This window comes from Eulemur rufifrons, chromosome 2, assembly GCF_041146395.1.
Source record: "Eulemur rufifrons isolate Redbay chromosome 2, OSU_ERuf_1, whole genome shotgun sequence".
NCBI classification, from domain to species: Eukaryota; Metazoa; Chordata; class Mammalia; order Primates; family Lemuridae; genus Eulemur; species Eulemur rufifrons.
The window spans coordinates 57,952,662-58,024,750 of NC_090984.1; the positions used below are offsets into that span (position 1 = coordinate 57,952,662).

Here is a 72,089-nt window from a genome sequence, read left to right on the forward strand (position 1 = left end):
CTTAGGTGCAAGAGAAGCCAGGAAATTAATATCTGGCATTATAAACTCCCACTGTGTGAAGGTAAGCTCCAAGCCTGATCATATTGTGATTAACCCAAACATAAAAAGAAATTAAAATAATAGGCAGCCAAAACAAAAAATATATATATATATCAACTATAACAATCCATTCATTTTTACTAATGTCCCATAATGTCCCTGGGCTAAGCTCCCTCCAGAGGTTACACAGGGTAGGACTTAGCTAAATGATCCACCTATACAACAGCAGTGAGATGGGAGCAGGATGAGAAAGGAGTAGTAAACTGTCCCTTGGGTAGTTGAGGACTTATCCATGTCATGATGAATGCTATTAGAAGACACTGTACTACTTTTAAGTTATTGCTGCATTATCTGGAGTTCTGAGAGAAAGAGTTAAACTAAAGGGAAAGAAATTATCCATCATCTGTAGTCTCATTAGCTGCAATGAAATTTAATGTTACCCACTTTCCCTTCATCCTTTTTAAAATAGGTGAAGAATGAATATGGAATATTCTTCACTTGCTCCTTCATTTTAAGCCCAAATTTCTTAGACTGGGGGTCAATGAACCACAATTAACCAAATAACTAAAATCCTCATTTATATCCAGGTTTTCACTGTGCCTAAAAAAAGTATTCAGATACAAAATTTAAATATTTTAAATTAAAATATTTTTGGTTTTAGTCTAAATATTGTGTACATAAAAGTTTCAGTAACCAGGGCTTTTCTTACTAGCTACACTGAGATGAATTATATTCCATTGTCTCTATTTTTTTTAATTTACACAAATAATATATTTCATAGTAAATAAATTTTATTGTAAAAGACAAAACAACACAAAATAATAAAAATCCTCATATCTGCACACCTCTACACACATATTTGCCTCTTCAGCAATATGTTTAATTTGATGGGTATACTTCTAAGCCCTCTTTCTGTACATTTACATATAAAAATAAAAATTGTGGATTTTGAATGGGTATATAAATTGGATCATACCTAAGTATTGTTCTACAACTGATCAGCTGACCCTCCCACCATTCTCACCTAAAAAGCAAAGTCTGAAAGGAGAATTTCATCCAATTCCTACAGGGACTTCTGTCCATCTGGGACAACTTAGGACAGTGAAGGTGAAGATACAATTCTTCAGGAAAGACTTTCATAGGAGGTAGTGCATGGATGTAAAAGATCATTCATTAGTCCCACCATGTAGCATACTCAATGGGTCCTTTCCTCACCAAAACCAGAGTATAAATCAGGAAAAACTGAGAAATAAGAGGATACTTGTTCTCTCAAGGCAAAGAAACTTTATTCTGAAAAATATAAAGTCAATTCACTATTTGTTTAACCTCAATATTATTTGAGTTCTATATTTAGTCCAAGACTTCTGTCCAACTGTCCAATACAATAGACACAACACACATGTGGCCATTGAGCATTTAAAATGAGGCTGGTCCTAATTGAGAAGCACTCTAAGTGTAAAATCACATACCAATTTTGCATGCTCAGTAAAAGAATGTAAATATCTCATTAATAGTATTTATATTGATCACATTATATGAAATTATAATATTTGAGTGAATTGAGTTAAATAAAATATATTATAAAAAGTTCACTGGTTTTTCTTTACCTTTATTAATGTAAGTAATATTTGAATATTTGAAATTATATATGTGGCCCACATTATGTTTTTAACTGGACAGCACTGATTCAGACTAATCTCAAAGAATCCAATAGCTTTAAATACCATTAATATGTTGATAATTCTCAGGTTTTTATCTTCACTCCCAGTCTCATCTCATACCTCAAGACTTGCATATCCAATTGCCTACTTGAATCTCCACTTGGATGTTTATTAGTCAGTTCTTCAATGTACATTCCTGGACTTTGTTTCAGTATACCTGCTTTAGCATTTGTCTTGACACAGGATGAGAAACTCTGCCTAGTGTACATAAATCAAGTATAGGTTAATCTTGTTCTTTCATGAAACAGTAAATTTCTCTGCTATTATATAACTACATATACAAATATTTACTTTTTAATTCCTTCCACTTTCTCATATGGAAACAACCACCTTCATTGAAAACTTGGATATTGCTAACCAAATCTAGCTTTGTGTATAAAATCAGTTTAAATATGGTACATAAATTTTAAAAAATCATAAGAGACATTTTCATCTTTTAACAAATAAGTCAGCAGAAGATAATTACTTAAGGTTAGTTCTTTTTTGAGATGAACTATGAGCTTGTCATTTCTACCTTTTTCTTAATGCCAAACAAAGATCATTTTTGTTCCAAGGATATACTTCCCAGGATTCTCAAAGTGCTTCACTGGTGTGTCTCCCCTAATCCCCTTCCAGGTGATGTCTTTACTATTGTCAGCATCCATGATCTGAGACATCTTCACCCCAAACAGCCCATGGAGATTCAAACCAGTCTAGAATCTGCCACATTTTTCAATGTTATATCCCCAGGTACACTTTTAAACCAAAATCTTGCCTTTCTTAATAGCAACCACTTGAATTTGGTTCTCTAACCATATTTATTAGAGTATTTCCCCACTTAGCTTATGATTGTCTTTCTTTCTTGCTCACCTAAAACTTTGAAACAGTCAAGACAGAACTACCTCATTCCTTTAGGTCTCCTCAAAATTCAGCTTAAATGAAGCCTTCTCAGACCATCCTATTTAAAAGAGCATCCCCCACTCCTATTATTAGCTATTGCCATCACCTGCTTTATTTTACTTCAAAGAATTTATCACTGCTGGAAATATTGTATATTATGTATTAATTTCTCTATTTCTTAATTTCTGTCTCCTCCATACCAGAATTTGAACTTCGTGAGAACTAGAAATCACTACCATAACCTCAGTGCCCAGAATAATGCCTAATACATAGTAGGAGCATAATAAATGTTTGTTGAATGAATTTTTTAATGAAATCAATAATTGAGTCCTTACTATTGCAGAAGTTATTCCAGAGCAGTAAAAACATAGTATAACTCATATTCCCTGCCCTAGTCAAAAAATAATACAAACAATGCTGCAATCGATACCCAAATATAGACTAATTATTTGTAAATATTTGGCAAAACTCAAAATGCTATGAATTTAGAAAATAATATTATGATGAGCTGTAGCAAGCAAGGGAAGTTTCATGAGTGGTGGCTAAAAATGGGCAAGTTATGAACAGAACAATTTTAAGTTTGGATTGTAAAACTAAGATGGTGCCATGTTAATTGGAGACAGTGATCAAATGGGAGTGATGTAAAGTCTAAGAACAGGTTTAGAGAAACCTTGAATCACATACAAAATGAAGAATTTGGGATATTTCCTGTGCCTAAGCAGAGAGAAAATAAGTGTAGGGACTGATGGAAAGGAGATTTAAGAATATAATCCTGGAATGTGAGGTGGGAGATGTCAGAGGCGGATCATTTTGAAGTTATTAAACCTTCACAGGTATGGAATGCTGAGGACCTGGACAAAAGTGATGAGAGTGAAGATGACAAAGGATTGCAGGGAAGATGCCTGATCTGTTTAATGACAGATTGGGAGTGGGTATGAGAAGGTAAGGAATTGTATTGCCAAGATTTCGAGTTCAGGTTATAGATCAGTGGAGCCATTGGAGAATAGGATGGCTAGCGCTAGTTTCAAATGAGGTTAAAAAATTTAGGATTAGACATTTGAATTTGAAATAGATCTTCATGTAAAAATATTCATCAAGTGGCTGCAGATGTTTGACTAGTATTTGGGAGTAAAGTTAATGCTGTAGTTACCACAGACCCAAGATTTAGCCCAGGTTTTTTCATGAAATGCAATACATAAACTAAATTATTACTCCAGAAAACAAGAAATTAGAGAGTAGAAATGACCTCTGAAGATACTTATCCAGAGTTTTACAGAGAACTACATGAAAAATAAGTGAACCTTAGGTCTGGCTTGGCAGTGATCTCACAAATTCTACAGCTCTTTTAGATTAAACTGAGTATTAATTAACCTGCATGTATCTGCACATGCTAAATTGATAGCATTGGCAAAATATGGGGAGTGGATCAAGTTAACATAACATTATTGAGGACCTTTGTATCCAAAACTATACTTGGAATTGTGGAGAATACAAAGGTAGTGCTTTAAAATTGTCCCTGAAGGTTTTGTCTCTGAACCGTTGAAGGTTTTGTGGCATCTTTTAAAATATGGTCATCTGAAGAATTGTTGGTAAACTATTTGTTCAGTTGCAATACTTTCAACCATTGCTATACTCTAAAAAAGAATAACTTGCTTCAATGAGGGAAAAATTTGAGGTTGAAATACACCAAGATGTATGTGATGAAAACCAAAAAAAAAACAAGCAGAAGCTCAATTATAGAGAAATAGATGAAAATCTTATTAAGTTGGATGGCAAAATAAAGAAATCCATATAATATACAAACACATCTAGAACATAATTATAATGACTTCCTAAGACTTAAATCATGGGTCTAATGAATTATTTAAAATTGTCTTCCAGTATATAAAAATAGAATAAAATGAAGAGAAAAACAGCATGATCAGATTTGTCTCATGATCTTCGATCCTTCTAAATAATAATGATGCTTTATGTTAAATTTGACTATTGGATCCCTTAGAGATTTTCCGCAATAGCACATACATAACTTTCTTTAGTGCCTCCTTCATATCTTTGTTTCGGAAGTTGTAGATCATGGGATTAAAGAATGGAGTTGCCAAAGCATAGAACAAAGTCACAAATTTCTGCATCCCATGATAGTCCCCAGAACCTGGGCTAACATACATCACCATAACTGAACCATAGAACAGAGACACCACAGCAAGATGGGAGGCACAAGTTGAGAAAGCCTTATGCCTTCCTAAGCCTGTGGGCACCTGTAGCACTGTGCTTAGGACACAGCAATAAGTCCCAAGGATATACAGGAAGGTAAGAAAGATGATGAGAGAGCTAATGATACCACAGGTCAGAGTAATTTCAGTTACTGGAGTACAAGACAATGCCAGCAAAGGTGCCAGATCACAGAGAAAATGATCAATAGTGTTTGGACCACAGAAAGGCATCTGAGATATTAGGGTCAAAGGGGTCAGTAACCAGAGGAAGCCACCCACCCAGCAGAAGATCACTAACTGGGCACAAAGGTGATGGGTCATTATAGTGGGATAGTGCAAAGGTCTACAAATTGCAAGAAATCGATCAAAAGACATCACAGACAGAAATAAGCCCTCAGCAGCACACATGGAGAAGAAAAAGTAGAACTGGAGCAGACAGCCAGCATAGGAGATGCTCTTGGTCTGGGAGATGAGATTGGCCAACATTTTGGGCACATCAGAACTGACATAGCAGATCTCCAGGAAGGAGAAGTTGGCCAGGAGGATGTACATGGGCGTGTGGAGTTTGCGGCTTGACCACACAGCACAGATGATAGATGTGTTCCCCATGAGGGTCAGGAGGTAGATGAGGGAGAAGACCACAAAGAGGAGGATCTGGGTCTCCCTGCGGCAGGAGAAGCCCAGGAGGATGAACTCAGTCACAGGCCCAGAGAGATTAGTAGTTGCCAAGGTCCTCATTGGCATGACCTGTGGAGGTGACAGAAATAGTAAGAACCACAGAAATATTACTCTATTTTTCTTCTTCCTGGTAAAGAGACATACGTTTCTTTTCCCCAGTTTGGGTTTGTGATATTGCTATCTTCCCTTTGGAATAATGAACTGTTCTTTCCTCTTCATCTCCCTCCCTAGTTTATTCTGTAAACATTTATTATGTACATTATTACTGTCAGGCACTGTTCTAGAAGATATGAAAAGAACAATGAACAAAATAGAGTCCCTGATCTTATGGAGCTTATGTCAAATACCTTTTGTTCAAAGCAACTTCAAGCAGTACATTGGTGTCTCCAGAATTTCTATATAGAGGAAAGTTAGGATTTAAATTTGACTGGAAGAGATCTGAGGAGATTTATCTTGAAACTTCATTTGTGTAGCAAGGATACTGTTTTTACTTAGATTGTATGTTCGTGGCAACTTCATAGGAAATGGATATAGATAGGGGGTGGATATTAGTGAAGGAGCTCAGGGAATTTCACCCCAAAATATGACTCCTTGTTATAAAGAGTATTTTGAATTAAAGGCCCTTAGAGATCAACAGGCCTTGGAAGGGGCTTCCAAGGAGGAGACTTCCATTCCCCTCCTTGTTACCTCACTATATTTCAGCAAAGAAGATCAAGAATGCAACCAGACCTGGCCCAAATCATTTTAAACATAATAGCTGTCTCTCAGGTGAGTTTAATTTCCAAAGAGTATCATTTACAAGTCAATCTGTTTCCCCCATTCATTCATCCTCCCAAGTATCTATTCATCCTCCCTAGTAACTATTTATTGCCCCTAAACAGAATTACCTATACTCATTATCTCCCTCTCTTCTAAAAGGAGGGTATATAAATTTCTGGATCCCATTGGGATATTGGGTAATTACTCTATGATTCTCCCTGTGCCCACGGTAAATAAATCTCTTTCTCTTACTAATCTGTCTTATTGTGAGTTGATCTTTCAGTGAACTTTACAGTGAGAAGGAAAGTTTCCCTCACCCCTGAATCAGTAGGTCTCACCTGAAAGCAGAGTCTGAAAAATACCTCAAAGACCAGTCTTGGGCTTTACAACAGCAATATTATCTATAGAACTTTTTCCATTTTCCTGTCCTCTAGGAATATAATCCTTTTGAAGAAGATCTACAAAGACAAAATGACAATTTGACCAAAAAAATCCTCAATTCCATGTCTAATTAGGCTTATATAATAAGAAAGCTATTTTTAAAGGAAAATAATTATGAAAATCTATGCTCCTTTTTTGTATCAATATACAAAACAAGGTGGACATAGAAGTTACTGCTCCACATGCCCATACCCACATATCCTAAATGCAGCCCAAGGGTGTGAAGTGTCAGCTTCTAGTAAAGCACCTTTTGGTTCTTTTCTTTACAAAGGTTCCTTTCATGTTTTACTCAGAAAGAGAATGTAACACAAATCTCTTCACTCCTCATTACTTATCCCTTTCAGACTCTGAGGCCCTGTCTCCAGAGACCTCATCCCCAGGAGCAATGGGAGCAATTAAAATGTATCATACAAACTTGAGTGTATTTCATCTTCGGAAATTATCATATTGGAGACAAAAACTACATGAATGTGCATACATACATACGTGCATGCACACATACATGACAAACTGTTAGAACACTATTATTCCTTTCAGAGTTTCTTTTTTTTTTAATTTCAGCATATTATGGGGGTACAAAAGTTTAGGTTACGTATATTGCCCTTACCCCCCTCCTCCCCCCAATCAGAGCTTCAAGCGTGTCCATCCCTAGACAGTGCACATCACACTCATTATGTATGTATACACCCATCCCCTCCCCCTCCCAACATCTGCCTGACACCCAATTAATGTTATTCCTAAATGCTTGCAGAGTTTCTGTTAAGTCCGGAGCCGAGAGAGACACATGAAGCCTCATGTGTAGCAAAATGCTGTTTTATTTTGAGCATTGGGATGCAGATGGGTAGAGGCCAAAGAGCGTCCACCCCAAGGAAGGGGAAAGCCTTGGGTTTTATAGAGGTCTTCTCTCAGGGGGAGTGAGTACCTAGGCCAGAGCAGCCGTTGTAATAAAATTTTTTTAAACAACCAATTTCTGGGACCCCTGTGTCAGTCTCATCCTGTAGAGAAAAGGGAGGGGGGTAGCTTCGTCCTTATCAGGGGGATAGGAATGCCAGCGCAGCTGTCTGTTTTAACAACGTGAGGACTCTCCAGACTCCTGCAGCTATTGTTTTACAAGCCTGTTTTCCATTAACCTCATTCTGTCCTATACATACTTTTCCAGTTCCAGCCTGGAACAAACCTAACAGTTTTCTCTCCTAATCTTAGCTAAAATAGTTTTTCTGACATAAGATGTACCACTGCCTTCAAACTGTGTTAAGCTTGGAAACCTTGACCCAGGGTGTCCCATTCACGTTGCCCAAATAGTAGTTTAAAGATTTAGTTCCCCAAATTCATTTCCTTTTCCCAGATATCCACAGAGCTACCCATCTCCACTCCTTACAAGCTCTTTATCTCCACATATAGATCAAACTGGCTAAATGTAAGAGATTAAGACATCAATTGTGTGAAGAGACAAATTCATTTTCTCTTTTCAAGTGCAGATCACATTTCTAAGCCCCCCTTGGAGTTAGGTGTGGTCTATGACTGAGTTCTAGTCTGTAGAATATAATTAAAACTGATACGCAATACTTCAGGCTTTGCCCACGCAAAGGCCTCAGTGATTTATGATGCAGTTGAGCACAGTGACATTAGAAGACACTTACTGAAGGTGGTGAAGCCAAATATAGAGAAGGCCCCATTTCCAGAATCACCTCTTAAAGAACCTGTCAATCAGGTACCCTCATTTGAATTTTAAGTGAGCAGTAAATAAACTTCTTTCATATTTGATCCGCTTTTATACAAATAAATAAATCAAAAGGTTGTTCAGAGAATAGTAATATGACCAATTGAACACAATATTTGTTTTGATAAATGTATATGGAAAACAATCTGTGAATGACTGTATCAACATATAATTTGGTGGCTTATTCCCCGTGAAGATTTAATTCTAAAATAACAGTAAGAAATTAAAGAAATAATTTTTATAAAAAATGAGCATTTACCAGGAGAGACTAGAAAGGGAATGTCAGGGAATAATTTTACCACTCGATCATCATTAGGATTTCTGTGGATATGAGTTACTTTAAAAAAATATATGATCTTGTACCTATCTGCATTCACAGCAGGCATAATCATCCTTCCTTTAGCTTGAGCCAAAACCTGTACAGCAGAAATAAGAAAAACCTTAAGCAGTAGGAAGTAGTGTGGAGTTTTTTGAGTTTTTATGCAAAGGTTTACAGAGACCCAAGGACCTTGAATTAAATGGACATAGCTATAGTACAGAAAAATTTAGCAAGGACTATTTATACCATCAGCATTCTAATTAACAGCAGTGACAAAAGATAGCTGTATATGCAATTTCTCTAAAGTTGTGTCTAGGCCAAATTCAGAAGTTCTTTTTCTTATTGGGAGTTTTTTTATTACTGATTAAATCCCACTACTCATTACTGGATTGCTAGTCTGTTCAGGATTTCTATTTCTTCCTGGTTCAGTCTTGGGAGATTGTATGTTTCCAGGAATTTAACCATTTCCTCTGGGTTTTCTAGTTTGTGAGCATAAAAATGTTCATAATAGTCTCTGATGATCTTTTTTGTATTTCTGTGGTATCAGTTGTGATGTCGCCTTTTGTATTTCTGATTTTATCTTTAGAAGAATGAACTTTTTGTTTGGTTGATTGTTTGTAATTTTTTGGCATCTATTTTATTTAGTTCTGCTATGATTTTTTGTTTCTTTTCTTCTGCTAACTTTGAATTTGATTTGTTTTTGTTTTTCTAGTTCCTTGAGGTGCAACGTGAGGTCATTAATTTGTGATCTTTCTACTTTTTTGATGTCCCTTTTACTGTATCTCGGAGGTTTTGGCATGTTGTGTTTCTGTTTTCAATCATTTAAAATTTTTTTTTAACTTCATCATTGATCCAAAGATCATTCAGGAGCATGTTGTTTAATTTCCATCTATCTGTATAGTTTCTGAAGTTCCTCTTTGCACTGATTTCTAGTTTTATTTCACTGTGGTCTGAGCAGATGCTTGATGATTTCAATTTTTAAAATTTATGGAGGCTTGTTTTGTGGCCTAACATAGGGTCTATCTTGGAGAATGCTCACGTGCTGATCAGAAGAATGTATTACGTATTCTGCAGTTATTGGGTAGAATGTTCCGTAAATGTCTGTTAGATCTATTCAGTCTGAAGTCCAATTTAAGTCCAATGTTTCTTTGTTGATTTTCTGTCTTGATGATCTGTCTAGTGCTGTAAGTGGGGTGTTGAAGTTCCTCACTGTTATTGTATTGCTGTCTATTTCTTTCTCCAGGTCTAAGAATATTTGTCTTGTGAATCGGGTGTTCTGGTATTGGGTGCCTATATATTTAGGATTGTTATATACCCTTGCTAAATTGATCCCTTATCATTATATAATGATCTTCTTTGTCTTTTTTACTGTTTTTGAGTTAAAGTCTGTTTTATCTGATATGAATATAGCTACTCCTGCTCACTTTTGGTTTCCATTTGCATATTACCCATAGAACTCTTATTACATTTTACAAATCACACATTTGTAGGAAAATTTGTATAGTCTAATTTCTTGAGATGGGCTCCATATTCTAACATATGACTTTCTGACTGCTTAACTATAAACTTTGTAATTTTTCCTGGCTTGTAAAAGCTCTATGACATTTAACTTAGACTTTAATCATACATTCTACATGCAATAGAAAAAAGTCCCCAAAGAAATATGCTTAAGTACAGAGCTTACAGTAATGTAATGAAGTTATTGCTGTTGCTATTATATTTTTTGTTTTAATTGACACATAATAATTTTACATATTTATGGGGTATAATGGGATGTTTCCATATATGTATGCATTGGCTAAAGATCAAATCAGGGTAATTAGCATATCTATCATCTCAAACATTTGTTACTTCTTTGTAGTGAGAACATTCAAAATCTTCTGTCCAGGCTATTTTGAAATATTTAATATATTATTGTTAACTATAGTCACTCTAGTGTTGAGATGCCAAATATGTGATAGAGGTTCCAGGGATTATTCTTCTGTTTTGGGCCTCCAGTGAATGAAAGACTCAAAATTTTAGTCTGGGCATATCCCATTAGAAATAAGATATGGTTTTAACTGAATGCCCACCCAACTGAAACACCAAGCCATTAATCAACCTTAAATCCTGATAACATTAATATAAACAGAGATTTCCTGCCATGACTTTGTAAGACTGCGGTGTTGATAGTATTTTCAAGGGGAACAGTGAAATTCTCAAAAGATTTCAACAATACAATTAATTTTAATTCACCTTCTCCTTAACATTAATTGGATAGCTTTCAACAAATTTGCTGAAAGAAGGAGCTAAATTGAGGCATCAAACAATTAAAGAGCACAGAATCTCAACTTAAAGATGGCAGATTTTCAAAACTGAAAATCTTGTCATGTCAGCTCCTTGCATTCAATCCTTAAATATCTCCTTCTCACTTATAGCAGCAAGTTCAACCTCTTTAACATCAAAATTCCTGCATTTCTAACTTTGTCCCCTTTCAGGATGCCCACATTCAGTAATACATTAGGATCATCCTATATGGTCCTCTTCTACGTGTAACATCATCTTCCACCACCATCCCTGCCTCCTATCTAGAAAACTCCATGATTCAAGACTAAGTTCAAATATCAGCTTCTCTGTGAAACATTCTCCAACATTTCACACCCACACTCCCCAAACCTGTACTCTCAGTACAACACTCCTCTGTGCTCCTATGGCACCTTACACCTTTCTCTCTCTTGGCACTTTCCTTAATTGGACTTGTTAACACGTCTGTCCCTCCATAAACCAAGAGTTCCTCAAGAAAAATAATCACATATCATGTACATCTATGAGTCATCAATACCAAGTATGCTGCTTGGCACATGATTGGATTTTAAGAAGCCTTTGCAGGCCCCAGAGTTCCGTGTGTAAGACCACAAATCCACTGCCTGGTAGACCACCATGAACAAGACTGAAGAGAAGGCCACAGAGCTCTGCCAGCTCCTAGCAAAGCTCATTTCCTCTCCCTCTCTGTCAACCCTTGCTGCCTCCCCTTGGAGGGCTGCTGTGGAGAGCATCAGTACTAATTCCATCATGCTCCTTTTCTAAAGATGCCCCTGATCTGACTTCACTGGAAGTAGGAAGAGGCTTCTCCTTGTCTCTTTTGCTGCTTCCATGTTTTCATCCCTCCCCCCTCTCTAAAAGCCATGTTTAGAAGTTCAATCTTCCTTTGATGGAAGAGGGCAGAGGTGAAGGGAAAGAGAATAAAGGAAACACAGTAAGTCACTTATCTAAAGTTACTTATGAAAGCTCCCAGGCAACTAAATCTAATTCATCCCACTCCCACCCATTCCCATTACAAAGGATAGTGTAAGATGCCTGTTTAATGTCGTAACCACTAGTTACACACTACAGAGCACTTAAAAGGTAACCAGTCCAAATTGGCATGCTCTGTAAGTATAAAATTCTTACCAGATTTCCTAGACTAGTACTTAAAAAATGACTGCAAAATAGTGTGTTAATTATTTTATATTAATTACATGTTAAACAATATTTTTTATATATTTGGCAAATAGATTATTCAGATTAATTTTACTTTTTTAAATTTTTTATGTGGTATCTAGAAGATTTTAAATGATATATGTTTTTTGCATTTGTAACTGTCTTATATTTCCTCCGGACAGCTCTGCCTTTGCCCTTTTATATCTTTAGAATAAAGGCAGAGAATGAGCTCTCCTCCTCCCTAAACTCAGGCAAATGGGAGCTGTTGCTTACAGTGGAGGAGGCTTCAGATCCACGAGTCCAGTCAGCTGACCTAGGCGGTATTTCTGAGCTTCAGTAGAGACTCTGCCTTTTAGACCTGAAGAGTGGGCAACACTGACCAGCCTCAGAGCAAATTTGTTCCTGTGCTAGGAGTTAGCACATTCCAGGTGGACCCAATCTTACATACCAACCCAGAACCCAAAATGACTCCTTTTTTTAATTTTACCCCTGGTGACAATGCAGTTTCTAATAATCATGTGCACCAGGGTGTGAGAGACTCTATGAGATGGAGGTCTGCCTTCTGAAGAAGGGGTGGCAGCCTCCTTGAGGCCTTCTCTGTGTTATCAAAAAGCAAAGGGATGGCCAGAAAACATATAAAAAAAAGTTCAACATCTCTAATCATTAGAGAAATGCAAATCAAAACCACAATGAGATATCACCTAACCCCAGTGAGATTGGCCTCTATCAAAAAATCCCAAAACAACAAATGCTGGCGTGGATGTGGAGAGACAGGAACACTCTTACACTGCTGGTGGGACTGCAAACTAGTGCGACCTCTGTGGAAAAAAATCTGGAGATACCTCAAAGAGCTAAAAATAGAAATACCATTCCATCCAGCAATAGCCCTATTACGCATCTACCCCAAAGAGCAAAAGACATTCTATAATAAAGACATCTGCACCCAGATGTTTATGGCAGCACAATTCACTATTGCAAGGATGTGGAAACAACCCAAGTGCCCGTCAATCCATGAGTGGATTATAAAATTTGGTATATGTATACAATGGAATACTACTTAATTATAAGAAACGACAGTGATCTAGCACCTCATATTTTCCTGGATAGAGCTTGAGCCCATTATCGGAAGTGAGGTATCACAAGAACAGAAGAATAGGCTCCACATGTACTCACCATCAAATTGGCATTAACCAATCAACACTATGGTGCTCACAGGGTAGTAATATTCTCCAGGGATTAGAGGGTTGTGGGGGCTAAACTCACAACTAATGGACATGGTGAGCATTGTAGAGGGGAAGGGCATGCCTCTAATCCTCGCTTGGGTGAGGCAAGGTCATGAAATGTAAACAAAATGTTTGTACCCTCATAATATCCTGAAATTAAATAAATAAATAAATAAATAATATGTTTTGTCACACTTAAAAAAAAAAAGCCAAGGGGCACCATGGAGGGCAGAGCACTGCTGGAGCTGGAGGATAGAGAAGCATTTGTGATTTGAAGGGAAGACCATACCTTCTATACCTTTTATTATTGAGGAAAGGCTAGAGCAGCAACATCAGGGAGGAAAAGAAAACACACACACGGACAGGATTATAGCTGAGGAGGGTGCTGGGAAAGAGTACAATGGAAGTGTTAACAAGGTAATAATCAAGACAAAAACAACTGTCATTACATTTTACAAATACTTTTACATGTGACCTTTGATTTGATTCACATAAAACCTGAAGAAATGCCCTTTTCAAACAGTGAGAATGAAAGTTTATTTGCTGAGGTGAAACCAGAAGACAGTCCTCATCAATCGTTGTACTATGAATCAGTAAGTCAGTCACTTTTCATAAGCCAAGAAAATGTAGAGGAATACAGAAAAAATAACTCTGCTTTTGTTTTGCACTTATATAGACCTCTTTCAAGAATCAAAACTCTGTTTTTTTCCTTAAAATTTATCACTTTTTTCTTTATAGAAATATAATAGGACTATCATTTAAAAGTTTGGAAAGAAGTAAACCTCTGATATCCACACTTCCCAACAATAACTAATACTAATACATTTTGGTAAAATTATTATTGATAATACAGTATAATATTTATTGAGTGACAGGCACTATTATAAATGCTTTCATATATTAACTCATTTAATCCCAAATACTCTATGATGTAGATATGATATTAGGATCATCTGCAATTAAAGTTGGGAAAACAGACAAATAGCAACTTGAGTAATTTGCCCATAGTCAATTGGTAAGCGATAGAGAGAAGTTTTGAAACTAAGTAAGTAGTCTGAATCCAGAGTTTGTGCCTCTGTTTTGTTCTGCAGCTTTTTCTATGTATATTTTTCTAAGAATGAGATTAGCTGTACATAAGGATTCTACTTTTGAAATTATTTGAAAGCATCATGTTTATCATTGTCCTACTTCAGCATGGGGGTAGTGTCATTTTATCACAACATATCACAACACTAGTAATGGAAACATAGGTTTCTGTTTCTAAGTGCCACAATTCTCAGCCACCCAAGGTAATCGTGAACCTCTGCAGTCTTTAAAGTAAACTAGATATCAAGATATATTAAAGTTATATTAGTTGAATTTATTTACTTTGTCCACTGTGGCCAAGAAAGGACATTGTTCTGTGGCACTCATGCTGACGAATTTCTCAGTATGTCTGTATCAAGACACTACAGGTACCCAATAAATACATACACCTATTATCTACCCATAATAATTAAAAGTAAAAATTTTTAAAAACCATATAAACCTCTCAGGCCCTCACTTACTGATGAATCAAAACATTCTCAGAGTCACCCAATAACCGTGACTTCAACTATAGCCTTCAATATTTTTATACACATATTTCTTCACACTAAGTTATTCCATAATATTCTGGTGAGAGAAGGGATTGCCAAGAAGAATAGAAGTCCATATATTCAAATTAAAAAGCACTCTTAAAACCTTCTACACACATCCATGTGAGTCATTCTTTCTGAACTCTTCATATAATTTATAAATAGTGTCTGTTCTGTTATCTTCAATATCTTTTTTAAATTGACCAAGAAGGCTTTTGACTTAGGAGACATTCCTGCCTTTCTTGGGAACCTGAACTCCTCATCCTTTTCTCAACAGAACCTGTTGTCAAGATGCAATAAGGATGTTATCTCATCGAAATTGTAATTGTTTCTCTTTATTAAAAATAGTAGCACACTCAAACACAAAAATACAAATGTGAACTTCAATACATTCTCAGCAGGCAAGATTCTGATGAGGAACAAGAATCAAAACTGTGCTTGCGTTCCACTTTAAGGAATTCTCCTGTGGAAGCATTTATTCTATATCTAGTACCTTTTCTTACTGTTAAGTATACTTTTTTTTATTCTTTACAAGACTCAAAAGGAATTTTATCTCATCAAGATGTCTCTCCTTCAGGAATTATTTTTAAACTTTACACATAACTTTCCTCAGAGCACCCTTCATCTCCTTATTCCTGAGACTGTAGATCAGAGGGTTTAAAAGTGGAGTCGCAATTGAGTAGAACATGGTCACGAATTTCTGCAGCCCAGGCTGATTGGCTGCTCCTGGGCTTACATACATCACCATGACTGAGCCATAAAATAGGGACACCACTATCAGATGGGAGGCACATGTTGAGAAGGCTTTTTTCCTACCTGAACCTTTGGGAACTTGAACCACAGCTCGAAGAACCAGAGTGTAGGACACAAGGATGTAGAACAAGGTGATAAGCAGTATCACAGCACTGAAAGTGCTACAAGTCAGAGTTGTCTTGGGGACAGGGACACATGATATAGCCAGCATTGCCCCCAGATCACACAGGTAGTGATCAATGACATTTGAACCACAAAATGGAACTTGGGAGACAAGGGTGGCTGGTGTTACTAACCAAAGGAATCCACCCACCCAGCAGGCAGACACAAGGGCTCCACAGACTTTCCTGGTCATTATAGTAGGATAATGCAGTGGACGGCAGATGGCAACATACCTATCAAATGCCATGAGGGCCAGGAAGAAGAGTTCTGTGGCACAAAGAGAAAGGAAGATGTAGAACTGTAGGATGCAGCCATGATAGGAGATGGTTTTGGTCTTGGAGAGCAAGTTGAACAACATGTTGGGCACATTGGAATTGATGTAGCAGATCTCCAGGAAGGAGAAGTTGGCTAATAATGTATACATAGGGGAATGGAGTTGTGGGTCCCACCACACAGCACAGATAATAGCACCATTGCCCAACAAAGTGAAGATGTAGATGATGGAGAACAAAACAAAGAGGAGAATTTCTACCTCTTGGCTACACAGGAAACCCAGGAGGATGAATTCATGAATGGTATCAGTGACATTATTGTATAAAATATGCATTTCTCTCTAATCTATGATATGTACAGATATAATCGGAACTACATATTAAGAGTCTCCTATTCAGCTCTACATTAAACCTCAATTTCTCATTGGAATTAGGTGGTATTATAAATAGAAAATAAAATGGAATATTAACATTTAGTCAATATAGAGAATTTTTATCAAAATAGCACAATTGAAAGGCAAATAGAAAAATACCATTGGACATTTTGCTTTAAATATTTCCTCCAGAGGATTTTTTTTTCCTATGTTAGCCTATAAGAAAAAAAAAGAGAAATTAATTATCACCACACTGTAACTGGCCATCTTTATTTAACTTAAATATAGCTAATAACCTTGAGAAAGATATTTATGTCCTTGAGCTGTGCTTGAATTATTTCATTTCATTCAGAATCATAAGGTTCATAAATTCTCCTTATTTAACTACATTATTGTAGACAAGTAGGTCACAATAATAATGTGCATTCATAAATAAATTAGTCAATTCATTAATTTCCATTAAAAACTCATCCCCAGATGATTCTGGCCAGAAAGACAAGTCCTGGCTTTAGGGAATTACTATTATACTTGATGGGTACAGAGAAGTTTGAACTCAGAGCAGGTTGTTTCAGAAGCTTTGCATTGACAATAATGTCCATTCATTATTGAAATATTCAGGCTATACTATTGAATTAGAAGCACAAGTCTAGAAAACGAAAAAGAGCCAGTAAATGACTAGATTTTGATTCAGCAATTCAGCAATTCCCAGTCTAAATTAAGGAATATAGCATGTGTTTTAGAAATATTTGAATCAAATTATCCTCTGTGAAGTCTTCTTTATTTACATTCACTACAGCCTTTCAGTCTGTTTGCAAAATTTGTAAGTTTACTATTCTTAAAGTGATATTACCTACTTTATACTTTAGTTAGAACAGGTTCTTCACTCATCTATTTTTCCTAAGTATTTACATTATTTTCTCCTCAATTTTCATTTTAACATATAGAGTTTAGTGAAAAACAAAAGGCTTTACATCTTCATGCTTTTTAAGTGGAAAGTCAAATGATTTTTTAAGAATAATCATTACAACTCAATAGCAAAGAAAAAAAAACCCTAGCCCAATTTAAAAATGGTTAAAAATGGGCAAAAAACTTGAGTAGACATCTCTCAAAGAAGACATACATATGGCTGACAGATATATGAAAAGACTCTCATCATCACTAATCTTCTGGGAAATGCAAATTAAAACCACAAAGAGATATTATCTCATTGCACAATACCTACTATAAAATAAATATTTGGTGCATATAGACTAGTTTTATCACCATAATTGCCATAAGCAAAATATAATCTGGTTCTTCTCAAAAAGTATTTGTTTGAACCTAAAAGGAGCATATTCAATTTCCAGATACATTCTTAGATCTGGGGGTGGAGGGAGACAGAGCTCAGGCAGTGATGTGAGCAAAGGGGAGCAGCTGTAATACAGATGAAGCTTCACTCGCCACTCACCTCCTGCTGTACGTCCCGGTCCCAACAGGCCACTGACCCATACCGGTCTGCTTGTGGGGGCGGGAGTGGGGGGGGGCGCGGTCATAAATGATAGGACTGTAATGCATTTTCATGATTTTTTATATTAAGAAGTGCTAACTTACAGTTGAAAAAGTACAAACAGCAAGGTGAATTAGAGTAGATGGAAAACAATTTGGAGTGACTATGGAAGGGAACTATGAAACCAAAAGTTACCAAATGGAAGCTTTGTTACTAGAAGGATAATTATGTGATCAAGGGAAATATTAAAATTACGAGACCTGTCAATGAAGACTGGGTATTTCATAATGCAAATGACTAAAACTCCCTTAGTAATTTTTAGGGGAGAATAAAACATGAAGTTTGAGATGTGAAAAATTTCACCAAGGTAGATTGCCTTGCATGTCAGGGATATCTCAGAGAATAATGTCCATTTTCATACTAATTTTATCAGAGTAAACTCATAGGGCCTGTCACAGGTAGTACCCCATGCAGGGTGAAATGCTCAGTTAAGTGACTACCTCAAGGCATCTGTTCATTCATTCTACACCCACATATTAGTCATCTACTGTGTCAAAGATAGACTAAAATGGGAGGAGGGGTTCATTCACACTCACCCTGGTAGGCTATATCCAACCTTCAATGGAATCCGAGAGCTCTGTCTTCAGGATAAAGCAAAAATTTCTAGCATTGAGCCCCTTCTGGCTTTGACAGGTTCATTATTTAAGGAAAATAAATCTCCTATGTCATAGTTACTCCCTTTCCTTCAGTGCATTTGTTTTCTCCTGAGGACCACACAAAAGGAACCCTGGGAGACATCCTGATTGCCCTCTAGAGCATACAGATTTTTTGTGTGAGAGTCCTGAGAAAGAAGAAACTTAGAGGCACAGTCTCTGGCTTCCTGGAAGTGTATGTATCTGATGCCATCTCAGACTTCTCCAGGCATATTCTGACCCTAAAAAACTTCACATTATCCATTGTGGAAGCTTCTTTGAGAACTATTAATACTATGTCAGATGAGAATGGATACAATTTGGCCAGACTAATTTTCCTCTCAGAATCACAAACTTCAAAGTAATTGCCTTTTTAATTATCACAGCAAATAAGTTATAAAGATAGAGACAGTAGAAAACGTAGTCACATATTCCATAATGAGTGCCTTCTTCTCTCTTCCCTTTCCTAATCTCTTGGTGGCTGTCATGTGGTTGTTGATTTTCAGGGCAAAATAAACAATGGCATTGTAGCTGTTTCTATTATTTTAGTCTTTATTTTTTGTGTGTTTGTTTTTTATTTTAGTCTTTAGAAAAAGGATTGATGACTATGGCCAAACCTAGAAATAGGCATGCCATTCTTGATGCCAAAGAATGCAAATCAATTCAGAAAACTCCTCTTCCCTTTTTTCATTCTTCAAGTGGGGTTTGTCATTAGTGAGGGATCACAGAGCCTCCATATATTGCCACAAAGGTTATGCACTGAGCAACTTCAGGGAGTGCCACTCACATAGATTATAGTAGGAATGGCATTTTCCCAGAGTTGTCCATTGCACAATTTGTCCAACTGTATACAGCAACCCAAAGGCAACAAAAAGACAGGTAAAAAGGATCCCTGAACATTGATTAAAAGCAGAGATCCCTATCTGACCTAGTTTCCCTAAGGTTTTTAGTACCAGTCATAGATCATCCCAAAACTAAGGGCTGCAGCCAACCTTGACCATTATCATAGATGCAGCACATTTTTTTCTAGTACTGCTTCCATTGAAAGAATAGTTAAAGAGTAAGGCTGAATTATGTAACACATCCAAATAGGTAGATGTTGGTTAGAGTTCTAAAATATAGCACTTATCAATATATGTTTCTCAAAATATTGTTTTAATGGAATACTCATAGATCTTATGTAATAAGTAGTATTATACAGAATCATTTCACGACTACCATTATAGTATTATACAGAATAGTATCAATATTTTGAAATGTGAATAGTGTTACTATTCCTAACAATTCTCTGCCTATTTATCCCTCCCTTCACACTAACCACTGATGACCACAGATTTTTTTACTGTCTCCACACTTTTGCCTTTTCCAGAAAGTCGTATAGTTGGAATCATACAGAAGGTAGCTTTTTCAGATTGGCTTCTTTCATTTAGCAATATGCATTTAAGTTTCCTTCATGTCTTTTCAAAGCTTGATAATTTATTTTCTTTTTAATGCTGCATAATATTCCATTGTCTGGATGTACCACAGGTTTATTTATCCATTCACCTACAGAAGATATCTTGGTTGTTTCCAAGTTTTGGCAATTATGAATAAAGCTGCCATAAACATCCACATTCAGTTTTTTTGTGAGGACAAAGTTTTCAATTCATTTGAGTAAATACCAGTGAGCACAAGTGATGAATATTATGATAACAGTATACTTAACTTTATAAAAAACTGTCAAACTCTTTTCCAAAGTGGTAATACCATTTCACATTCCCACCAGCAATGAATGAGAGCTTCTGTTGCTCCATATCCTCACCAGAATTTGGTATTATTAGTGGTTTGGATTTTGGCCATTCTAACAGGTGTGTAATGGTACCTCACTGTTGTTTTAATTTGCAGTCCCCTAATAACATATGATGTTGAGCATCTTTTTATCTGCTTTCTTGCCATATGAATATCTTCTTTGGTAAATTGTATGTTCAGGCTTTTTACCCATTTTTTAATCAGGTTGTTCATTCTCTTATTGCAGAGTTTAAGAGTTGTTTATATATTTTTGGATAACAATCTTTTATCAGATGTATTTTCTGCAAATATTTTCTCCCAGTCTGTCACTTATCTTCTCACTGTCTTGACATTGTCTTTTGCAGAACAGAAGTTTCTAATTTTAATGAAGTCCGGCTTACCAATTGTTTCTTTCATGTATGACATCTTTGGTATTGTATCTAAAATGTCATCGCCGTATCAAAATTCATCAAAGTTTTTTCCTGGGTTATCATCTAGAAGTTTTGTTGTTTTGTGTTTTATATTTAGGTCTATGATCCATTTTGAGTTAATTTTTGTGAAGGGTGTAAAGTCTACACCTGGGTTCATATTTTGCATATAAATGTCCAGTTGTTCCGGCACCATTTATTGAAAAAACTTTGATTCCTCGTACTGCCTTTGCTCCTTTGTCAAGATTAGTTGACTATATTTATGTGGATCAATTTCTATGTTCTCTATTCTGTTCCATTGATCTATTTGTCTATTCTTTCACCAACACTACACTGTCTTGCTTACTGTCTTTATAGTAAATCTTATAGTAAATCTTTAGTAATCTTATAGTAAATCTTTACTGCACACTGTCTTTATAGTAAATCTTGAAGTCAGGTAGTGTCAATCCTTCAACTTTGTTCTTCTCCCTCTGTATTGAATTGGCTGGGTCTTTTGCCTCTCCATATACATATATACATTCACTGAATTCTAATAAAAACCCTGAGGAAGGAATTATTATTCACATTATACTAATGAGAAAATCAAGGCACAGAGCAGTTAAGTAACCTGCCCCAGATAGTGATATTTCAGAGCCCATACTCTCAACCACTGATGGACTCAATCTCAATCTCTCTCTCTCTCTCTTTCACCCTCACCCTCTCCCTGTCCCTCTCCCTGTCCCTCTTCCTGTCCCATCCCTCTATTACTCTCCCCATTAGATTGTAAGGTCCCTAAGGTAAAGAACAATAATTTTTCTTTGATGTATTCTCCATCCCAAATATCAGCATAGAGTAAACAAATGTTGATTGAAAGAAGAAAGGAGGCCAGGCACGGTGACTCACGCCTGTAATCCTAGCACTCTGGGAGGACGAAGTGAGAGGATCACTTGAGGTCAAGAGTTCGAGACCAGCATCAGAAAGAGTGAGACACACACACACCCCCCCCACATCTCCTCTAAAAAAAAAAATAGAAAAAATTATCTGGGCATTGTGGCGATCACCTGTAGTCCCAGCTACTCAGGAAGCTGAGGCAGGAGGATCACTTGAGCCCCAGAGTTTGAGGTTGCTGTGAGCTAGGCTAATGCCACAGCATTCTAGCCCAGGTGATAGAGCAAGACTCTGTCTCAAAAAAAAAAAAAAAGAAAGGAAAGATAGAAAAGAAAAAGGAAGAGAAAGAGAACAGGAAGAAAGAAATGTGGTAATTAAACTGAAAAACAATTAATTAATTTATAGTTGCAGACCATGTTGTTGACTTTGGGTCAGGGAATATGCTAGGGTCATGTTTCTCTGTCTTGTACCAAAGGGTCCTGAGTGATATGGTCAGCTGGGAGTGAGAGCAAACATAGCCCCACTGCAGCAAAACACTTCAAAAATTTTCCTGTGCCCATTATCTCCAATTTCTCATGTTCCATTCTCTCTTAAACTTACTTCATCCTGGCTTTTACTCCCACCACTCAAACTGCTCTCATCTCAAGATCAACAATGTTTACCTGATTCCTAAGTCTAACTGTTTTACTTTACTTATCAATATTTAGCACTCACTCTTTCTTGATATACCTTCCCCATCTTGTTTACTGGATACCACATTTTCTTGGCTTTTCCCATTCCTCCCTGGTACCTCTTTTTCAGTCCCTTTGCTGTCTTCTCTACTCTACTGAAATCTTAACCTACATTTCCTTGGTGGTATCATACACTCATGTGATATAAATACCATCTGTATGCCAATGACTCCCAAATTTATAAATCCAGCTCAGATATTTTTTCTGAACTCCAGACTCATATATTCATTTTCTAGATGATACATTCACTTGATTGTCTAAAATAAATCTCAGACTTCACATGTCCAAAGCAGAATATCTCATTCTTCACTCCCTCATCTTGTTCCACCATTAGCTTCCCCATCTTAACTGAAGGCAACTTTATACTTCTAACTGTTCAGTCATCATTGACTCCTCTCTTTCTCTCACCCTCCACACCTAGTCCATGAAGAGGTCCTGCCAGCTCTCCCTTTGGCATAGATCCAGAATCTTACCACTTTTCTCCACCTCTGCCAATACTGCCTTCACTGAGCCATCACCATACCTCACCAGGATTACTTAAATGGCTTCCTAACATGTTCTGCTTCTATTTTTCTCCACATTAGTTTATTCTCCACACAGCATCAAAAGTGATCCTCTTAAAATGTAAGTTAGCTCTTGTCCCTCTTCTGCTCAAAACCCTCCATTGAACCCTATTTCACTCTGAGAAAAAGTCCAAGTCATTAAAATGGCTTTCATGTGCTCCTCAACCCAGCATTCTTGTTACTTCGTTGACCACCTATCTTCTTCTCCCCCTCATTTACTCTGCCTCCAACCACACTGGCTTCCTGTCTTTTCCTCAGAAGTACTAGTATATGCCCACCTTAGGGTCTTTACTCTAGTGGTTTCCTCTGCCTGAAGGACTCTTCCAAAACACAATTTGCTTAGCTAACATTTTCACCTCCTTCAAATCTTTGTCTAAAATGTCACCTTCCTAATAAAGTCTACCCTGACCATCCTATCTAAGATCAACTTGCTCCCCTAAACACACATCTGGAAATCCCAAATTTCTTTAACAAATTTTTTTTCTTTTATCCGTAGTACTTATCACCTTCTAAAATAAACCTAAAGTTACTTATTTATTTTCTTTACTTGTTTATTTTTGTGTCCTTACAGTAGAATGTAAGTTCTAGAAGAATTACCATTAAAAAATCTATACACCAAAAACATCATAAACCAAATTACACAACAAACAGAAATGAAAAAAATTGCAAGAGATATGAAAAAGGTTAATATTCTTAGTAAATAAAGAACTCATAAAAACTGATGAAGAAAATATGGAACACCACATATGTAATGGACAAAGACAGGAACAATTTATTAAACAAGAAATACAAATAGCAAATAAACATTTAAAAGATTGACATAATTAGGAACCAAAGAAATGCAACTTTAAAGATCAGATGTGGGGGGTGGGGAGCCAAGACGGCTGACTAGAGACACAGCTTGTCAGACTGTTTCAGCTGAAGGGTAGAAGGTTGGGCTGAGGAGAGCAAAGAACAACTGTGGCTCAGGTGTGGATCACAGGGAGAGATGGCAGAAGTGTCTGGGGACCTCACTAGAAAGGGCTGTGAAGCTCAGAAAGAGGAAGAAGAGAAGAGAAGACAGTAGTGTGGACCAAATCCAGAGAGGCCCGGAGCCAATTGAAAGGGTAAAGGAGGCTTTGCTCCCGACAAGGGTGACTCTGGTGAACAGCAGGACATAAAACTCTCATCCCCACCCCTAGAGAGTGACACAAGAGACCAGAGAGCCAGCATTCTTACACCTAATGGCCTCTTCCTTTGCACCTCTTCCATTCCTGGCATCGCATAAAGTAATTTTGACTCAACCCAGCTATAGCTGCAGCCCTCACCTCCCCACCCCTAGCAACGGGGGAGTGCTCTGCGCTGAGAAGACTGTTTCTCTGCAACAGGGGTACATTCCTGGCCAAGTCTGCCACTGAGAGTGGAGCCACCACAGCTGCGCTTCACGAGACTCCCTGTTGGCAGCTTAGATAGGCAGGCAGGACTGGTGCCCACCCCTCACACACACAAAAGCTGTGCAGGGAGACTGCGGCCCCTCCCCTCCATAGCAAATGCAAGAGTGCTCCGTGATGAAAACCTGTTTCTCTGCATTGGGGGTGGGTCCCCAGCCGAGGCCACCACTGAGGGCGGAGCTGCTTGGGGTGTAACCCAAGAGGTTCATCAAACGTGCTAAGGCATTCCAAAGGCAACTCAGGACCAGCATTCTTCTGCCTGGCACAGTCAGGGACTGATCATCAGGGACTCAGAGACAGGTCCATAAACCAGCCTTAGCACCCTCAGCTCTCAACTGAGAGACCTGATGACAAGGAACCAGGAAAAGAACTCCAGAAATATGAAAAATCAAAGTGAAAAGACACCCCGAAAAGAAAACAATAACTCCTTACCAATGGATACCAACCTAATCAAAAAGATTAAAATGACAGATGAAGAATTTTGAATATGGATTATAAGGAAGCTCAATGAAATACAAGAGAAAATAAAAACCCAACACAAAGAAGTCACAAAAACAATGCAGGAAATGAATGAAAAATGTTCCAAATAAATCGAATTATTAAAGAAAAACAAAACAGAACTTCTGGAAATAAATTAATTCAAGGATTTACAAAACACAGAGGAAAGCCTTAAGAATAGGCTAGATGAGGCAGAAGAAAGAATCTCAGAGCTTGAAGATAACATCTTTGAGCTAAACAAGTCAGTCGAAGAGAAAGAACATATGTCAAAATTATAAAAACCATACACGACAAACCCACAGCCAACATCATACTGAACAGGCAAAAATTGAAAGCATTCCCACTTAGAACTGGAACCAGACAAGGCTGCCCACTATCAGCACTTCTATTCAACATAGGAGGGTAGAAGAGGAGATGGGTAAACTCACACCTAATGTGCACAATACATGCTATCTTGGTGATGGGCACACATATAACTTTGACTCAAACTGCACAAAAGCAAATTATATAACCAAAACGTTTGTACCCCTGTAATATTCTGAAATTTAAAAACCAAAAAAAAAGAAGCAGCAGAAACTTATCTATAATCCCAGTGAACAGTGAATATGGGGAATTACTGTTATCATTTTTGGCACATTTCTTTCCAGTTTTGTTCCTGTTCTTTTGTGTTTATCTACATGACATCAGGTTCAAAATATGAAAATACCCTATTTTGTATCTATTTTTGTATGCTGCTTTTTTAAACTTTGTATTATTAGCTTTTTGTTCTATATTATTAAAAATTTGTGTGAGCATTAGAAAAAGATGAGACATGAATGTTTTTCGTCTATAAATGTAGAGATAAATTTTTAAAATACTATTCATATGCTGATAAGGATATCATAAGATGGCATCCTTATTATCATACCTTTTGAGGATGTATTTTAGGAAGCAATTTAGCAATATGTATTGAGAACATTAAGTTCTATATACATTTTGATCTTATAATTTTCTTTTAAGTAATCTTCTCCAGAGAACTCTTCAAAATTAAACAAGCTTTTAAACCCAAAGATTTTGTTGCATTATTTTAAGATTGAAAAATTGAAACTAGCCTAAGTCCATTAGGGGAATGTTATAAAAGTAAGACTTACTATTAATATTATGTAGCTTTAAAAATATTTAAGAGTTTTAATTACATGAAAAATACTAATGTAAGCAGAATATCAAAATGTAAATGCTTATGATCTCATATATGTGAAGAAAAATGGTTAAGACAAAAAAGGCCAGAGGAAATATGCCAAGTTTCTACATGAATTTATGTCTGCTCAATAAAATTATTCAGTAATTGTTGGTTTTTCTTAGCTTTTCTGAATCTTCCAAATTTTTGCAATGAATATATATCACTTTGACAATCAGAATTTTAAAAAACAGTTTTGAAAAATTGCAACCGTGGTATCTGGTAAGAATTGGATAAAATGACTTATGTATCAGAATTTATCACAATGCCTGGTATGAGATTAGTAATCAATAAGTATTGTTTTCCTTCCCTGCCAAGTCAAGATGCAGGGTAAATATTTTAATATTTAAGAACTCAGGTTCTTTCTCAGAGAAAACTGAATTCAGATATTGGAATTCCCATTTATTAGATGTGAGACTTTGAGCAAATTAATGAATTTAGCTAAGCTTCAATGACCTCACCTATAAAATAAAAATAATAATAATATCTAACTCATTGGATTATTATGGGAATTTTGTGAGTTTATTCATGAAAGTTACTTATCGCAGTGCCTGGGACACAAGCTTTCAATAAATATTAATTGATAATATTTGTATGGCAAAATAAAAGGTCAGCTGCATACATGAGTAGACTTTCGGATCCATGTAATGAATTCAAAAATGTGTAAACAAAATAAGTTTCCCTTTAATCAGAGGAAGAGACATAGAATTGCATGCCAAATGGGCAGAGTGTCAAACAGATAGAGTAGAATCCTTGGTCCAATGTGAGAAAAGGAGTATCAGACGTTTGAAATAAACTCATCAGAGGGTAGGTTCTTTGGAGTAATGTCTATCCAGCTGAGGGAATCTCAGCGGAGATTCCTCCCTTAGAGAAACTGGCTTTGGCCCAGCAATAGTTTCACCAGGGGCAAGTGCAGAATCCAAGCTTTAATTTTTACCACTCCTTGGGGTAAGTGGGCAGGCAGGAGCAGAAAAGCTATGTCTTCTCTAAATTAAAAAAAACAAACACACATTTCCCCAAATGCACTCAGAGTGCAAGCACTAGGGACAGAACTCTGAGATCCAGGGGAAATGAAGAATAGGGGAAAGGCTTATCTGCAGACATTGTTTTCTATTCTCAATCAGTGCCTGAATTAACTTCTTCAACAAAGGGCAGATGCCCATATTTATGAATGTGGAACACAGAAAATATGTGAGTGTGGAAATGTAAGTTTGAGAAAGTACCTTTCTACCTTACAGTTTGTAGCTTTAAAGGAAACCATTACTTTCAGATTATATCAATTGGAAAAGAAAAAGTAAAAGATAAATAACTATTTTGCTTTCATTTAATCCTTTCTGCTATTGCCAGAGTTTGTGTGATCTTTATTCTAGACTCAGCATTCTCCTTTAAATAAAATTTACTGAAGAAAAATAAGACCCGGCCGGGCGCGGTGGCTCACGCCTGTAATCCTAGCACTCTGGGAGGCCGAGGTGGGCGGATCGTTTGAGCTCAGGAGTTCGAGACCAGCCTGAGCAAGAGCGAGACCCCATCTCTACTAAAAATAGAAAGAAATTATATGGACAGCTAAAAATATATATAGGAAAAATTAGCCGGGCATGGTGGCGCATGCCTGTAGTCCCAGCTACTCGGGAGGCTGAGGCAGTAGGATCGCTTAAGCCCAGGAGTTTGAGGTTGCTGTGAGCTAGGCTGAAGCCACGGCACTCACTCTAGCCTGGGCAACAGAGTGAGACTCTGTCTCAAAAAAAAAAAAAAAAGAAAAATAAGACCCAAAATGCAAACTAATGCCACTTTTCCTTTTTGTTTCTTTTAAGGAAGAAAACTAGATTGAGGGTAAGATTAGTCTCCTTCCAATGAGAGAAAACAGTATAAATCTTTTCCACAAGGAATGATGGTTATCATTCCTCATAACATTGCATTCAATTTTTTAAACTTAACTTCTAATCCCTACCTAGGTTTATGAAATGCTGCCATTCACCCTGAAGTAAATCACAGCCTTTGGAATGCCCTGTTGGGAATTTTCTTTTTCCTTAACCCTGGCTGGCACAGAGGCTCACTCCATGGGCTTTAAATCCAAGTAGCAAATGAAGGGGAGACAATATCCTACTTGGTAAGTCAAATATAGCACAAATAGGGGATTTCATAGCACCTTGGAACATTCTAGGAATAGCAAAAGTCACAAAAAGTGCTTAGAGAAGGTAGAAGATCCAGAAAAGTAAGTACCTTCAAAAATAATATTTTATAATAATTGTTTCGGATTTCAAAGCAATATATGTTGCTCATAGAAATTTTGGAAATATAGACATATAAAGAAGAAAATTATAGAAACTATTGTCTGACCTTCTAATACTTACCTCTATTAATTTTAAGTTTTATTTCTTTTCAAGAATTTTTATATCCCCTTATATTATTTAATTTTTCTACAAAAATGTATATAGAAAACTACATAAACTCACTATGAAAAGAACTCTATAAAATATAAAGAAATGTAAAAACCTTTGTTACTCAAAGAATCAGCAATACCTTATTGCTTATTAGAAATTTAGAATCCCAAGCCTCATCTACTCCTTTTGAGTCAGAATCCGCATTTTAGCATGTTTCCCAGGAAATTCTTCTGTACTTCTGTGATGAACTTCTTTATTATTTTTTTCTTTATCTGTAATTTTTATTTAATAAGTGTAAAGGTTTTAAAAGCTCTGGCCATTTCTAAATTATCCACCAAAAATTTTTTTACTAGTTTTCCCTGGGATAGTGATATTTTGGACAAATTTACACTGGAAGTCCTTTAAAGTGGTGAGAAAATGGTAATATAGGAGGCAAAAAGCATGCACTCTTATCTTAATTCTGTCATTTACTGGTTTGGGAACTGGGGCATTTAACCTCTTTGAGCCTTTATCTCCTCATCTACGAAATGGAGGTAATAATCCTTGCTATGGCTCTCCCATAGCATAATTAAGAAAACCAAAAAAGATAATGCATGTTAAGCATAAGGGCTAACTTGTCCAAAACTAGTCCCCTTCAAGCTGCCCTTCTAAAGAGAAAGTTGCTTCCTGAAAGGCACCATGCAGAAGAAAGCAGCTATTGCCCAGTGCTTAAGGTAATCACTTCATCGCCTGCTAATGTAGAGAATCCTTCTATTAGCTTGTTGTTTCCTACAGCTGCAACAGCAAAGCTTGGACCACAGCCTCCAATCACACCAGAAGTCCTGGTACCCCCCTCTCCCCCAGCCACAAACTCTGAGCCTGAAAATGGAACTGGAGACAAGTTTTCTTCATTTCAACATAATATCCAGACCTAATCACGTTAAGAGAGCAGTTATTGCTTCCCCAATCATGCAGCTAAAACACCTGCAGCCCAAATGTTGGGGTGCCCCTCTTGGAATGTGATGTCCTAAATTTCTGTCTTCCACTGTTGTTATGATTGGCAAAGGGGACCTGCACACCTGTGGTCCTGGACCTGGGTCCATGACTTTCCCACAGTAAATACTGCTCTGGTAAATCTGGCGTGTGTGCCATCTCGTCATGTTCCCTGGTTGCGTGATAACACGGCAAAGGGAAACTGCTCTGATCTTCACAGATTGGGGTTGCATTTATGCAGGACTGTATTGGATTTTTTCCTAGAGAATGAATGTTGTTAAGAAAAGGTAGACAGAGCATTTGATCTCTGGGCTTCCAGATGGGACAGCAGCAAAAAGGTAAGTGAAACAGAGATGAGAGGTCCATATGCCAAACTTCTTCTGGGCTAAACTTTGGCCTAAATCAAAGTCTAAAATTTAGATAGACTTTTCTCTATTCCCCTATATTCAAAAAACATAGCCAGTTTCTCCAGGGCTAAATAAACCATTAAATCAAAGAATACCAGAGAGAAAAAAGGTTACATCCAAACCTCACTTCCACAAGGTAGCCTGTTTTGAAACAATGTTTTCTGGTGCTGCTCTGAGAACGGATCGCCCAGGAAGTTTTGCAGATTGAAACCTAGGTGGCCTAGGTGGCCTTAAAACAAATCACAGCATAGCCATCAGGAAATGACTCTATCATTTAAGACTTAATGGTATCCCTGCCAGGGAAGATAGCCTATAGGGAAGAAAATGGGAGCTCTGATATGTCTGGTAGACAAAAAAAAAAAGTCTTTTCTTAAAAATAGCGTGTATTGTGTATACTTAAAGTATACAACATGATGTTATAAGATACATATATAGTAAAATAGTTGCTATAGTGAAACAAATTAATATATCCTTCATCTCACAAAGGTGCCTATTTTCCCTCATGTGGCAAGAGAAGCTACAGTACTTACTTAGCAAAAATCCTGAATACAATACACTATCATTAACTGTAGTCTTCATGTTGTTCATTAGATCTTTTGACTTGTTCATCCTACATATTTGCTACTTTGTATCATTTGATCTACATTTCCCCATTTCCTCCAAAAAATAGTCTTAAAAGGAAGCTTATTAGAGAGTTGCATCTTTGGTGTGGTCTGAGGGGGCTAGGAAGCATGCTCCTATTCATATATACATGAATATATATATGTACATGTATATATATACACACCCCACACGCACATACTTAACCTGTCACATGGCTAAAATTCCATGGGCAAAAACATTCTTTTGCATTTTGAAATAGGTTTAATTTATAAAATTAACAAAGGAGTATAACATTTAGCATAATAGTTCCGAACGGTTTATAATAGCTTACATTTCTGTAGCCTTTTATAATCTATAAACTACTTTTGCATATATATATTATTTTATGCAATTCTCATGTGAGCCTTGATATGTATGTATTATTATTCACATTTCATAGAGAAAGGAATATGATGTCAGAGGTTAAGTTCCTTCCTGAGAAAACACTGCTTATGAAGTGACAGAGCCAGTATTCAAGCTCAGATCTGAATGTCTCCAAAGCCCACACTCTGCCACACTATTGGGTCCCAAACCCAGGCCGGATCCCAAAAATCTACACCTTTCAAAGTCTTTGCCATTTGATTCTGATAATACCAAAGTCTGGAACCCACGTACTATACCATCCTACAGATAGAGAGTAGATACTAATAATGGCCTAGAAAGGTCACTTTAATGTAGCTAAGTTGTAATTTACATGAAGTCATTTTGTCACTATGTGGTTATTTTCATATTTGGCTTCTTAAGCCTCATGTTTTCTCCTTTATGTTGCTTGGGTAATATTGCTGTTTTGTTCAGTAAACCTGTCAATTCTAATTTTTTATAAGTGAATTATCCATATCAAAACTGGCATCTCAGTTTAGCTTTACCCAGCCACCCATCTGTATTGTCTAAACCAGTGTTCTCCAAAGTTGGCTGCAGCAGGCAACACACTGAGGAAGGCAGAAAGGAAATATTTGAATTTCTAGTTTTATTTTGATTACAGGAAACCTTTTTTGAACAGTGGCTTATAAACAGTTTTTGAGTGAATACTCACAGAAGTGTATATTCAATAACTGTCTTGTTGGGGTACCCAATCAAAGAAAACCCGCCAGTCTAGACCCCCCTCTCCTGTGACCAGGAAAGTGTGTTCAGTCTCCTGAGGAAGAGTCAGGACACATACTTCCTTCTATCTATGTAATTTGTGCTGCAATCCTCACAGGATGGAAGAAAATGACATCAGAGGCCAGAAATATCTCCCGTACTGTGAGTGACTTCATCCTCTTGGGCTTCCCTTGCCGCAGGGAAATACAGATCCTCCTCTTTTCCATATTCTTTGTGACTTACCTCCTAACTCTCCTCGGAAACACAGCCATTGTGTGTGCAGTGCGCTGGGACCACCGGCTCCACACCCCCATGTACATTCTTCTGGCCAACTTCTCCTTCCTGGAGATATGCTATGTCAACTCTGATGTGCCTAACATGCTGGCCAACTTCCTCTCCAAGACCAAAACCATCTCCTTTGCTCGGTGCCTCCTCCAGTTGTACTTCTTTTTCTCACTGGGCACAACTGAGTGCTTATTTCTCTCCATTATGGCCTATGACCGGTTCCTGGCAATCTGCCGTCCCCTATACTACCCCACCGTCATGACTACTAAGTTCTGTAGCAGCCTGGTCATCTTTTGCTGGGTCTATGGTTTCCTCTGGTTTCTGATCCCAGTGATACTAGTTACCCAGCTGCCATTTTGTGGCCCAAATGTGATTGATGACTTTCTATGTGACCTTGGTCCCCTGCTGGCCCTGGCTTCAGCCTGTGTCCCAATCCCAGGGACTGTTCTCATATGTGGCACCATGAGCTCCCTCCTCATCTTTGCCACCTTCTTCTACATTATTGGCTCCTACACCCTGGTGCTGAGGGCTGTGATGCAGGTGCCCTCCACTGCTGGCCGGAAAAAGGCTTTCTCTACCTGCTCCTCACACCTGGCTGTCGTGTTTCTATTCTATGGCTCGGTCATGATGACATACGTGAGCCCAGGGTCAGGACAAGCAGAGGGCATGCAGAAGTTTACAACTCTGTTCTACTCAGTTTTGACCCCTTTTTTCAACCCCATGATCTATAGCCTCCGGAATAAAGAAATGAAGGATGCCTTGAAGAAAGTTCTAGGAGGTTCCTGAAATTGGTCTGTGATATTAGTGAGTTATTCCCAAATGAGTTCAGACTGTGAGCCCCCTGTCAGTGAAGAGTTGAGAAACTGGCAAGTGGATGTGAACTTTTCAAATGAGACATTTCAAAATCCTAAATGCCATGCCATCAATGAAGCCTTTCCCCAGGCAGAATTAATTACCTCTTCCATAGCCCATTACTTGTACTTCTATTTAACATGATTTTATTCTTTCTTTTATTATAGTTAGCTATTTACAAATGTGTCTCCACATGCCTCCCATCCTTACTGTATTGTAAATTCTTTGAGAGCAAGAATTATGCTTAGTAATTTCTGTAATTTCAGAGCTGAACGCAGTACCTAGCACATAGATGTCAAAAATGTTAATTTAAATAAAACAAATATATTTCTTCATATTTTCTCACTGGATTATATCATTCTTGATAGTCAGAACAATATCTAAAGAAACCATACAAACTCTATAACAATCTGTATTTTACATGTCCTAAAGATGAAAGAAAAGAACTTTCATAGAAGAAAGTGAGGTCAACCTGAACCAGTTGAACTAACCATTAAATGACAATCAAATCAATGGAAAAGTTTCCCCAGATGAAAGATAAACTCTAAGAAATTACCTCCTTGCCTCCCTTTATCAATCTCTTTCTCTAATAATGTAATAATGCTTTATTTCATTTTCTTCTTACTAACCATGCTTCCACTCCTGCACATTTTAAAATATATTCCACAACCTTTACTACAGAATGTGTGGTCTTTGAATCAGCTGGGAGTCACTGGAGAACTTTTTAGAATGTAGTTATCCAAGGACCCCATCCCAGGACTACTGAATCAGAATCTGCATTTTAAGGACATCCCCACTGGATTTATATGCACGTTGAAGTTTGAAAAGCATGGATCTACAATAGATTCTCTGAAAGGGTAGCAGTAATTACAACCATGTGGAGGACTTCCTATTGACACCTACCTGCATCAGAACAGTGATTCTCAACCAATTGACTCAGAGTTGGGGGTGGGGCCTAAGCACAGGTATTTTGAAAAGTTCCCCCAAAGGCTGTAATATACAGGGAGGATTGAGAACCACTGCATTCAAATTTAGGAACTACCAAAATCTAAAATTACACAGAATGGGACCACACCCACATTTATTTTCAAAAGCCACCCTGGTGCAAATCAACCAAACTAAATAAATATTAGATTGCAATAAGACATATTATAACCCAATTATTACTTTGCCAAAAAAAAAATTATACCCAAAATAGATAAGTCTCTCTTGAAAGTTCTTTACATGCTTGCATTTTGGAGATTGTACATAGTAAAAATAATTGAAAATATGAAGAAAAGCACATATGGCAACCTATATGACCATTCATTTAAAAGATTTTTGTGGTACACTATCTTGGCATTATACTAGTTTTTGGAGTAATTCAAATTATCACGATTTACTTCCTTTCTGCAGAGAGATTATAACTCTGTGATGGAAAGAAATTTTTAATCTTTTTCTGCTTGATTGAAATATAACTCATATACAATAAAATTCACCCTTTTGGACATTCTATAAAAAAGACATCTGCACTCAAATGTTTATAGCAGCACAATTCACAATTGCAAAAATGTGGAAACAACCCAAGTGCCCATCAATACATGAGTGGATTAATAAAATGTGGTATATGTATACCATGGAGTACTACTCAACTATAAGAAACAATGGTGATATAGCACCTCTTGTATTTTCCTGGATAGAGCTGGAACCCATTCTATTAAGTGAAGTATCCCAAGAATGGAAAAATAAGCACCACACGTACTCACTATCAAATTGGTTTCACTGATCATCACCTAAGAGCACATTTAGGAATAACATTAATCGTGTGTCAAGCTGATGTTTGGGGGGAGGGGATGGGTGCATACATACATAATGAGTGCGATGTGCACCGTCTAGGGGATGGACATGCTTGAAGCTCTGATTCCGGGTGGTAAGGGGGGCAAAGGCAATATACATAACCTAAACTTTTGTACCCCCATAATATGCTGAAATTTAAAAAATTCACCCTTTTAACATGTACAATTCAGTGTTTTTCAGTTTATTCACATAGCTGTACAACTATTATTACTAACAAATGTCAGGATGGTTTCATCACACACACACAAAAAGAATCCTGTACCCAGTAGCACTCCTTGGCAACCACTAATTTACTTTGAATTAAATGAATTTATCTATTCTGGCCATTTCATATAAAGGGTATTAAACAATGTATGGTCTTTTGTGGCTGGCTTCTTTCATTTAGCTTAATGTTTATCCATGAACAAGTCATCAATGTTTTAGCAGGTGTGAGTACTTTATTTTTTTTATTATTGCTGAATAACATACCATTGTATCAATAGACCACATTTTGTTTATGCACTTATCAGTTGGTAGACATTTAGGTTGTTTCCACTTTGGAGCTAATATAATAATGTTGCTATGAACATTCATGTATGCATTTTTGTGTGAGCATGTGTACTAATTCCTCTTTCATATATCTGTGTTAGTCTGCTGAGGCTGCTATAACAAAATACCACAGGCTGGGTGGCTTAAACAACAGAAACTTATTTTCTGACCATTCTGCAGACTGGAAGTCCAAGGTCAAGGTGCCAGCAGGGTTGGTGTCTGGAGAGACCTCTCTTCCTGGTTTGCAAGTGGCCACCTTCTCACTGTGTCCTCACAAGGTCTTCTCTCTCTGTGCACACAGAGAGAGAAAGAGCATCTCTTCCTTTTCATATAAGGATATCAGTCCTTTCAGATTAGGGCCACTCTTACGACCTCATTGACCGTATGTATACATTTGTACTATTTATTACCTCTGCATAAAAAGAAAATTGTATTAGGTGATTGTGTTGAAAATGTATCAAAAATATAATTTGCATCTCTTTTATGTGGGTGTTTTTATGTGTATTTGCTATATTTCAATTTGCTAATATGCATGTATTTCTCTGTAGAGACAAAAATAAGGTTACTAAGTATGAAATGTCTGATTTCCTTAAGTACTAAGTTTGACAGTTGATATCTCTGACATTTCATTTTGACACTTCTTGTTTTATTTTTATTATGAAGGTACAGCCTCATTCTTTCAAACACACAGTTTGGCTTGTGATTATCTGTCAAATTTTTTTTAGAGCAATTTTTGTGAAACCATGGATAAGTCAAAAATTTGTGTTATTTTCGAGTATGAGTTCCATCGTGGAACCAATGCAGCACAGACAGCTCGAAATATCAACAATGTGTTTGGGAAGGATGTGGCTAATGAACACACAATGTGTTCATGGTTTGAGAAATTCAGTTCTGATTATTTTAATCTTGAAAATGAACCACGTGGGTGACCTGAGACCAAGGTGGATAATGTTGAGCTAAAAGCTCAAAGTGGAGGTGAATCCATCTCAACCTACACATGAATTAGCAGCAAGGTTTCATTAATATAAACACCATTTAGTTCTTCTGATCTTTGTTTTTATTTTCTTGGCATAAAGATTTCAATATAATTTGTGGTTCTAAAAACATTTCTTTTGAAAAATACAGTATAGATCCTTTGTTTCCCTGATTCCCATAATGTAATATAATAAAGCATTTACTAAAAGTATATTTTGAAAAATATTCTGGATACAGTTCTCTTATCAGACACAGGGTTTGCAAATATTTTTCCCATTGTTTGAGTTGTGTTTCACTTTTGTGATGTGTTTCACTTTTCTTGATGTTGTCATTTGCAGCATAGATGTTTTTGTATACAGAAGAAGTCCAATTTATTTATATGTGTGTGTGTTTCTTGTTCACAATCAGGACAAAATATCAACTAAGCAAAAGTGACCACGGCATTACAAATGTACACATTCTCTTAAGGGATCACTTCAATTTGGAAGATTATAATTGCCCCCACCCACATTTCATCTACAGTTTACATCATGCCATTACTGAGAACAGGTTGTATGTTTTCTTTTTATTCTTATCTCATAGGACACACAAAAAAATGAATTCTTTCATCATTTCAACATTTCTATTGTATTCTTTTTTTTTCATTTGAAAACCATAATTTATTGCTTTTCCTTCCAAAGCTTTGTAAATTTACAAAAAAAAAAAAAAAAGGATCAAAGCTTACAGACTGCTTAGTTCAAACTAAGAACACAAGAGGTGAGACTCTACTAAGTGGCCACCGGTGGCAACTGTGCACTGATGCTTAAATGAGCCCCCAGCCTCGCAGTGCTGCCTTCAAAGGGCTGTGTTTCTCACACATTGTGACATACTGAGATCATTAGTCAAGTCGCTGGAATGGTACAAAGGTTTTTTGGTTTGCAGGGGAGGGGTTTGCCTTCCTACTATAAAAGCGAAATTTTTAGTTCATTTCTGAAAAATAAATTGGTCAATAAATTCATTTTGTTCTGCTTCTACTTTGCACAAAGCTTCACATTCAACCCAATACCTTTCTAGCTGCATTTTCTTTTCTGCTATTAGTGCTTGAAGTTGCTGTTTTGGGGCTTCTCTCTGTTTTGCTATGGATTTGAGCAAGTTCTGAGCACTGATGGCCTTCATCTATACCTAGTAAAAACAATATTTTTATAGAAACAAAATTGAGAGAACTCATTTCCAGCAGACTTGCACTGTAAGAATTGTTTAAGTTTTTCAGGCAGAAGGAATATGATACTAGACAGAAACTTGGATCCACAAAGAAAAGAAAGCACTAGAAACAGAATAAATGAAATGTATATTGTAACAATATTTTGTGTTCTTACAGCTTATATAAAAGTCAATTCCATGACCAAAACATAGCCCAAAGGATGAGAGGAAGATTTGAAATACATTATTGTAAAACACTTTTACCACACACAAAGCAGGGTAATATTACTTAAAGTTGGACTCTGATTAAATAAAGATGTATATTGCAAATCCTAGGACAATCTTGTTTTTAAAAAAATTTTAAGATACAAATAACAAGCCACTAATGGAGTTAAAATGGATTCACAAAAATACAAAATACTCAATCCAAAAGAAGACAGAAAAAGAGCGGAAAAAAAGGAACATATAGAATAAATAGAATGTAGTTAGGGAGAGGGTAGATTTTGATATAACCATATCAGAAATTAGTTTAAAAGTAAGCAAATCAGTCTAAAAGACCAAGACTATAAAATTGGGGAGAAAAGCAAGACCCAATTAGCTGTCTACAAGAAATCCACTTTCAATAAAAAAAAAAAAAATAGGTTACAAGTAAACTACTAGGAAAACATATACTATGCAAATTTTAATCAAAAGAAATTTAAAGTAGTTCTAATAATATCAGACAAAGTAGACTTCAGAATGAGAAAAATTACCAGGAATAAAGAAGGATATTCCATGATTCAAAAAGGGTCAATTCTCCAGGAAGGCATAACAATTCTAAATTTATTATGTTTCTAACAACAAAACTTGAAAATACATACTGCCAAAAGTTGATCAAACTGATGTGAATTCAAGGGATGAATACTAACATATGTAAAGAAAAAAAACAAGTTTTTAAAATAGAATAAATGCAACATCCCTTCATGATAAAAACTCTCAGAAAACTAAGTACAGAAGGAACTTACTTCACCATAACAAAAGCCATATATGACAGAACCACAGCTAGTATCATACTGAATGGGAAAAATTGAAAGCCTTTCCTCTAAGATCTGGAACACGACAAGGATGCTAATTTTCACTGCTGTTATTCAACATAGTACTGGAAGTTATAGGTAGAGCAATCAGATAAGAGAGAGAAATAAAGTGTGTCCAAATTGGAAAAAAAAGAAATCATATAATCCTTATTTGTAGACAATATGATCTTATATCTACAGAAACCTAAAGACTCCACCCAAAAACTTTTACAACTGATAAACAAATTCAGAAAATTTGCAGGATACAGAATCAACATACAAAAATTGGTAGCATATCTATATGCCAACAATAAACAATCTGAAAAACAAAGCAAGAAAATAATCCCATTTTATGATAGCTACAAATAAAATAAAATATCTAGGAATAAACTTATTCAAAGAAGTAAAAGATATCTACAATGAAAACTATAAAACATTGATGAAAGAAGTTGAAGAGGGCACAAAATATAGAAGAGATATTCCATACTCATGGATCGGAAGAATAAATATTGTTACAATGTCCATACTACCTGAAGCAATCTACAGATTCAATACAATCCCCATTAAAATACCAGTGACATTCTTCACAGAAACAGAAAAAATAATCCTAAAATTTATAGATAACCAACAAAAGATCCAGAATAGCCAAAGCCATCCTAAGCCAAAAGAAAAAAACTGGAGGAATCACATTACCTGACTTCAAATTATACTACAGAGCTGTAGTAACCAAAACACCATGATACTGACATAAAAACAAACACATAGATCAATGAAACAGAATAGAGCACCCAGAAATAAAGCCACACACTTACAGCCAATTGATCTTGTCCACAGTGTATGTTGACAAGAACATACACTGGGGAAAGGACAACCTATTCAATAAATGCTGTTGGGAAAATTAGACCGCCATATGTGAAAGAATCAATCATCACTGAATCCCTATCTCTCACCATATACAAAAATTAACTCAAGATGGATTAAAGGCTTAAATGTAAGACCTGAAATCATAAAAAAGTCCTAGAGGAAAACCTAGGAAAAACTCCTCTGGACATTGGCCTAGGCAAAGAATTTATGACTAAGACCCTGAAAGTAATGCAACAAAAACAAAAATAGATAAATGAGACTTAAACTAAAAAGCTCTGCACAGCAAAAGAAATAATCGAAAGAATAAATAAACAACCTACAGAATGGTAGAAAATATTAACAAACCATGTGTCCACCAAAGAACTAATATTCAGAATCTACAAGGGACTCAATGAACTCAACAAGAAAAAAATAAACAATCCCCTTAAAAAGTGAGCAAAAGACATGAACAGGCATTTTTCACAAAAAGATATACAAATGGCCAATAAACATGAAAAATTGCTTAACATCAATAATCATCAGGGAAATGCAAATTAAAGCCACAGTAAGACATCATGTCAGTCCAATTACAATGGCCATAATAAAAAGTCAAAAAACAATAAATGTTGGCCCAGATGTGGTGAAAATGGAACACTCATACACTGTTGGTGAGAATGTAAATTAGTTCGTCTATGGAGATCAGTATGGAGATTTCTCAAAGAACTAAAAGTAGATCTACCAAGCAGAATAGACAAGTAGTGAGCTTGAAGATAGGCTATTTGAAAATATAGTCAGAAGGAAAAAAAAGAGAAAAGAAAGTAGTAGCCTTTCTTAAGACATTGTGTGAGTCAGTAGGAAAGAGAATGAGAACTCTGATGTCATAAATCTGATAATGACAAATAAGAGAGTCCAAAACTTACAGACTCAAAAAATGAATAAAATTGAATGTGAAAGAATAGAAAAATAAACAAAAACCTCTTGTCCCAGCTAAACCAGTGTTGCTGTACTGTTTGCACCATCGTAACAATAAGCTATTAATACAACAAAACAAACATCTGCTCTAAGAATAGCATGAAATGATGTGATAGCCACTGGGAAAACTAGGTCCCAAGAGCCAATTAATGGGCTCCTGAAGGAAGGGAAAAGTTGGGATACAATTGACAATCTTCCCTCATGAAGTCCCACTTTTGGAATCCACAAGAGACTATATCCTTTAGGTCTTAGGATAAATAAGACATAGGTTTCAAAGCAACACAGATAAGTCTCTGTTGTGCAATAAATATGCCGATTTCTCTCATGCCATACTGCATAAGATCTTTTGTGGCTCCTGGCTGCCAAGAATGCCATGCCCTCCTCCCTGTCTGCCTTTTGCTGCAGTGAAAACAGAAGATTATAAGTCAGACCTGCCAGTTGTATGAGAAGATGGATTCAGAGGAGATAAAAGTATAGGGCAGCTCTGAGGTGTGCCTTTTAACTCTGCCTTCTTTTGCGTGACTGCAAGAACAGGCCCTTGTGTTACATGAATGAAGGGAAGGAAATTCACCTTTACAAGTAAGAGGGCTGGGAACTCAGGGAAGTGAGATATGTGTGTGGGGGGGGGGCCTCAGTAGTATGTACATTCTGTCTTTGTCAACCAGAAGTTGTTACCAGTCAGAACCAGCTCTTTGGGGTAACAGAGATACTAGCAAAGTGACATCTGGATAGGATTCACAAAGTGGCTATAAGAAGGGCTAAAAAACCTCAGCTCTCCCCAGTTTAGTGCTGTTTTCTTCTTCCAAAGAGCAAATGCTCAGCCAGTGAGAGAAGGAAGAGCAATGAGATGATCGAGCATGCCAGACGTGAGTTCAGGTCCACGTGGTTTGCAAAACCATGGGAAACTTCTGCACGTTGGTCACCAAATATTTCTTGCTTTTTTCACTCTTTCCTCTTGGTTTGTTTGGCTTCTGTGGTACTCTAATTCCTGCTACAGAGGAATTACAGCTATTTTACCCCAAAAATGATCTATTCACAGGTTTTAGAGGAGGCTGAAAGTGAAGTATGATGTGAAAAATTCTGAATCTCTCTCATCCCAGGTGTCACTAATTGCAATAATCAAGGTCATTCTTAAAGATATGACATGTGATCTGGAAACTAACACATTTTGAAACTAATACATTAATAAATATTCTTAGCTAGAATACTTTTATTAAAAAATGTCTGGGGCTTCCTGGGGCTGTATTCTGCACTTGTAATTTCCTGATTAAACATTATCATTCTATCATTTTAACTTTGCGTCATTTAGTCCCAAATGATGACTGTCTCTCATTAACAAAAAGGATACAAAAAATAAATTAATAAATTAAGACCAAACTATTGTCAAAAGAACCTTAGGAAATTTTGTTGATATTGTTTTACCTCTCCCACAATAGAAGTCAGGTCATGTTCCAAACTAAGTCTAATTCAGGGAAGTTTTCATAAAGATTCTCCATGCACTTCCCAAAACAACTCCAACTTTCCACACCTATAATGGAATTCAAGCAACTGAAGGGGTAAGGAAATGAAAGGGAGATTCTTGCCCAGAGAGGCATTTTATGGCTTCCACATTTTCCTTGGTACCCAGAGGTCTCTGCTTGGAAGCACCTGACATTTGTGACCCACTGTGTCTATCCACAAACTGGAAAAATAGAGGCTTTTCTAGAAGTCCTAACACTGCAAACAAAAATGTCAAAAATATTAAAATAACACACCAGACCCAGTACTCACTTTTTATATCTATAAATAGAGTTTTACCTAGACCAAGATTTTACAGACTTTTTTTAGCCAAATAGTAAGAGATGGAACCAAATTCAAAGTCACTATGTACATGTCTGAACATTCAAAGGTTTCCTGAGACAACAGACTTTGATGAACACTGAAGAAAGAACATCACATTTGACATTTTTTTGTCTGGGTTATCTTAAGGCACTAACACTGATAAGTATAAACTCCAATACTCATCTAGAATAACAGTAAAATGCATAAAGATTTCATCGTGTTATTTATTATCTTTCTCCTACTCTTCCTCTTCTGATAGCTAACCTTTGTGTCTTTGATACCAAAGATCAATGTAATTGAAATTCTCTGTCCAATAATAAGGGTCTTTTATATTTTATTTATAGACACAAACATGAATTTCTTATCTCTATACACAGATTTGTAAAGACTATTATTAACCTAATACAAGTTGCTTATTATATTTGGTCCTGTCATTTACCATGAGAAAACTGAAAGAGAAATGAGACAGAGTCCAAGAATTCAGAGTTTGATCATATCAAGCACTCTCAAAGTTTGGCACTCTTCAGCAGTATAATTAGATTACTGTTTGTTTAATAGGATAAGAGAATCTATGGAATGCAGGGATTTCTAAAAAATAAAAGGAGATATCCCTGAGGATTAGGGAATAAGGTCATCTGTGTCATTGTCATTTTTTTTTTCCTCTCCACACCGCTGGAAGCCATGAATGTGTCAGGAGTCAACACAGTGACTGAATTCATACTCCTGAGTTTTCCCTGCTCCAGAGAAGTTCAGGTCCTCCTTTTTGTGCTGTTCTTTGTGTCCTACATCCTGACCCTGATAGGAAATGGTTCCATCATCTGTGCAGTGAAGCTGGACCACAGGCTCCATACCCCCATGTACATCTTGCTGGCCAACTTCTCATTCCTGGAGATCTGCTACATCAACACCACTGTTCCAAATATGTTAGGGAACTTCCTATCTGAGACCAAAACCATTTCTTTCACAGCCTGCTTCCTCCAGTTCTACTTCTTCTTCTCCATGGGCACCACTGAGACCTTCTTACTGGCCCTCATGGCTTTTGATCGGTACCTGGCTATCTGCCAGCCTCTCCATTATCCTACCATCGTGAACAATCGTCTCTGCATGAACTCCGTGGCCCTCTGCTGGGCAACGGCCTTCCTCTGCTATCCCGTTCCTATCTACTTTATCACACAGCTTCCCTTTTGTGGCCACCTAGGGGAGTGGCCACCTACCATTGACCACTATGTCTGTGACCCCGGTCCTCTTCTGGCCCTGTCCTGCATCCCTACGCCTGGAATTGAGCTTTCCTGTTCTATATTGAGCTCACTTATTATCTTCATCACCTTCTTCTTCATCCTTGCATCCTATAGCCTGGTTCTCAGAGCAGTGTTTCGCGTTCCTTCCACAGCTGGCAGACGTAAGGCCTTCTCCACCTGTGGTTCCCACCTAGTTGTGGTGTCTCTATTCTATGGCAGTCTCATGGTGATGTACATCAGCCCAACCTCTGGAAATCCAGCTGGAATACAGAAGATTGTCACCTTGTTCTACTCCTCAGTGACGCCACTTGTAAACCCACTGATCTATAGTCTCCGGAACAAGGACATGAAGGCTGCCTTGAAAAAAATTCAGATACACACAAAAATTAATCAAAGTGAGTGAGAGCTCACAAGTGGACCACAATCAGAAGATTTCTTCCCCATTTCTATCCCCAGTTAAAAAGTAAGACTTTATTCATCTGAGATCCAGACCCAAATTCATCAATTTCTGCCTAGTCAAATGATGGCCAAGAATATCCCAATTAAACCAGATCTTGTCTTCAAATCAGGACTTGATAGATGGTAATTTGAATTAAATGACCTGCATATCTCGATTTAGACTCTTCTCCTACTCTGACCTCCAATAACTGATTGCCCTTTTATCTGTAATCACCTACCTGGTCCTTGGCCTCATATTTTTTTGACCTATAATAAGTGCATATTCCATTCTTGTGCTTGGATTTTCTGGCCTGATGACCTCTGCTCTACTCCTAGCAGAAGAATAGAGCATTCACACCATTTTAATTCAGATAAAAGGAAATTAGTGATAATCAATAAATCATAACTGTGCCAAATTTTTCATTTAATTGGCATCCAAGTGACTAATAACAATCTAAAGTATTGTCTTCCAAATCTGTCTGTTTCATAATTACTTGGGAAGGTTTTTTTTAAAGGACAGATTCCCAGGCCATTCCCCAAATATCCTAAATCATAACCTTTGAAGTAGACCCTGGAAATCTTTATTTTAATGTTACCCAGGAGATTCTGGTGCACCTGGACCAGAACCAGTCCAGAGACTGATCTTAAAGAGCCACTATTTATAATATTTTTAATAAATGTGACATAGGCAGAGAAATAGAAATCTTATATTAGTTGGGAGAAGTGAAAGACGTTACAGTGATTTGCCACAACTATTTGGTCAAAAATAAATTGGTCAGTTGGCAACTAGGGTTGATATATTTTATTCATTCATACAAAAATATCCATTTACCTCTGTGACATGCAGTGGAACATAGGAGATAAAATCCCTGCCTTTCGGAAACTTACATTCTAGTAAGGGAGATAGATTATAAGCAGGTAGCCACATAAATCTATAATTCTAATAGTCACTAGAAGTATAAAAAGAATAAAGGAGACTATGAATATAGAAAATGTTGGAGTAAGATAGGGAATAATATAGACAGGATGGTCAGAGAATTCTTTTGTGAGGAGGTAATACTTCAAAGTAAGGGTATAAGCCATGCAAAGATCTAGGGAAATCAAGTTCCAAGTAAGTACAGGTTAACTTTGGGTTTTCAAAAAACAGGAAAAGGTTAATTTTGGAAATCCAGAAAAAGGAAATGGTAAATGAGGCTGGGGAGGTAGGCAAAATCAGATCATTTAGCAGCCTCTAAGCCACAATAAAGAGTGTTTTATCTGAAGTCCTGGGGAAACTACTCAATGCTATATACTAAGGGAAAGGCTTAATAAAAATCACGCCAGTTTCACAAGCTCTTCCTAACTTGGAAATATTTGTTTATTTACATGTTTAATTATATATACCTTTATTTTATTAGAGTCTACTTTGTTCCATCAAAGATTTGATGTACTCAACAAAAACACTTCACAAAAATAAAGATAAGAAATGTGAATTTTAAAAGAAAAAATAGAATGAAGATTTTTGGATCATAAGATCTTATGCTGTTATTAAAGTCAAGCCCTAAAGGTATTATGAACTCCCTTTAAAGCTAAGTGCAGAATGTGGAAACGTTGTTTGTTGTGTGATTTTCATTACCCGTAAAGAGAAAATAAACAGGTTCCTCAGAGGAAGCTAAATTATTAGTAGTTCCTAATTTTAAAATAATTTCTTTCATGGGGGTTTATACTAGAGAGTCTAACAGATATAGTGAACAGTGGTGCATTCTTCAAAAATATCTGAAATGTATATATTATTTGTATGTGCACGTGTGAGAGTGTGAGTTGGGACCGGGGAACAATAGAGCTGCTTCTTACAGCATCCCCGAATAGAATTCAAAAGCACTGTATGGAAGTGCAGCTTTATAGAAGCAATGCTTCCCAGATCTAAGAATTATGGTTCAAATATGAGCCTTTGATGATCTGCCTTAACCCAAAAGTATAACCCAATATATTATAAGAATAAAATTTAAAGCTAATTACATGATCACCCAAGTCGAAGATTAATAACCCCTTACATTTGGATATGAAAGTTCTCTTCCATCATGTAGAAGTTGATTTTGAAGGAGTAGTCACAAGAATGGAAGGAATTATTGATAACACAATATTTGTCTCAAGAAGTTTATTGTATTCTTTCCCCATTGGAAATAATTTACCTGTAGGAGGCTCCCACACCTGCCCTTCAAAGAAAGGTGAAGGTTTGAAAGGAAGGGTGAACCTAGAACTGAAAAAGAAAGAGAAAGTTCTGGGAATATTTACTCAATGGGGTACTCAATAGTTACTGAAATGGGGGTGGGAGGGTAGGAGGCAGGAAGAGATATATAAATCCAATAAACTATATTAATCAAATAAATCTTCATGTGTATTCTGAATAAAAACTTTTTTACTTGGTTTGGTTTTTTCTTTCTTAGAAAAGTTTCACTTAAACATGTACGATGATATGCTGGCTGAAATGAGAAAGAGAGGATTTTATCTCTATAACTTGATCCAAATAGGATAGTGAGTGTAATATGCAGAACTGCAGAGGTCAGATCTTGACATGAGTGGCAGTGGGAGCAAAGTGCCCTCAGAATCCTGGAAGCAAAGAGAGGGAGAGAGATCAAAACATAGTAAACAGATTCTCAGCAGCCACAGGGACCAATTTCCTCTCATTTGTGGCTTTCTCTCAGCCAGTTTCATGGGAAAAAGTCACCCTCCAGAGCAGAGAGTACCCTCAATGAGTTAACTGAAATCCCATGGGTGATACAAGAGTACATTTTGGCAGCCTGAACCATCTTCAGACCACATGTCATAGATTGGCAACATCTGCATTGTTGATGACCTTATCAGTTTATCTTCTATTTTTTCCTAAAGAAACATTCAGACTTTATTGGCATGACTGGTAACGATTTTCACATATCGATATGTGAGGAAACTCTCCAGGACATTGGTCTGGGCAAATACCTCAAAAGCTCAGGCAACCAAAGCAAAAATTGACAAATTTGATTATATCAGGCTAAAAAGCTTCTGCACAGCAAAGGAAACAATCAGCAAAGCGAAGAGACAACCTACAAAATGAGTGAAAATATTTGCAAACTAACCACTTGACAAGGCATTGATAACCAAAATATATAAGGAGCACAAACAACTCAATAGAAAAATAAAATAATATGATTTAAAAATGGGCAAAAAGATCTAATAGACATTTCTCACAAGAAAACATACAAATAGCCAACAGGTACATAAAAAAAATTCACATCATCACTATCATCAGAGAACTGTAAATCAAAACCACAATGAGATATCATCTCACCACAGTTAGAATGGCCATTATCAAAAGACTGAAAACAACAGATGCTGGTAAGGATGTGGAGAAAGGGAAATGCTTGTACAATGTTGGTGGGAATGTAAATTAGTATAGTCATTATGGAAAAAAATATGATGGTTCCTCAAAAAAATTAAAATAGAACTTCTATATGATCCAGCAATCCCACGGCTGGGTATATATCCAAAGGAAAGGAAATCAGTATATTGAAAAGATATTTGCACTTCCATGTTCATTGCAGTACTCTTCACAATAGCCAATATATGGAAGCAACCCAAGGGTATATCATGGATGACTAGATAAAGAATATATGGTATATATTCACAATGGAATATTATTCGGCATTAAAAAGAGAATGAAATCCTCTCATTTTCAACAACATGGTGGAACTGGAGGACAATATGTTAAGTGAAATGAGCCAGGCAAGGAAAGACAAATACTGCATGTTGTCACTCCTGTATGGGAGCTAAAAAAAATTGATCTCATGGAGGTAGTAAGCAAAATGGTGGCTACCAGAGGTTGGGAAGGGTAGGGATGGGGGATGAAGAGAGGTTGGTTGATGAGTACAAAAATGTAATCAGAAGGAATAAGTTCTAGTGTTCGATAGCACAATAGGGTGACTATAGTTAATAATTCATTGTCTGTTTCTAAATAGGTAGAAAAGAAAATCTGGAATGTTCCCAAGATAAAGAAATAATAAATGTTTGAGGTGATGGATATCCCAATTATCCTGATTTGATAATTACATATTATATGCATATATCAAAATATTACATGTACTCCATAAATGGGTATAGCTATTATGTATCAATTAAAAAATGGCATCTCCTAGAGATATCTGCCCTCCCATGTTCATTACAGCATTATTCATAATAGCCTAGATATGAAAACAAGTGTCCATTGAGGTATGACTGGTTAAAGAAATTGTGATGTATATACAATGGAATATTATTCAGCCTTGAAAAAGGGTATCTTGCCATTTGCAACAACATGAATGAACCCAGAGGTGAAATTAACCTGCTAAGTGAAATAAACTAGACACAGAAAGAAAAATACATGATCTAAAAAAGGTAGAATACTGTGCTCACTTCAGCAGCACGTATACTAAAATTGGAACAATATAGAGAAGATTTGCATAGCCCCTGCACAAGAATAACACATAATTTTGGGAAGTGTTTCATTTAAAAAAAGGTGGAATACATAGAAACAGAAAAATGGTGGTTACCAGAGGCAAGGAGAGGTACGATGGGGAGATATTGGTCAAACGGTTCAAAGTTGAAGTTATATAGGATAAATAAGTCTAGATATCTAATGTATAGCATGGAGACTATAATTAATAATATTTTATCATATACTGAAATTTGCTAAGAGATTAGATTTTAGATGCTCTTATCCCTTCCCCAGAAGAAAAGTAGCCATATGAGATGATAGATATGTTACCAGGCTTGAATCATTTAAATATGCAAATGTATACCAAAACATCAAGTGTTACACCTTAAATATATACATGAAAAAAGGGGGGAAAAAGAAAACAAATGACCCAATTTAAAAATGGGCAAAATATTTGAACAGACTTTGAACAAAAGATATACAGATGGCAAATAAGCAAATGAAAACCTGTTCAACATCATTAGTCATTAGGAAATACAAATTAAAATCACAATGAGATATCACTACATACATACCAGAATGACCAGAATTAAGAAGACTGACCATACAAGTGTTGGTGATGATATTACTATAAAGGAACTGCAGCTCTCATACACTGATAGTGGGAATGTAAAATGGTACGAGCAGTTTGGCACTTTCTTAAAAAGTTAGGCATGCATTTACCATTTGATACAGTCATTCACCCCTAACTATTTACCCAAGAGAAAAAAAGTGCATGCCATACAAGAAGTATACACAAATGTTCTTAGCAGGTTTATTTATAACTGAGAACTGGAAATAACTCAAACATCCATCAACAGCTGAGTGAATAAACAAATTTTGGTGTATTTATACAATGAAGTATTACTCAGCAATAAAAAGAAATGAACTATTGATACATGTGACCACATGGAAGAATCTCAGAATAATTATATTAAGTGAAAGAAATCAGACTAAAAAGAAAGAGTAGATAACAATATAATTCTATTTACATAAGACTATAGAAAATGCAAACTTATCTATAGTAAAAGATCAGTGGTTGCCTATAGAACAAAGTAAAGGATGGGAAGGAGGGAGGGATTGCCAAGGGGCATGAGGAAACTTTGGGGGGTGATTGTTGTGTTTACCATCTTGATTATGGTGATGGTTCCCAGATGTACATATGTCAAAATTTATCCAATTATACACTTTAAATGTATGCAGTTTATTATATATTAATTATTCACCACTAAACTCTTTAAAAAAGAATTCTTAGACCAATTCCAGAATGGTAAAGGGATATAGAAAGAACAGAAAAGAAACAAAGAGTAGTACAAATACCCCCGAACACTGCTCATTGACCAACCTCCACTCCTGCTTTTCCAGATGACTTTCTCCACAGGGCTTGACCCTCCCACTGCAAGTCATCACACTGGGTGCTTGCAATGAACTGAATGTTTCTGTTCCCCCCAAATTCATATGTTGAAATCCTAATTCTCAAGGTGATGGCATTAGGGGTGGAGCTCTTGAGAGGTGATTAGGTCATGAGGGCAGAGCTCTTGGGAATGGCATGAGTGCCCTCATGAAAGAGACCCAAGAGACCCCGTAACCGTCCACCATGTGTGTGGACACAGCAATAAAACACCATCTGTGAACCAGAAAGCAGGCCCTCACCAGACACTGAATCTGCCAGTGCCTTGATCTTGAACTTCCCAACCTCCAAAACTGTGAGAAATAAATTCCTATTGTTACAAGATAACCAGTTTATGGTATTTTGTTATAGAAGCCCAAACAGACTAAGGCAGTGCTCGTTCACATTTTCCAGAGAGTAAAATTACTCCAATGCATAGTGTTAGAGCTCCCACTGTGTGCTTGAATGGTTTGGTTCTACCAAGACATAGAGACATCTGCAAGAAACTCTGGGAAGTGGGGCAGAAAAGCAAAGGAGGCTGTACTGCAGAGTGCCATATTTGCCAGGCTGAGGACATTTTAAATATAAACTGTCCCCAAACAGGAAAGTGAGCTGAACTCATCAGTGTTTTAGATTAAAACTTCTGCCACTGTAGGGAAAATGAAGAGATAGGGGATCAGTTGTGTTAAATGATCTGCAACTTTGTTGAGGATGAGTAAACCTCGGAGCCCACCTCCAGTTACAGCTGGTCAGAAAGCAGCTGCAGAATGAGCCTGTTTTGACTGACTGTAGTTAGGAACCTCCTTGGGTCTAGAAAGTGTCCCTAGATGCAGCTGTCTTCTTAGATAGGTCTAAATGAAGAATCATGGAAAACCTTTCTGCTTCACAGCCACCTTATTCCATGATGGGTTTATCCGTTCCCTTTAGTCAAAGACCACAGGAGTACCTGTAGATGAATAAGTTGTGTTTCACTCACCATAGCAAGGGATAGCATGTTCCATGGGGGAACCCTGGCATGTCTCAGAAAAATGGTGTTAGAAAGAATTTATTACAGAATTTGTGTTTTGGTTGGGTGATTTGGGGAAGGGTCTAAGGAAGTGGCGATTTGCTCCAATTGGATGTTGTCAGAAAGCAAGGGCAATTCTAGGACTAGGTATCTTAAATCTTATCTGTAGAAACAGCAAAGGAGAAGGAGAATAAAGCTTAAATTGGCTTATAAAGAAAAATAGTAGCAGTCACTCATTTTATCCAAAAGAGAATAATGTTTAGCATTTTATGGGTGGCACAGTGACTTTGTTTTGTCTTAGACAAAATTATAAAGTGGCCCTTTTTTGTCTCATTTTATCATTGCCTCAAAGTGACCATGACTGACATTATATTCTGTGAGATTTTTTTATATCCAACAAGAGAATAGCATGACCTAGCTGTGAGTGTCAGACAGCCTTGAATAACTTTAAAGTCTAGCTGTGATGTCAGATCAGTTATGAATGTCTGGGGCTGCTTTTCCCCCTTTAGGTTTGTGAGATTTTCATTGACCACATGGTAGGCACACTTATGGGAGTTAGAGATAGTATTATTGGTTGATTGATTAATTGATCAGTCCATTGATTTATTAATATTTCATTCCACCTGTGAAAGGTTTGAAGCAAGGAAAAGATATTATTTCTACTTGCATAGGGAAAAAACAAATTAAGGCATGCCCCAAGGGAAGTAAATAACAAGCACAGAGCTGTCTCTTGACACTGTTCTTTTAGAAGTAGTAAATGGATTCTTGCTGATCAGGAAAAATAGAGTAACTTACTTCCTGGGAGGCTCTATTTATAACCGCTCCATCCTGCAGCAAAAAAAAATCAAGGACCCTTACCACAATTGCCACTTTTTTTCTCCTCTCTGATTATTGCCAAAAAGACTACCACTTCTTTCTAAGAAAATAAAAAGGAAACTTCTGAGAAGCTGTAATTTGGGACTCCCTTTGCTGATACAGGTAATAAGATGATGCAGTGTTTAGAAGAATAGGAAAAGAATATTATAGTTGCAGAATCCAATAGGCTCTATCCACAGGTCTATTTGGATTTATTATAGCCACACACATACAACCAATATTTCTTAGGCTCCTACTGGTCAGGCACTGGTCAAGGTACTTCCATAGACATTAACTCACAGAGTAATCTTTATGATAACCCTTTAGAGAGGGCATAATTATACCCATTTTATAGCTAAGGAAACTGAGAGAGTATTAATTTCCTATGACTTGTAAAGAAAGCTCCTGACTATAAATCCACGGCTTTGTCTATTATATACAGCTGCCTACCGCTTGTCCCAATCTGGAAAATTATCCTTACTTTTTTAAGTATTTTCTAGAAACAGATTACTCAACATTATAGACACAGCAGCTCCCTCACTGAAACCACGTAAACAACCTAGAGGAGGGAATTGTGTTGTCGTGAACATCACGGGACTGGCTGTGGAGAGGGGCTGACAAAGTCAGGCGCCAAGGCTTCTACCATACCAGATTTTGAGGGGAAACGAAAATATCACGAAAATTTCTTCAGCTTACCCTGTGTACGACACAGCCTGGCTCATTCAGACAGTCTATCTTCACCTTTCAGGGGCTGACTAATTTAACAGGTGAACAAATCCAAAAAAACAAACAAACAAAGGTAGTTCTTCTTGTTAATTAACTCGGTCCAAGCAGCCTGGGTACATAAGCACAGTGTTGTACCCACGTTCCCAGTGCCCTCCGCAGCCGATGCAGGGTGAATCAGCTACTTTTTTTTTCCCTTTTCTTTGCTCCAGCTCAGATTTGTGGCAGGTAAACATAGTTTCTTCTGCACAGAGAAGATACGTAATAAAGGGTAAGTAACAATGAAGGGTAAGTAACAATGAAGGGTAAGTAACAATATAATCTGATTAAATATGTTAGGTTTAGCATAAAATGGTGATGGCCCACCCAGAATCATTTTCACACCATTCCTGTTCCCTCAACAGCTTTGTAAGACTTCCTGACACAAAATTGCTCTGAGAGGAAATGGTTTTATGTAAGGGTCTGTTTTAGTTTTTAAAGAGTACTCGGCGAGGTGGGCGGATCGTTTGAGCTCAGGAGTTCGAGACCAGCCTGAGCAAGAGCGAGACCCCATCTCTACTAAAAATAGAAAGAAATAGGCCGGGCGCGGTGGCTCACGCCTGTAATCCTAGCACTCTGGGAGGCCGAGGTGGGTGGATCGTTGGAGCTCAGGAGTTTGAGACCAGCCTGAGCAAGATCGAGACCCCATCTCTACTAAAAATAGAAAGAAATTATATAGACAGCTAAATATATATATAGAAAAAATTAGCCGGGCATGGTGGCGCATGCCTGTAGTCCCAGCTACTCGGGAGGCTGAGGCAGGAGAATTGCTTGAGCCCAGGAGTTTGAGGTTGCTGTGAGCTAGGCTGACGCCACGGCACTCACTCTAGCCTGGGCAACAGAGCGAGACTCTGTCTCAAAAAAAAAAAAAAAAAAAAAAAAAGAGTACTCGGCTGATGCTTGGAAAATGGAGTGTAGAGGGGCAAAAGGAGGAGCAGGGAGCTCTGTTAGGATGCTACTGCAGAAGTCGGGGCAGGGGGAAGGGTGACAATTTGAACTTGGGAAATCACAGTGGAGAAAAAGAGAAGTGCATCAATATGAGTCATATTTTAGCCACAGAAGCAGCAAATCTTGCTGATGAATTGGATGTGAGGGGCAAAAGAAAGAAAGAAATGTAACATTACAATGGACTAGGCCAGGAAAAGAAAGTTCTTGAACATGAACTAAACCATTGAAATTACTGAAAATATTTTGAGATAATGGACAAAGTGACTACCTCAAAATATAACCTTTTAGAAACACCATCCAAAACATCTTGATTAAAAATGCCCAACCACAATTAATAACAAATTCTTTTAACTTACAGAGAACTGGGTGACTTTTCTCTGAGTTGGTACTACACCTGTAGACCTAAAAGGGTTTTTTTTAACTTTATAGAATTTAAAGTCCATAAGTCACCTTCATATGTTACAGGATGTTTTACTTTGAGTCACTCCTTCCATCATTAGCATTTTACATACTCTCAGGGCTCCAACACTCATTAACAGCCCCATTCAAAGAACAGGGTTTGGGGACAATGGCTGCTTCAGAAAGTCCATATTCTGAATATTTTCACTAGAATGAAACTAGTGTAAAGTAATCCAAAAATATATCCAAAAAAGATGAATATTTGCTATCTGAAACTTAACCTCAGTCCCTAGTCACATGTCCTTAAGATCAGAGAGATAGGAGGGGAAACTACATTTAGAAAAGATCAGTATGTGGTACAAGGACCAGAATCTGTTCTTCCCACAGCTGAGGCATTGAAAGTCCTGAGGTAAAATAAGACATAAACTAGCAGGATCTTAGAAAATTTTATTGACCACATGAGTCCCCCTGTCTTGAAAATCATGCAAAATCCAGAACTGAATCTAGAACAAAGATGGAAAGTTTGCATACATTTTATAAGCTCCAAAATATAAATCAGTTTGCTAGTCCCCCTTCACTAATTTTCTTCCTCTCCAAATAAATAAAAAATAAACTGTAATGAACTACTTTTTCCCCTGACACTTTCTGCCATTTATCCAGAGAAGTCTTACCGTTTTTGAATAGTCCACATAGATTGTTGTCAGATTCCTTGCATAACTATGTCAACTTTCAAAAATGTTATAATTTATTGATTTGTTGATTGATCCTATATTCCATATAATGAAAAATAGATATTTTTCATATTCCTTATGCATGCCCTATTTGCAAATGGCTATAATAACCAAGTCCAAGGTACGAGCCCAGTATTATTTAACAAAAGTGGATTTTTTTTAAACTCAGAAAAACGTAAACCCATTATGCAAAACTATAACCATCCAAAGTTATACTGTCTTAATGTGCTCTCAAGCAGTGATTTGGAGAGGAAGCAAAAATTTAAAGTTTTCTCCTCTATTCAAGTTTCGTGCTAAACCTACCTTAACATTAGATCAACAAAGTCAGGTTCCACAGATTATATAACTAGAATAGAAACCAATGGACTTTGTAGACCCAAGCCAGACAATCAAAGACTTGTTTCAACAAGACAAAACTAATGCAGATTCTATCCCTTGGTTGTATCTACCCTTACTGGCTGAGTGCAGCCATTAAGGTAGGCTGTAGGAAATGAGATGCAGCTATTTCCTACAATTAATTTCAGTGTTTTACTCCTGAAATTGAAAGACTGAATTACCAAATAGCATGAATTAATGAGTTAGTCAACTATCTTAAAAAAGAAAATCGATTCCAAATAGTCCCAAGGGTCCCCTGTTCCACAGCCAAATAATCCGAGTCATCTTTTCCCCAAGTATTGTGTGGGTTTGAGCTCTTTCTGGGTACTGAGAAATTGCATTTATTTACTCATTTTATGAATACTTATTGAAAGCTTTCTAAGTGCAAAGCATTATGCTAATTCCCAATCACCTCTGGTAAAGTAACTTCTCAAACTGATTTTGAGCCTATGAAAAGGTCTGTTTGAAACTTGCTGCTCAGAAAGATGATCTTGAGTGAGTCAATTCAATAAATTCTCTCTTGATAGAGACACATAGGAAAAGTAAGAGAAACAGTGAAGAAATGTCTGGTTTAAATCATAAAGCTGATGACAAAACTCACCTAGATTAATAACAAACTTCCCAGAGTGGCTATAAATTACATCATGTGTTAAAGTGTTTTCCTAAACCAGGTTGGGGGACAGTATTATTGCTTCAGGAATATTCTCCCTTGAGAGCAGAACAGTTTTCATGTAACCACCTACTCTGAAAAAAAAAGTACTGCCAAGAAAAGAACTACCCAGTATGGTATTATCAGAAGAAAGAAAAAGAGAGAAGTTAAAATTCAGTCTATCTGTCATTCCCCAGGCTCTGGTAACATTAGAGAAGGATATTGACAATTAGAACTCTCATTTACAACCAGTAGGAGTGAAGTGCAATAATTATGGAAAACTGTTTATCTTAATCTTCTACAGTTGAAGATACACATATGTTAGGATCCAGAAATGCATGTCCATGTGAGCAAGAAGAGATAAACTATACGGTCGTAGTAATATTACTCCTAAAAGCCCCAAACTAGAAATAAACCCAAGTATTCATCTACAGTAGAATGGTTAAGTGGCGGTTTAATCACACACTGTGATATTAGAGAGCAGTAAACGTGGGCAAACTCCAGATACATGCAACAACAGGAATTTCAAAAACTTACTGTTGAACTGAAGAAATCATTCAAAAGGAAAATAGTACGATTTCATTTATGCAAAGCACAAAAACAGGCAAAACAAGAAATTGTTTTATTCTTTAGAGGTGCATATTTAGTTATTAAATTATAAAGAAATTCAAGGAAGTGATGATAACAACAAAAAAAGAATGTTATGATTGAGAGACAGAGAGGCAGACACAGTGCTGAGGATGGAGCATGTGAAAAGATTCTAGGAGTCAAATGACATTCTATTTCTTTACCTCAGTGGTAGTTACAGTGGGGTTTCCTTCATAATCATTTATTAAACTGTATATTTACATATTATGCTTGTTTCCATACATTTCCCAATAAGGAAACTTCTATGTCTACCCGCTCACACAGACTTCTCATGTATTTTATAGACCAATGACTATTGTCCAATAGGACAATATTTCAGGATTAAACAAAAATAGTTATTATTGATGTGTGTGTTTATTCCATTCCCCAGAATGGCTTAAATGTAACTCTGAGTCCCCACTGCCTTTGCACTGTCACTCAGTAATTGCTGGTGCTTTTACAGCTCACAGATACATGAAAATCTTCAACACCCCCAGCAACTCCAGCACCATCTCTGGCTTCCTCCTCCTGGGCTTCCCTTGTCCCAGGGAGGGGCAGATCCTCCTCTTTGTGCTCTTCTCTGCTGTCTACCTCCTCACCCTCATGGGCAATGGTTCCATCATCTGTGCTGTGCACTGGGATCAGAGACTCCACACCCCCATGTACATCCTGCTCGCCAACTTCTCCTTCCTAGAGATCTGCTATGTCACCTCCACGGTCCCCAACATGCTGGCCAACTTCCTCTCTGATACCAAGGTCATCTCCTTCTCTGGGTGCTTTCTCCAGTTCTACTTCTTCTTCTCCTTGGGTTCTACAGAATGCTTTTTCCTGGCGGTTATGGCGTTTGATCGATACCTTGCCATCTGCCGGCCTCTACACTACCCAACTCTTATGACTGGACATCTCTGCAACGTCCTTGTGGGCAACTGCTGGGTACTTGGTTTCCTTTGGTTCCTCATTCCTATTGTTTTCATTTCTCAAATGACCTTCTGGGGATCTAGGATTATTGATCACTTCCTGTGTGACCCAGGTCCTCTGCTAGCCCTTACCTGTCCCAGAGCCCCTATAATAGAGTTCACTATCTCCACCTTAAGTTCTCTACTTTTATTTATTCCCTTTCTCTTCATTGTGGGGTCCTATGCTCTGGTCTTGAGAGTTGTGTTGAGGGTCCCTTCAGCAGCTGGGAGAAGAAAGGCTTTCTCCACCTGTGGGTCCCATCTCGCTGTAGTTTCTCTTTTCTATGGCTCGGTGATGGTCATGTACGTGAGCCCAACATCCAAGCATAAGGCTGGAATGCAGAAGATTGTGACTTTGTTTTATTCTGTGATTACTCCACTCATTAACCCTGTGATATACAGTCTGAGGAACAAAGAAATGAAACATGCAATGAAGAAATTACTGGGAACATAAAATTAAGAGACATAGTTTAAAAAATTTTGAGAGACAGAATCTATTTTCAATTTTCTTATTTTAAAAAAAAAATAACCGGCTGGGCACGGTGGCTCACACCTGTCATCCTAGCACAGCGGGAAGCCGAGGCGGAAGAATCCCTTGAGCTCAGTAGTTTGAGACCAGCCTGAGCAAGAGCAAGTCCCTGTGTCTACTAAAAATAGAAAAAAATCAGCCAGGTGTGGTGGCATGGGCCTGTAGTCCCAGGTACTTGGGAGGCTGACGCAGGAGGATTGCTTGAGCCCAGGAGTTTGAGGTTGCTGTGAGCTAGGCTGACACCACAGCACTCTAGCCCCGGTAACAGAGTGAGACTCTGTCTCAAAAAAAATGAATAAATAAATAAGAAGAAAACTAACTTATATTACTCAGTTACTCATATTAATTTCGAACTTTATACACCATAGTATATTTTTTCCCCAGAATTTTTAGGGCTTTAAGAGATCTCTTCATCTGCCTAATTTTACAAATGATAAAGCTATAGATTGAAAAAAATTCAGTTAAGTTTGTTGGGGAAATACAGTTAAAAACAAATCTGCCAACTCAGAAAACTTTTCCATAAAGGTAAAAGAGAAAGAATAAATGTTACTGCATAAATATTAAACCAGAATGTCATCTGCGTCACAGATAATCCCCTAAGACACTGCAAAGATAGAAGGACATCAGGTCTGTGGCCATATCACCCTGAACGCAACTGATCTCTGCTGATCTCAGAAGCTAAGCAGGATTGGGCCTGGTTAGTACTTGGTTGGGAGAAGAACATCTGACCCTTTTTGTAGCAAAGCAAATACAACCCATGACCAATATATTCTCAAGAAAAACAATAACTAGTCCTCAAAATGACTGGACAGCATGATTTGTTACACACAGTTAAGCCTAGATTCACTCGGCAGTTGGGTTGGCCATCTATATTTGCTAGTTGGCTTGATACAAAGAAAATATAAATTCATATCTTTATGACAGAAAATAATTTTGCACCTTGGAAGTTAGGCCACCAATGTTAGGCACTTACCCTTTCACAGAAACTGGGAGGTGGGAGCACTGTGTCCTTTGTTCCCAAATCCTTGAGAAAGATATTCCTGGGTCAGAAAGCTGGCAAGAGGCTTATTTAGCTTTTAAAAGATTTATATACAGCTTTTGAAGAAACAGAAAGAACTTAATTACAAGTTTTCTAAAGTAAATACTCTAAGCAAAGGGAGAGGAGAAAATCTCTTCCCTTATTTTGAACAGGGATAATTAGGCCTCTTATTTTTTACTTGTATTTGCCCTAACAAGTTATACAAGGTCACAATCTTAGAGCAAAACCTGAAGTTTTCCATTACCCTTTCAATAACAACTAATTGTCTTTACTCCTTTAGTTGAGTTTGTATTTCTGTCTTCCAGAACATTCTTCATGGTAAGGTCAATTATAAACAAAAGAGTAATATCTCTGATAAATACATATATATATAATCTTCAGATCAATAAGAAAAATATCATTGGTACAATAAGAAAAGTGCAAAATATATGAAAACGTCAGTAATAAAGGCTATTAACATGTGAAAACATATTCTATTTTATTGATAAGAAGAGAACTATAGATAAAACTATGATAAATATAACGTTCTCCCCCAATAACCTCAGCCTACTCTTTTTTTTTTTTTCTCCTACTTTAAATTTTCTGCTGATAGTATTTTCAGCAAAGTCCAATTTCTGGGGGGTTGAAATCACTTCCAATGGTACTTTCTCTTGTGCCAGGTTTTAAGGTATGAAAGGTTAAAAGACACCTCTGTCCTAAGGTCTGGGAGATTAAAAGATATCTCTATCCAAGGAGTCAAACTGGCAAAGATTGGGGGATGCCTGCTGTTGGAAAGGGAAACAGAGGAACAGGAACATAATGATGCATATTTATGTGGAACTTCAGAGGATTTCATGACTGTAGTTCTGAGATAAAAGCTATTGAAACTTTGAGTGTATAGGTATGTACTTAGATGTGCTTTGGGTGTGTACATGTATTATATGTTATGTCTACATGGTACCAAATGGGTTTATAAATAACAGGAGCTCTCATAAACAAAATAAGCACAAATGCTTTTCAAGTTCACATGAATTTAGTAATCCTTGGTAAATAAGCTCGTTTTAAAAAAAATTATTGGTAAAACAAAAATAAAAATGTCCATTATACCTGAAATATGTTGGAATAAAACAAATTAAAAATAAAAAGAAAAATGGCTTCAAAATTGTGAAGATGTATTTTTGTCTGGTCATTTTCATATCTGAATGTGTCAAGGTTTGACACAAAATTATAAAACTATAAACCCAGCCAAAGCAAAATTATCTGTGGTTGTGTGATTTTTGGTAGCTAAGACTACTTTAATATTGTTAGTATGATGAAATCAGTTAAATCTCCTGAGTTAATGGCAAAAATACCCATGTGTTTAAAATCAGAGGAGGCCGTGTCCCCAAACCCATAACTGACACCACTCACGAGCTGCCCAGTGAACAGCTTCCTGCATTGCACCCACCACACCCTGTGTTACTTTGGTAAACTTCCCTCAGACACCTGGTAGACACTATGAATGGCCTTAGAGACCGACTATATCTCATGACATCCCTGAGAAGTTTAGGACTGGAAAAGATAATGTTTTCTACACCATTGGAAAACAAAGGCAGGAGTCACCATGGGTCTCTAGAGAAGACAGGCCCCAGAGGAAAGGACGACCTAGCACAGGGCAGTCTCCTTACACTGTTCTCCCTCTAGAGCTGGTATTTCGTTCTTATTGAGCAGAGGAGCAGGGCCCACTCCCTGAAGGATCTGCTTATAATCCCTCCATCCTCCTATAAACACTGAGATCTTCACCCTATTTCTGCTCCTTTTCTCCTTGGTGGTTACCGTAGACAAGACCACCTCTCCTCTCCAAGAAAACCAGACACTGGCAGAGAAACTTCAAGTTTGGATTCCCACCTTTTCCATGAAAGGAGATGATATAATGAACAATGTTTCCAAAATTGGTAAAGTATGAGTTATAATTCAAACCCTAGTATTCTTACGCGAAATCCATTGCTTTTCTATAATGCCATAGCTGCCTAACACTTCTCATAAAAGGGAAAATTGTTCTTCTTTTCAAGGGCTTTGAAGAAATTAAATCGGTGTGACAGTCTCTGGTCCAGACCAAATGAAGACGGATGTGCTATTGTGATCAGGTCAATAATGCTTCTAAACCACTGCGCCTTTTTGGACTAACCTTGGGAAAAAAATAAATTATCAGAGAAATGCCTTTCTCTCATATAACATAGCACAGGATCTGGCTAACCTAAAATAGGTCTACCCCAACCTTTCTCCAATATGATGAGGGTGAAGCCGTTGTTTTCTTGTTTGGAAAGTTAGTTAACTCCGTCCAAGCATCCTGTATACATAAGCACAGCTTTGGCACCACTGTACCCATATTCACTCTCACTTCTGCAGCCAGCTCAGGGGCATCTGCCTGGCACGTTGGACAGCTCCAGCTTAGCCTTGTGCCAGGTAAACACCACTGCTGCTCTCTGTGCAGAGGAGCTGAGGAAGAAAAGGTGAGTAACAACATGCTCTTCTTACAAATATCATTTCTTCTTCATGTACTGTTAATCTCATTAGATCAAGCATAAAATGGTGATAATACAAAGAGAATCATTCTCACAGCCTTCTTGTTTTCAAGGGAAGCTTTGTTGGAAAATTGCCAGAGCAGGAGCTAGGCTCAATCCTTTAGCTTCATGTATAAGTGACAAACTGTTCAACTAATGTTTTCATCTAAAACATAAATATAACTAAAACATTACTTCCAGATCCATAAAGTCTTGATATCATGTAGACTTCTGCAATACTTAAAATAGAAGTAAGCATTTCATAATGAAAAGAGATTAAAAATCATATAATCCAACTCCCATTTCATGTAAAGAAAATGAAGCTTACACAGGTTAAGAGACTCCACTAGAGCCACTAAGCAACTTTGTCACAACACTGAAGCTAGAATTTCCATCCAGCTCTCCCTCTCTTACTTCTACACCCAAAAATGCAAGACCACATTTATCTTTAACAGTCAGAGAGGAAATTACATGGGGTGGGACGTGTTCTATCACCCAGAACATTCAATTTCCCATTGCATTCTTTGAATGGAATTCCTCTCAAGTCCGGGCCAACACTTCTAGTACCCTCAGGTCCTTTGGACCTTTTCTTGTATATTTCATTTCCTCAAATTTCATCTCACAAGTTTTTTGAAGTTCAAGTGAAGCAATTGATAAATATCTATTATCGATGTATATTCTCTGTTTTTAACAGTGCACATAATCACTTCTTTAACAGATATTGGTGAAATAGCTACTGTCTTAGTCAGACTGTGCTGGGCACAAGGGATAACGAGTGAACATGAAAGACAGGAGCATGGACTCTGAGTCCTGAAAGTACTTGGCTCCTTCAAGAAACCAAAATGCTAATGTTATATTGCTGAAGTGCTGTGTGAAGGAGTGAGGTTTGTGGGTGCCTGTGCACATACACACGTGTGCGTGTTTGTGCGCCATTGTTCCACAGTCAAATGGATGCTCTTACTCTCCTTCCCCTAAAAACATGCAGGGCAGGGGTAGCAAACTACGGCCAGTGAGCCAAATCGGCCTATTTTTCCATGGCCAGAGAGCTAAGAACTATTTTTACATTTTCAATGTAAGTTTAAAAATCAATAAAAGAAAAGATTTGTGACACATGAAAATTATATGAAATTCACATTTAAGTGGACATGATGAAGTTTTATTGGAACACAGTCACATGTATTTATTTAGGTATTGTCTGTGGCTGCATTTGCAGTAAGACGGCAGAGCTGAGTAGTTTCAACAGAGACTATATGGCCCACAAGCTTAAACTGCTTAAGGAAATGTTTACTGACCCCTGGTGAAGACCATTACAGAGGTGGATCCCTTTCGACTGAAATGTTGGCTAACGTGTGTTTATTCCAAATATGTCCACTCCTCAGTGGGACCAGGAGAGCTCGTGGGATGATGTACACTCTGTTACCCCTCTGCTTGCCAAGTGTTTTCTCCAATGAACTCTATTTTATATTTGAGTGTTTCCATTAGTGGAGTGTGTGTGTGCCCCCTTTGTGCAACAATGTGTGTGTTTGCAACTGTGTGTGTGCAAGAGAGAGAGACTTTGATTAATAGAATCATGAGATGAAGTTGGACATATTAAAGGGGTCAAATCAAAGACCACAGTTTAGAGGGTTTATTTTATTCTAAGTGCATTGAGAAGCTGATTGAAATCTCTGTGCAAGGAAAGGGACAGATCTAATTTCCTTTTCTAAAGACTCACTCTGGCTGTGGCAAGTAAACAAGTTGTAGAGGAGCAAGAGAGGAAACAGGAGGCTTGTTAGGCCAGCATCACATGGTCCACGGGAGAAACGATGGTGGCTTGAACTAAGATGTTGGCAGTGCAGATGGGGAGAAGTAGGCAGATGTAAAAATTGTTTTGGAGACAAAACTAACAGAAATTGTTGATGAACTAGATGTGAAGGTAGAGGAAAAGGAGGAGATACTACACTGAAATAAGTTCCTCCCCCCCCCCCGAAAAAAAAAAAAAAAAAGAGGTCACTAAGCATTTAATCCAAGGGGTCAAGTTAATTGATTGCTAAGCATATGTTTACTCCTAAAATGAAATTTTAGGAGCACCAGCAAGAAGAAAACCCTATCCAAAAATACCTAAGCATTATGAGTAACACTTGGTTTTAATTGATCATAGCAAAGTTATATTCCTCTGAATTAGTACTTGTCATATAGACTTAATCTTTTTAAAATCCATCCAGGACCTTCACACATCTGAGCAGAATTCTTTTGTGTGTTTATATTCATCAGTAAGTCATTAGGTTTATTCACTGGACTCTTGTGATGCCAACATAACTTTTAAAACACCCTACAAAGCCTAAGCTCTGTTGCAGAAATGACTCACTGCTTAATGTCCTTGGTCATGAGTGAAGCTGGTACAGAGCGACTTTAAAAAGAAAAAAGTTAGACTCTTCTGCTGTCAGCTTGCAACTCCTCTTCATGAAAGATAAACATGTGCTCTCAGAAACTTACTGGGCTCCTAGACTAATACCTTTAAAAGCAGAGAAGAAAATAAAAAGACACAGAACATGGAAGTTAATGATGCAGGTACCAGAACTATCCCACCCTATTCCCACCAAGAGCCAAGTCTATTAAAACCCTGTTTCAGTTATATGCATTAAAATAGAGTCTGGCAGAACCTGTGGAAATTATATTCACCCCAAGCATCTTTCATGCCATGAGAATTAGGTAACCCTGAATTTAAAATTACCCAGAAAGTGTTTTTTACAATTACATGTTGTGTTATAATTACTCCTTCTGTCCATCCCACACCAAGCAAAACTGCATTCCTCTTCCAACAGGAAACTCTAAGCACTCACACCCATGCTTGAGAAGGATGTCAGCTTAACTGCTGTCACCTTTTGCTCTTGGTTCTATAGGTTTTACAGAACTAATATATTCCTACCAAGAAATTAGTAGACTTAGAGGGGAGGAAGAAATCTTTTTCCCTCAATTCTTCTAGGTTCTTCCGCTGGGGCCCTATTAATTAGACTGACAAAATACAGATTACCAAGAGAAAAACAGAAGTTTCTTAGCATGTGCATCACTAAAACACATGGGAGCACTCCGAGATAAGTAATTCAAAGGGCTGGTTACAAATTGGGTTTACAGAGTATCCTAAGTAAAGAACAATAAATTTTTAGACAAGTGATAAAGCCAAGAAAAAGGACTTCCTATCTCTAGGGCAAATTATGGGAAGGTAAATAGTATGGGAGAACTAATGGAAGATAAGGATTAGTTAGTAAGATTGTTACATAGAGTCCTCCAGTGACATCTGTAGGCTGATAAGGGTTTAGAGTTGTCTCTGGTAATTAATTTCTGTCCTTCCTGGTGGGGGGGAGGGGGGAGACTTTACAAATTTATGTCCTGCTTTTAGACAAATAATAGGGGGAGAAAAGAGAGCTTTTCTTGTGCCTTCTTTTTCTCAATTGCCTTCAGCTCAAGATAATCTTAACCAAAGTGGTATATTTTGATGTGGCAGGTTCTGCCACTCTTCAACTCCCTGGGTCCCTGTGCCAAACTTTAAAAAGCAAAATAAGGATTTTACATAGAAGGGGGGGCACAGACTTACTTTAGGTCGCTGATTTATGCACTTATTTAGAGAAGGCTCTAACCCATTCCAAGGCCTGGGTACATGATTGTTTAACAAAGGTATTCTAACTCACTTAGAACAAAAGAAAGGCAATATGCAGATATTTAGCTTTTAAAAGCCACTCAAATTACTTCTTGCCTTTCCCTAAGATCAATTATAGTAAAAGTCACTCTGCCTTGACATATTCCCAAGCACTTAGTAGGAAATGGACAGAGTTTTAGTTTAACATCCTGTACAAAACCACTGCTAGTTAGAATTCTATGTTATCAGTAATGCCCATAGTTTTTATTATTGAACTCGAATTATATTTATAACTGTGGTCTAGGCACATAAATATCTCTTTTCCAGGCAAGCACAGACACGTTTCAGCATGGCCAGTCAATAATTCTTTCAGCCTGGTCCGCCCTGGATGGCTAGGACTGCTGTTCTGACACAAGAGAAACTAACCACAGCTAACTTCCTCCACTTGATTTGACTGTTTTGTTCATGAAATCGGTGGATTATATTATTAAATTGATAACTTAACCATTTAATTTGGAATCAGGCCAGGCTTAAAAGTTACATAAAAGAAGTAATTCAAAAAGTTCTGTGGGCTCACGTTGCATGGCTACACAGTCTGACGAAGCCTCTGACACAAACAGCTGCAATGGCGTTGCCTCTTCTCAACATGGAAGAAATCCCACTTTTGTAAAGATATATATATCCTACTGTGTGTGTATCTATACACATATGTATAGGCTCTTGAAGGAGAGTGCTGTATACATGCTTGAAGATTATATTAGACTTACACTGAATAGAATACATATAAGATCTATCGATTTTAACCAAGAGTTCTCTTGAACCCATGGTGAAAAAGTGAATGAGAACAGAAAATCAACGCAAGTAATCATTTCAGTTTTGAAGAAAAAAAGTGGTTATTGATATATATATTATATATATATATATATACACACACACACACATTTTCTTTCCAAAGATGACTTTAAATGTAACTCTGAGTCCCCACTGCCTTTGCACTGTCACCCAGTAATTGCTGGTGCTTTTACAGCTCACAGACACATGAAGATCTTCAACACTCCCAACAACTCCAGCACCATCTCTGGCTTCCTCCTCCTGGGCTTCCCTTGTCCCAGGGAGGGGCAGATCCTCCTCTTTGTGCTCTTCTCTGCTGTCTACCTCCTCACCCTCATGGGCAATGGTTCCATCATCTGTGCTGTGCGCTGGGATCACAGACTCCACACCCCCATGTACATACTGCTCGCCAACTTCTCCTTCCTGGAGATCTGCTATGTCACCTCCACGGTCCCCAACATGCTGGCCAACTTCCTCTCTGACACCAAGGTCATCTCCTTCTCTGGGTGCTTTCTCCAGTTCTACTTCTTCTTCTCCTTGGGTTGTACCGAATGCTTTTTCCTGGGGGTTATGGCATTTGATCGATACCTTGCCATCTGCCGGCCTCTACACTATCCGACCATTATGACCAGACGTCTCTGCACCAATCTTGTGATCAACTGCTGGGTACTTGGTTTCCTCTGGTTCTTAATCCCCATCATCATCATCTCACAAATGACCTTCTGTGGATCCAGGATTATTGATCACTTCCTGTGTGACCCAGGTCCTCTTCTAGCACTCACTTGCATAAAATCTCCTGTGGCAGAGCTTGCCTTCTTCACCTTAAGTCCTGTGCCTGTCATTATTCTCTTTCTCTTTATCATGGGGACCTATGCTCTGATCCTGAGAGCTGTGTTGAGGTTCCCTTCAGCTGCAGGAAAGAGAAAGGCTTTCTCCACCTGTGGGTCTCATCTAGCTGTGGTGTCTCTGTTCTATGGCTCAGTACTAGTCATGTATGGGAGCCCAGCGTCTGAGCATAAAGCTGGAATGCAGAAAATTGTGACTCTGTTTTATTCTGTTGTGACCCCACTCATAAACCCTGTGATATATAGTCTTAGGAACAAAGATATGAAAAAAGCCATGCAGAAATTTCTGGGAATATAAAGTATTAATGAAAAAGACCCCTACGCAATTAAACTTGTACTTAACATCCTTTCAGGTTGAAAACACCTGGTTTTATTCAGATAATTGTTCACCTTAGTATTAACCAAAACCTGAAACACCTGTCAGCATGTTTCTGTTATTTCTTCTTTTCGATCTTGATCATGTCCTACTGCTTAGCATGACTCAATTGTTTTTAATTGACTGGTGGGCATTGTATCTTAAAAGTTATAAAGACAATGGATATAGTAACTCAAAAATGGTTAAGTTATCTTCTAGCAAGTAAACACAGCAGAGGCAGATCCCTTTGATTCCATTTAAGGATTATTTTTAGGTGTTTTTAAAATGGTCTATGCTAGTTTGGGTCTTACTCCTAGGCTGTGGCTCTTACTCCAGGAACATGGCCTTTCTGAGATCTCAGTTGCACACCTGGACTGTTTAGAGGCCCCTCCCCTTTAGTAGGTCCTGACCTCCTATTTATGGACTACTTGAACCCCTTTGAGACAGCATAGGGACAGAACTTGGACCTCACTTCTAACCAAGGGAGGCAATGTGGCGCAGAATGACCCAGCCTAATTAACTATAGAAGAGAAAAAAGCAAATGACTTCCTAGCCACTGGAATTCAGCCCATACCTATAGAAGGAGGGGGCCAAATTGTCTGTCTCTTGAGTAATGTCTTCCAGGACCACTGAAGCAAGATGCTGACATCAGCTGATGAGGAACCTGGCTGCAAAGAAACCAGACTTAACTCACATCTAACCACCTCAAGCCAGAAAAGACCCCCATACTGACCTTACTCTGACTTTTCCCTCATCATAATCTCATTTAATGCTAAAAAACACATCCTGGGCTTGAGATTTCAAATGCTAATGATACATGTGACGCATGAAGAGCATGACTGTCAAGTACACAGCTGCCAACATAACACTGCCTCTACATGTGATGACTTCAAATCTGACAACTACCTGGCTCTTTACCACCTTGTGAAAGGTCCCCAGCCCTTTGTTTGGAGAAACAGTCTGCTTGCCCCCTTAACCAGCACTGCCTCCTTCTTTGTTTGAACAAAAAGCCCAGTTAAAAGTCTTCCCTGCCTAAATCTTCCTGGTCTCATGCCAGTTTCTATTCACTTGGGTACCAAGAACCTAAAGTCCCCTATCACCTTTACTCCTGAACCTGCTTAGCTCTTTAGACTCCTAGCTTCTGCTAGTTATTCTGAAGTCTCATCTTTCACATGAAAGCTTAGAAACTCAAAATGCCTTGAAGGGAGATTGCATCTGGGTTTCAACCTCACTTCTGTGTTCCTCCTCTATTTGTTTCTCAAACAACAGCTGCTTTGGCAGCTACAAACTCCAAAGCCTTTATCGCCTCAGTTCAGTGCTTTCTGCTGTGAGGGAGAAGGTAAAACTTCCCCTCTGCCCCTGGAAGCTTCATTGAGAGATCAACTCGCAATAAGGCAGATTAATAAGAAATAAGGATTACAAATTTATTTACCGTGGACACGGGGAGAATCACAGAGTGATTACCCAATATCCAAATGGGGTCCAGAAGTTTATATACTCTCATTTTAGAGGCGGGAGGAGGAGACGAGGAATATAGGTAATTCTGTTGAGGGGCAGTAAGTGATCACTGGGGAGGATGAATAGATACTTGGGAGAATCAATGGATGGGGGAAACAGATTGACTTGTCAATTATTCCTTTTGGAAACTAAATTAACCTGAGAGACAGGAATTATTTTTTAAATGGACTGGACCAGGTCTGGTTGTATTCTTGATCTTCCTTCCTGCAAAAGATAGACGAAGGAAAGACAATTGTTTTCCTTGGTAGGTCTGGATCTCAGGCAGTTAAAGAGACTTCAAAGATTTTGGGAGAGCAGGTGATGGGGGTAGAGGAGGTCACACAGAACTGGTGGCTTTTTCAGTCAATCCCGTATGTCAAAATGCCATATTTTGGAGTAAAAATATTACTAATTTCCTTCACTGCTCAGCCTCTGTTCCCCTCTTCCCCAATTCTTTCCCACATGCCTCCACATCCTCACACTTCCCCTGCCCAGTGAGTTCTCACATGTCCTCAGGGAGAAACACATGATGAGTGTGGAACTCACCTCCTTGTTCTTCCCTTCATCTTGGCATTGTAACCCCTGAAGTCTTGCCTATGTCAGTTGCTCCCCAGAACCTTCAAATAGTTGCCTTATGTGTTTTGTCCAGATTTTATAGTTACTTTTGATGGAAGTTACTTTGGGTTTAATACAAGCTGCTCAATCATGACCATAACCAGAGAGTCTTTTCTATTATATCTAAATTTCACACATTCTCACCTCTCCCCTCACTTTCAGAAGATGATCTTGTAACAGAAGTGTGCAAAAATGCACAAATCAGAGAGACAGGTGGAGATAGAGGCTGCTGTAAACACAAGTCTGGGATATAAACCTGCTTTGCTTTTCATTGCAACCAGCAAAGAATCCCTGAGGACACTTAACCCTGCAAGCCGAGAGGGAAGGTCACTTACAGTAAAACAAGGGGTAAAACCCAAACCACAGATTTATACCTTTTTTGTTATAGAAGGTAACCAGCAATTGTAGATCAGTAAAAATATCTACTCAGAACTTGTATTAGAAACCTGGGGTAGTTCTCCTTGAACTGTCTCCTAGGCCTTGACTGAAAGGGCTATGATTAAAGTGTCTTCACTCATCCAAATACTTTCTTTTCAGGTGAAGAAAATCAGGACTGGAAATCAGCGAGCAATTTCCTGAGGATAATAACTGTAAGGATAAAAAAAAAAATGTTCCATCCACCACCCTTTTGACTAACCCAAGTTGCTTCTTCTTTACGAACTAACCCTGCATTTCTATCTTTAGGACTTATTACTTATTTGCCAATCATATCACAATAAGTTTGTTTCCTTAATATACATAAAGCTCTATAACACGGTAGGAGAAAAAAAAATAAGCAAAAGGATATAAACGAATAACATCCAGAAAAGACTCTTGAACATGTACAAAGAGCACTAAATCATTCATAAAAAGATAAAGGTAGGGCCGGGCACGGTGGCTCACGCCTGTAATCCTAGCACTTGGGAGGCCGAGGCGGGTGGATCGCTTCAGCTCAGGAGTTCGAGACCAGCCTGAACAAGAGCGAGACCCTGTCTCTACTAAAAAAATAGAAAGAAATTAGCTGGACAACTAAAAATATATAGAAAAAATTAGCCAGGCATGGTGGCGCATGCCTGTAGTCCCAGGTACTTGGGAGGCTGACGCAGGAGGATTGCTTGAGCCCAGGAGTTTGAGGTTGCTGTGAGCTAGGCTGACACCACAGCACTCTAGCCCCGGTAACAGAGTGAGACTCTGTCTCAAAAAAAAAATAAATAAATAAGAAGAAAATTAACTTATATTACTCAGTTACTCATATTAATTTCGAACTTTATACACCATAGTATATTTTTTCCCCAGAATTTTTAGGGCTTTAAGAGATCTCTTCATCTGCCTAATTTTACAAATGATAAAGCTATAGATTGAAAAAAATTCAGTTAAGTTTGTTGGGGAAATACAGTTAAAAACAAATCTGCCAACCCAGAAAACTTTTCCATAAAGGTAAAAGAGAAAGAATAAATGTTACTGCATAAACATTAAACCAGAATGTCACGTGCATCACAGACAATCCCCTAAGACACTGCAAAGATAGAAGGACATCTGGTCTGTGGCCATATCACCCTGAACGCAACTGATCTCTGCTGATCTCAGAAGCTAAGCAGGGTTGGGCCTGGTTAGTACTTGGATGGGAGAAGAACATCTGACCCTTTTTGTAGCAAAGCAAATACAACCCATGACCAACATATTCTCAAGAAAAACAATAACTAGTCCTCAAAATGACTGGACAGCATGATTTGTTACACACAGTTCAGCCTAGATTCACTCGGCAGTTGGGTTGGCCATCTATATTTGCTAGTTGGCTTGATACAAAGAAAATATAAATTCATATCTTTATGACAGAAAATAATTTTGCACCTTGGAAGTTAGGCCACCAATGTTAGGCACTTACCCTTTCACAGAAACTGGGAGGTGGGAGCACTGTGTCCTTTGTTCCCAAATCCTTGAGAAAGATATTCCTGGGTCAGAAAGCTGGCAAGAGGCTTATTTAGCTTTTAAAAGATTTATATACACCTTTTGAAGAAACAGAAAGAACTTAATTACAAGTTTTCTAAAGTAAATACTCTAAGCAAAGGGAGAGGAGAAAATCTCTTCCCTTATTTTGAACAGGGATAATTAGGCCTCTTATTTTTTACATGTATTTGCCCTTACAAGTTACACAAGGTCACAATCCTAGAGCAAAACCTGAAGTGTCCGTTAGCCTTTCAACAACAACTAATTGTCTTTACTCCTTTAGTTGAGTTTGTATTTCTGTCCTCCAGAACATTCATCATGCTAAGATCAATTATAAACAAAAGAGTAATATCTCTGATAAATATATATATAATCTTGAGATCAATAAGAAAAATATCATTGGTACAATAAAAAAGTGCAAAATTTATGAAAAAGTCAATAATAATGGCTACTAACATGTGAAACATTCTATTTTGTTCATAAGAATAGAAATATAGGTAAAATTATGATAAATATAACTTTTTCACCCAATAAACTCAGCCTACTCTGTTTTCCTTTTGCCTACTTCAAATTTAAAATATCATCACTGAAGTTCAAGGTCTGGGAGGTAGAAATCACTTCCAATGGTACTTTCTCTTGTGCCAGGTTTTAAGGTATGAAAGGTTAAAAGACACCTCTTTCATAAGGTCTGGGAGATTGAAAGATATCTCCATCCATGGAGGCAACCTGGCCAAGATTGGGGGATGCCTGCTGTTGAAAAGAGAAACAGAGGAACAAGAACATAATGATGCATATTTATGTGGAACTTCAGAGGATTTTATGACTGGAGTTCTGAGATAAAAGCTATTGAAACTTTGTGTACATGGGTATGTATTTAGATGTGTTTTGTGTGTGTACATGTATTATATGTTATGTCTACAGGGTACCAAATAGGCTTATAAATAAAAGGAGCTCTCATAAGTTAAATAAGCCCAAATATTTTCAAGTTCACGTGAATTTACTAATCTTTGGTAAATAAGCTCGTTTTAAAAAAATTATTGGTAAAACAAAAATAAAAATGTCCATTACGCCCAAAATATGCTTGAATAAAAAAAAAAATTTAACTAAACAAAAAAAGGAAAAAGAAGAAAAATGTCTTCAAAATTGTAAGTATATATCTTTGGCTGGTCATTTTCATATCTGAATGTGTCATGGTTTGACACAAAGTTGTAAAACTATAAACCCTGCCAAAACAAAATTATCAGTGGTTGTGTGATTTTTGGTAATTAAGACTACTTTAATACTGTTAGGATGATGAAAACAGTTAAATCTCCTGAGTTAATGGCAAAAATATCCATGTGTTTA

General features: G+C 37.4%; 4 protein-coding genes and 1 non-coding gene across 5 annotated transcripts; all 5 read left to right on the plus strand.

Moving 5' to 3' along the window:
* Positions 1–16,409: 16,409 nt before the first annotated feature.
* Positions 16,410–32,856, plus strand: LOC138398234 (olfactory receptor 11H6-like). The gene is made up of 2 exons (XM_069492524.1): positions 16,410–16,554; positions 31,904–32,856. Exons 1-2 carry the CDS (start codon positions 16,410–16,412, stop codon positions 32,854–32,856), a joined length of 1,098 nt encoding a protein of 365 aa, XP_069348625.1.
* A 9,953-nt stretch (positions 32,857–42,809) lies between these two features.
* On the plus strand, positions 42,810–43,769 carry LOC138377548 (olfactory receptor 11H6-like). The gene has a single exon (XM_069462594.1). The coding sequence runs from the start codon at positions 42,810–42,812 to the stop codon at positions 43,767–43,769; it is 960 nt and encodes a 319-aa protein (XP_069318695.1).
* A 4,434-nt stretch (positions 43,770–48,203) lies between these two features.
* Positions 48,204–48,310, plus strand: LOC138381057 (U6 spliceosomal RNA). The gene has a single exon (XR_011233007.1). It is a non-coding gene; the product is annotated as a U6 spliceosomal RNA (small nuclear RNA).
* An 8,083-nt stretch (positions 48,311–56,393) lies between these two features.
* On the plus strand, positions 56,394–57,424 carry LOC138377557 (olfactory receptor 11G2-like). The gene has a single exon (XM_069462604.1). The coding sequence runs from the start codon at positions 56,489–56,491 to the stop codon at positions 57,422–57,424; it is 936 nt and encodes a 311-aa protein (XP_069318705.1). The 5' UTR covers positions 56,394–56,488.
* An 8,248-nt stretch (positions 57,425–65,672) lies between these two features.
* Positions 65,673–66,650, plus strand: LOC138377566 (olfactory receptor 11G2-like). Its single transcript, XM_069462616.1, has one exon. It carries the CDS (start codon positions 65,715–65,717, stop codon positions 66,648–66,650), a length of 936 nt encoding a protein of 311 aa, XP_069318717.1. The 5' UTR covers positions 65,673–65,714.
* The last annotated feature ends 5,439 nt before the right edge of the window (positions 66,651–72,089 follow it).

Coding starts and splice junctions, on each gene's coding strand:
- LOC138398234 (XM_069492524.1), top strand. CDS start 16,410: ATGGAGTTGTGGGTCCCACCACACAGCACAGATAATAGCACCATTGCC. Junction 16,555..31,903: donor GGAGGATGAATTCATGAATG/GTATCAGTGACA, acceptor CAATCCTCACAG/GATGGAAGAAAATGACATCA.
- LOC138377548 (XM_069462594.1), top strand. CDS start 42,810: ATGAATGTGTCAGGAGTCAACACAGTGACTGAATTCATACTCCTGAGT.
- LOC138377557 (XM_069462604.1), top strand. CDS start 56,489: ATGAAAATCTTCAACACCCCCAGCAACTCCAGCACCATCTCTGGCTTC.
- LOC138377566 (XM_069462616.1), top strand. CDS start 65,715: ATGAAGATCTTCAACACTCCCAACAACTCCAGCACCATCTCTGGCTTC.